This window comes from Vanellus vanellus (genome assembly GCF_965231255.1).
Source record: "Vanellus vanellus genome assembly, chromosome: Z".
In the NCBI taxonomy this organism is placed as follows: Eukaryota; Metazoa; Chordata; class Aves; order Charadriiformes; family Charadriidae; genus Vanellus; species Vanellus vanellus.
The window spans coordinates 33912674-33984762 of NC_138908.1; positions in this window are offsets into that span (position 1 = coordinate 33912674).

Genomic DNA, 72089 nt, shown 5'->3' on the forward strand with positions numbered 1-72089 from the left:
GGTTGTTATATCTTGAAGGGAACAAGCAAGTATTGATGCTGTCTTTAAGCCGCATTTGTAACATTTGCAGGCTGAAGCAGTTACAGTATCTTACTTGAATTGGAACCCACTGATAAGCTTTATTTTTTCTTTAATGAAGTCTTAATTTTAAAAAATCCACTTCCCCCCCCCCCCCCCCCCCTTTTTTTTTTCAGAATGGAAATGTTCTTTTCCCAGACTGAAGAGAAACCCCATGAAATTATCCAGATATTCCAAGGTCCCTCCAGGTTTTCTAACTTATCTTTCACATAACATATCTTTCACATAACTCTCTTGTAGGAGTGGGGAAAACAATTACTGTTGGATGACCAGAATCTGGTGAGATAAAAAGTAGCTCAGGGCCATGTTTCTTCCTGAATGAAAGGTTGCCTTAGATTTGTAAAAGACTGTTTGCCTGGTATCTATTTATTCATTTCAAATTTATGAATTTTTAAATTCCTTCTTTAGCTGTGGCAGAAAGAGAAACGATGAAAAACCCTCCATTCGCAGACATGTTGCTCTTATATTTCACATCTATCTAAAACCTAGAAGAACTGACAGACTGTTTTCAGCCAGTTCAGCTTCCAAACAGATGATAACAATAGGCATGTGCTTACTTTTTACATCATCCCCTGATGAGACCAGAGAGTTCCTCCTGTGGCTGGAGAAAATCTTCTTTTCCTCTTTTAGAAATTACTGGTTTGGAGAATGCATTAAAAAACCCTACTGATTAAGATTTCTATTGAGTCTGAAACAAAATTATTTTCTCAGAGTAACATTAGGACCCATTTTCATAGCCAGTTTTGTTACATGGAACAGACTTATTCCTCCAGAGGACTTTCAGACTGCATCATTTCACAGCAATGCACAATCCTAGCAGATACTCTTGCCCTAACCTTTTATTATAATACTGACATCATCTGGTGAGCTAAGCATAAGTTAGACTCTCAGAATGAGTAATCCTAGTGCTGCCTGGTTATCATGGCCTTTCACTCCCATATGTCAATGGTCAATGTCTTGGATTCTGGTACTACATACTAATATTATCACAACCTCTTTACAATTAAGAAAACCTGCAGGCTACAGATGGGAAATGCATCATGCCTGATACTGAATTTTCAGAAAGCTGTCACAGGGAGGAAGTACTTAAGACATGAAACTACAGGGCTAACCAAGGATATCATGGGCACTGAGTAATAAGGCATCCTCACGTGAAATGGATACCCATTTCACAGGAAACAACGAGCTTCCCCACTGGAGAAAGCCCACAAAGCAGTGATGGAATCAGTCAAAAATGGTGACACAGGAACAATTAAGTTGCTATGAATGAGAGGAAGAGGCCCAGGCACAGGCTGACATTTGCCACAGGCACCTGTATCTCAACACAGAAGTTAATGCCCCTTAGGATAGTGAGGGGCTTATGAGCACAGCAAAAGATTGCAGCGACAACCCTAGTGCTTGGCATGTTCTCCTGCATCTCTCACTAGCCTGTGCTGAACTCCTTCAGCCAGGCTGCAGACAGTCCTGCCCTCGTCTTGTGGAGTAAGGACCTTTTCCAAGTCTGGTCAGTCATCCTTGACATGGGGCAGAAGCCGGAAGAACTCTGCAGGATGGACTTGTGATAAGCAGGGTAGATTATTATGGCAGAGTGAGGAATAAGCTTTTGCACTGCATCTCCCTGTAGATCTTTGTACCAATCTAGGAACAAGAGGGAACAATTTTTTGCCTCTCAGTAAGGTCCCAAACCCACCACCCAGCAAGGTAGCAACTGTATCTGTGCGTCCAAGCCCAGCTGTCTGAAATGCTCTTCTGTCCTGCACCATTAGAAAATCATCATGCAGAACCATGTGGTTAGAGATATTGCAAACATTGCTCTTTGTCTTGGTGCTGCTAAAAGGACCAGAAAATAGTTATTTCTTGTACTTACTGTGACGAAATGGGAAAAAGGACTTCACTGAGAGGTTCAAATTAACAATTTATTTGGACTTCACTGACAGGTCCAATACATCACTATTGCAAGTTCTATGCGTACAATGGCGATTACACTATTGCAGTTTAAGAGAAATGAGTGGGATACACTATTGCAAGCTACAAATGATCCCAACAAGTAACAACACAAACCACAAGCTCACTAGATATTAATACCTTAAGAGTGCACCAATCACAAACTTAATAGCATCCCATATACCATATGTATGTTTCTTAGTCACTTACCCTCTCTCTCTCAGGTAAGGTTGCTCAATCCCTGGGAAGTTACCCTGTACAATGTCCTGGACAGGGGGGAGACAGATCTCCTACAGACCAGTTGTATCGTTGGAAGATTCCCCATTTTTCTCCCCAAACCTTGAGGTTTATATTTCCTGATTCTGTGAGGGTCCAGGGTTATGCCTAAGTGGATTACATTATCTGGGATATTTAACTCTGGTGGTGTGATAGCTAAGTCTCTGTTGCCAATTTGTGATGTCTAGTGCTCAAAGTTAAGGGAATAGTGGTGGGATGGGACTCAGGGCATTTTGTTTGTTAAGGGCCATTTGGTTTTGGTTCTTATATGCAATCTTTTGCTGTTTTGCAGCTCCCCCCAAATTATCTCTGCATAGACAAGGCAAGACGGAGATGAAGCTGAGTCAGATGACAACTCCCTGCATCTCAGATATTGTGCTCTGAAACCAGTTTGGCTGGTGCTCCCACACACTTACCAGCTGCTAGTGGTTTGACCAACTTCAGCATTTGTGTCATGGTTTTGACACCAAAGGCACTTGCTGGTTCTTCATCCATTTCAATAACATATATAGACTATCAGGACACTGAGAAAGAAATCATGTTGTCTTCTTGTCTGGCAGTGGAGTTCCAAACTCCCCGCTGCTCCCTTTGTTGCAGAAATGGTAAAGTATTGCCCACAAAAAGAAGAAGAGACCTCAGACAGAATAGAAGATTTTCAGTTTCAAGGGACCTACAATGAACTTCTAGTTCAACTGTTTAACCAATTCATGGCTGACTAAAAGTTAAGTGTGTTATTAAGGGCATTGTCAAAACGCCTCTTAAATGCTGACAGGCTGGGGGCATCGACCACCTCTCTAGGAAGCCTGTTGCAGTGTTTGACCACCCTCACAGAAAAGAAATGCTTCCTAATGCACAGTCTAAACCTCCACTGGTGCAGCTTTGAACCATTCCCACAGGTCTTATCACTGGATCCCAGGGAGAAGATGTCAGTGTCTCCCTCTCCACTTCCCCTTCTCAGGAAGCTGTAGAGAGCAATGAGGTGACCCCTCAACCTCCTTTTCTCCAAACTAGACAAGCCCAAAGTCCACAGCCGCTCCTCAAAGGACATTCCTTCCAGCCCTTTCACCAGCTTTGTTGCCCTTCTCTGGATACATTCAAGGACCTTCACATCCTTATTAAATTGTGTGGCCCAGAACTGCACACAGTACTCAAGGTGAGGCTGCACCAACGCTGAGTACAGTGCCATAATCACGTCTTTTGACTGGCGAGTTATACTGCGTTTGATGCACCAGGATATGTTTTGCCCTCTTGGCTGCCAGGCCGCGCTGTTGACTCATATTGAGCCTGCAGTCAATGAACACCCCCAGATCCCTTTCTGCAGGGCTGCTCTCCAGCCATTCCTCTCCCAATTTATATTTGTGCCCAGTGTTCCTCCATCCTAGGTGCAGAATCTGTCATTTGGACTTGTTAAATTTCATCCCATTAATCATTGCCCAATGCTCCAATCTATCTAGATCCTTCTGCAAGGCCTTTTATCCCTCAAGAGAGTCAATAGCACCTCCCCATTTGGTATCATCATCAAACTTGCTAATGGTGCGTTCAACTCCTACATCCAGATCGTTACTAAATATATCAAACAAAGCTGGTCCTAGAATTGAACTCTGAAGAACACTACCAGCCAGATGCAGCCCCTCTCACTATCACCCTTTGAGCTCTGCCCTTTAGCCAGTTCTTCACTCAGCACACCATGAATCCACTCATCCCACAGTTGGACAACTTGTCCAGAAGGATACTGTGAAGGACAGTATCAAAAACCTTACTAAAATCCAGAAAAACTATATTCACTGCCTTCCATTCACCCACTAGGCAGGTGAAATTATCATAGAAAGATATCAAATTAGTTAAACAGGACTTTCCCTTTGTGAACCCATGTCGATTGTGCCTGATTATATTACCCTTTAAATGCCTTTCAGTAGTACCCAGCATAATCTTCTCCATTATTTTTTCAGGAGCTGAGATTAGGCTAACAGGTCTGTAGTTCCCTAGGTCTTTCCTCATGTTCTTCTTGTAAATTGGAATAACATTGGCTAGCTTCTAGTCAGCAGGGACCTCCCAAGACCTTTGGTAGGTGATTGAGAGGGGTCCTGCCATAACATCCACTAGCTGCTTCAGTACTCTGGGATGAATCCCATCAGGCCCCATGGACTTGTGAACATTCAGCTGATACAGCTGGTCCCTTACAATTTCATTGTCCACAAATGGAAAGTCACTGTTGCCATGCTCACAGTCCTCCTACTCAGAGGGCCGGGCAGCCCAAGGTGTATCAGTATTATTAAAGACTGAGACAAAGAAAGAATTGAATGTCTCCACTTTTTCTTCATCCCTATTAGTTAGATCGCCATCTTCAACAAGTATCAACCCTATGTTTTCTTTAGACCTCCTCTTGCTATTAATGCACTTAAAAAAGCCCTTCATGTTATCTGACAAAACACTGACCAGTTTCAACTCTAATTGAGCTTTGGCCTTGCACGTCTTCTCCCTGCATATACAAACCACGGCTCTGTAACCTTCCTGTGAAGCCTGACTCTTTCCAGAGGTCATACAATTTCTTTTTCCTCTTAAGCTCCATGAGGAGTTCCTTGTTCAGTCAAGCTGGTCTCTTCCCTGCTTATTTGACTTATGACACAGTGGAATTGCCTGCTTCTGTGCTTCTAAAAGGTGGTTCTTAAACTTACCAGCCCTTGTGGACTCCTGAACCCTCAAAAGCAGATTCCTAGGGTGCTCTGTTAAATAGCTCCCTGAATAGCTTACAGTTTGCTCTCCTGAAGTACGAAGAAGCAACTCTGCTGTCCTCTTTTCTCATTACACTGAAAATCTTAAACTCAAGTGTTTCATGATCAGTGTGGCCAAGACAGCTACCTGCCATCACATCCCCCACAAGTCCTTCTCTATTCACAAATAGCAAGTCTAGAAGGGCATCTTTCCTAGTTGGCTTACTGTGTACTTGTGACAAGAAATTATCTCTTACAAACTTCAAGAATTTCCAAGACTTGGCTTGTCACAGCAATATGATACTCCCAGTTGACGTCTGAGAAGTTGAAATCTCCCATAAGGACAAGGGCTGCCGATCCAGAAATTTATCCTAATTGCCTATAGAATAACTCATCAGTGCTTACATCCTGGCTAGGCAATCAGTAGTAGACACCCACAACAACATCTCCTTTGTTTTCCATCCACCTGATCCTCACCCAGAGGCTCTCAACCACATCATCACTAACTACAAGGGCTGTACAATCAAACCTCTGCCTTACATATAGTGCAACACCTCCACCTTGCCTGTCCTGCCTATACCTCCTGAACAGCCCGTAGCCTTCCATCCAGCACTCCAATCGTGGGACTCATTCCACCAAGTCTCATTAATATTAATGATATTGTAGCTCTGGTAACTGACCAACAAATTCAGTTCCATCCTGTTTGTTTCTCATGCTGCATACATTTGTGTACAAGCATTTCAGATAGGCTCCTGAGCCCTCCGTGCTCCCAGGAGGGGTGTAAATGTTCCCACTAGCATTGCCATCCTCAGGAGATGCCGTGGAAACCCTTGGCTTACCTACTGCGATCCTCTTGGTATCTCCTTCCCCCATCAATGCTAGTTTAAAGCTCTTTCAGTCAGTCCCTCCAGCTTTCATGCAAAGACATGTTTTCCCCACCAGGACAGGTGGATCCAATCAGGTTCCAGCATACCTTGTGTCTTGAAGGCCCTTCCATGGTTTAAAAACCCAAAGTTTTGGTGGAGGCACCAGTACTGGAGCCAGGCATTGATATCATGGGCTCACCTATTTCTTCCAAAGTCTCCCCCATTATTGGGAGTATTGAGGAAAACATTACCTGTGGTCCCAGATTTTTTAGCATTCTTCCCAGGGCTCTGAAATCTCTTTTGATAGACCTCAAACTTTTTGTTGTGACATCATTAGTATCCACGTGAAAGAGCAGGCATGGATAGTAGTCCGAAGGTTGTACTAGGCTCTTCAGTCTTGTTGTGATGTCCCTAATTTGGGCCCCAGGGATGCAGCAAACTTCACTGAAAAAAGGGTCCGTTCTGCAAATGAGTGCTTCCATTATGCACAGGAGGGAATCACCAATGACCGTAACACACTGTTACTGCTTGGCGCTGGTCTTCATGCAGGTTTTGTTGCGAGGGGTTGGTTTCTCTGACCTTGGCAAGACTGCTTGCACAGGTTCCTGCTCTGTCTCATTATGTGCTTCATCAACCATACCCAGGGCCTCATACCTATCCTGTAAGGGTATCTTAGAGGTAAGGAGGGGTTTCTCTTACTGCTCCATGCTGTAACCTTCTTCAGCCTGTCCTTATCCCTCGTGATGCTGCCTTCCTCCTGGCACAAGGCAGATCCAGGACCTGCCTCCACAGTGGCCATGCTGAGTTGGCTTGCATGCATCACAGATGACAGAGTATGGCTCCATTGATCCATCTCACTCTCAGACTTTTGAATACTCCTCAGTCTTCCCACCTTGTCCTGCTGCTCAGCCACCAAGCAGAGCAGTTTGTCAATCTGGTCACACCTCCCACAGGCTTGCTTGCAACCACTTTCCACCTCTAGGAATATCCCTTCACACATCCTACAGCCAGAAACCTGAGTGGTCGTATGCTTGAACAGGAGCTCTGTCTGTGTGGCCGCATTGGTTCTACCAGGTGTTAGAAGCTCAGGAGAAGCAGAGGGCACTGCTTTTTGCTGGGTGGTCACCATGCTGCTGCTGTGAAATATATATGGTTGTCTGTTGCAATCAGCTGGGCTGATTATTTTTTGTCATCCCTGCAAGTGTTCAAGGCCAGGTTGGATGGGGCTTTGAGCAACCTGGTCGAGTGGAAGGTGTCCCTGCCCATGGCAGGGGGGTTGGAACTAGGTGGTCCCATCTTCCAACCCAAACTATTCTATGAGTCTGTGATTGTTTCCACCTGCTTAAATCTCCCACGCTGCAGGGTGCAGGCTCCGCCCCTGGCTGTCTCGTCCAATCAGGAGGCCAAGGTTCTGTTGCTCAGGGAACGCCCCCTGCTCAGATGCGCCCCTCCTTGTCCAGCGGCAATGTCCCTCGCATGTCCCTCTGCCACCACTGCTCCGGCCTGCCCTGCAATCAGCAGTTCTGCTCCCAGAGGTCAGCTAGCAGCAAGCCCCGGAGAGATGAAGAGCCACCTCTCTGTCAAAACTAAATGAGGCAGCTGAGATTGCACCTGCCTGGCGGAACACCTGCCAGTTCTTCCTCAGCTCCAAGGTAGTGGAGCCTATAGTATTACAATAAGGAGCTAAAGGAAAAAAACACTCAAGAAGAAGCGACCCTTTTCCCCCTCTGCCAAATAATTTTTTTTTTCCGCATCCTAGAGAAAATGCTGTTACATGAATTTTCTTTTCATAAGAGATTTGAAGAAATTATTCTGAATTAATATTTAAACTCTGCTTTCTAAATGGAACTCTTTTCCAGTACTAGGTCAAAATTAGATTTCCTACCCTTTGATGGAAGAATGCATAAAGGCGTTGAATATAGTTCCACCATTACACTTCAAAATCATCCTGCTGCTTTGTTTGTATTCATTTCCTAAGCACCCCTGTGTAGACAAACACTCTGACACTTGCCTTTTATCTTGAGCTGGGAATCAATGGACATTAAAGTTGTAGATATTAGTCACATGAAATACTTCTCATGCTGAGAACCTTGATCTAGGATAGATTAAATTGGTTTTTTTGTAGGCATTTTAAATTAAGTGAAATGAAACTAATCTTTGGCCATAGAAGAGGTCACACAGTAAGAGCACTTTCCGCTAATCTTTCCTTGTGCGAGAAAACCTGTCACCTGCTGAAATCACCAGGACTCTGCTGTGTGTTGACTGTTAGAATTCAAGCTTCTGTCTCTGTATAAAACACTATAAATTCTAGATATTCTTGTCATAATTAGGGGTAAACATGTATGTAGGACAGGATCACGCAGAGCCAATGGAGGCAGGGGACAACAAGAGATAGTAACAGGGGACAGATGAGTGGGTAAAAAGAAATAGAGCATGCTAGGAAAACCATAAAAAGCAACATGGAAAGAGTGGGGAGAAGAATCATAGAATCATAGAGTCATAGAATGGTTGGAGTTGGAATGGACCTTGAAGATCAGAGAGACATCTTTAAGATTTGCGATGGCTGCAGAAAATAAGAATAAATAGCAGAGAGCTGGTGAGAATGTCGGATATGGAAAGAATGCAAGCAGGGAGAAAGAACCAAATCCTGATCCCATGGGGCTGTGGGAACACGAGTAAGACCTATAGATGGTGTTAGGTGTACAAAAATTCACTCTTGATTTAATAGAATATATCTTTTCTGCCCAGAGATACTTATTGTCCACCAGCAATCAGCTGCAGCTTTCCCTACTACAGCAACTTCATCTTCACTGAAGATCTTCACTGAAGACTTCAGGGAAAAGGACTTCCTATCTGATCTTCACCTCTTCATAATGCTGAAGGGAACTACCCTAATGGCTTATATGTACTCAATCACAACATACTTTGACATTAGCAGCTTCAAGATTTGCCCTTAACTAAAAGAAAAGAGAATCATCACTTTCTTTTCTGATAAAAAAACATAAGGTAAGGCAGAAAATCAAGAAAAATGCCCCCAAGTCTTTATTTTCTTTCAGTGCCGTTAAAACACAGGGAAGCAATGCACTTAGCCTCTCACACTCATTTTGAAGCTACTTCAACATGAAAAGCAAGATGCCTAACAGAGAGTCCCCCATGAAATTATCTTGTCTTTCTGGGGTGCAAGTAAAACTACAAATCTGTGTTTGGGTAAGTCATATTCCAGGGAGTTCCATAGTGCTTTATTTACCAAGGCTGCTAGGAGAGGGCTCTTATCTTGACACTATTACCTGCCATAGAGAAAACAGAACTAGATATCAAGAGGATATCTAGCCCAGCCTCTTGGCTTGAGACAGAACCAGCTCTGCCTAAGCCTTTCCTGACAGAGGTTTCCAGGAGTTGCCACTGAAAGAAAAAACATTTGCTTCTTAGGAATCCTGCTCTGGTGTTTGACTGTCTGCATGGCTGAAGAATTGTTACCAATGTTTAAGCTTACTCTTCCATACTGCAGCTGCAGCTCGTTATATCTTGTTCACACCACCCAAGCATTGCAGAGAGAATTGCATAGCAACTGGGATGTAGGATGAGGATTTTTGCTAGAACTCCAGGTATTAGGTCAATATACAGTTATGCAGTAAGGAAACAGCTGGGAAATCAGGTTCAGATGTCTACAGAATGATCCGCATGCATAAATTGCTGTTTATGATCTGCTGAGTTCAGTGAGCAGTGCTTATGCCTGATGCTTGCTCTGTCGTATATTTTTCTGTAGTGAAAGCAGATGGTAGAATCATAGAAAGGATAGAGTTGGAAGGGACCTTAACAATCATCTAATTCCAACCCCCTGCCATGGGCAAGGACACCTCCAACTAGACCAGGTTGCTCAAAGCCCCATCCACCCTGGCCTTGAACACTTCCAGGGATGGGGCGTACACAACATCTCTGAGCAGCCTGTTCCAGTGTCTGACCACCCTCAGAGTAAAGAATTTCTTCTTCATATCTAATCTAACTCTACTTCTTCCAGTTTAAAACCGTTACCCCTCATCCTGTCACTACATGCCCTTGTGAAAAGTCCCTCTCCAGCTTTCTTGTAGGCCCCTTTCAGATACTAGAAGGCTGCTCTAGGGTCTCCCCAGAGCTTTTTCTTCTCCAGGCTGAACAACCCCAACTCTCAGCCTATCCTCACAGGAGAGGTGCTCCAGCCCTCTGATCATCTTTGTGGCCCTCCTCTGGACCTGCTCCAACAGGTCCATGTCCTTCTTATGTTGGGGGCCGCAGAGCTGTACACAGTGCTGCAGGTGGGGTCTCACCAGAGCAGAGTAGAGAGGCAGAATCACCTCCCTTGATGTAACATAACAATGACATTATTCTGGCAGACGATTCATGTATCAAAATCAAAGGAGTGTGAAACACTTCAGGGTAGTTGAACAACTTGTTAGAGCAGGCCACTGACTCCCATGAAATTTTATACCTGATGTAAATGGGATCAGAATTTGGGTTACTGCCTCTCAGTATACACCGAAGTTTGCCCAAAAACTTCTTCTCAATTGCAGGCATGAACATGCAATTAAAAATAATGAGAAAGTAGGTTTATGACTTTGTGTGTGATAGAAGGGTGGGAACTAATTACTAGTGTGCCCTTCCCTTGTACCCCTTATTGGCATAGTCGCTTGTAAAGTGATTTAAATAAGGCTCTTATTTATTGAGAGACAGTGGAATGTGGAAATAATTCCGAAAAACCTCTTTCCCCCTAGAATCTTGGTCTCCTGGAGACTTCACCGTTCCCCAGCTTCTGGAAGAACAGACTGATCCAGCAAAAAAGTTAATATTTTCTTTATGTGATATTGATAAGTATAGATGTTTGTTAGTTTTATCAATTATTTTGATATACTAAGGCAGTCAGAATTTACTTTTATGTCAGTGCATCATTCTGTATGGCAGAATATCAATAAATTCCCATTGTTTGGGGAATTAAACTTGATGGGGCTGTACACCAGATGGATTTGCTTCTACGCCTATGATGAATCTTAATTTTTGAAGGTTGGTACTTGTGAAATGGATTATTATGAGGGTGAATAGCTCTCTGCTTCTTCAGATAATGGATTGCGCCAAAAAAAAAGAGGAGATAGCCAAATTAGCTTGTGCCTTCCAGGATAATTACATATTGATGACAAGATTTTACACAAAAGAAGTAAACACAGAGTTATTGATTACAATGAAATCTCAGGTAGGGTTTCTACTGTGTGCCTATGAAATCCCTTATTTAGAATATTTTATTCAGTAAAATTAATTAATTTTTTTTCCCATAGAAGGTGGATTACATTCCCCTCAATATTAGAAAATATATATTGTGGAAAGTTGGTACTTTGCTTCTTCATGATTAAAAATATGCAGGATTACCAAAAGAAAACGGCTGTTAATACTAGTATAGTTATCATAGATTTGCTAAAGCTGACATTAATCTCAAGCTTCTCACAACACAGTTTTATTCCAGGAAGTGCTTGCAAATATGAGCAACTCTATGCTGATTTTATGTTTCTTTGGCACAAGTGTTGCTTTGCCTGTAAATTGTGCACCTGTATATCACAGTCTAAGTTGCTTGCTTAGACTAGTTGCTTGTACGTGACAATCTACCCAGCTGCTTGGGTTTTGTGCATGTGTTTCTGCAGCCTGAACTGAAGTGTCAGGATAATCTTTGCCAATATACCTATTTTCCCTTCCCAGCCTACTGATGCTGGAGAAGATAATTTGTCTTTATATCCACCAGGTTAGCCAATCTAAGCTCAGCTAGTGGTCTGAGAAAGAAAAATTCCGAATTTCAGGATTATTTCCAGGGAAAAGTACCTGCTCTTCATATATTAAAATGAAAAAGACAGCTGAAGAATGCTAGTGCGAAAAACAGCAGAAGCCTTCAGGACAGCCTGGAGCTTCCTAGGATGGAAGCAAATATACCACTGTCTCTACCGAGAGTGTTTATCAATCATGTCTAGCAGTAGATATTGACTTTGCACCATAGAGGTAAGAGAACTGAATGTATAACTGCAGTGGTAAGTATCAAAGTTCTGGTCAGCAAGGCAAAGCCAGATAGTTATATTTAAATTTCTATAGGGAGAGGGGTTTTACTCATAGCTGAAAAGCATGGCTTTGCACTTCAGCCAAACTCACCTAATAATGAGCTGCTGCTGAAAGAGGTGCTAACAATCACTCCACCTCAGCTCCTCGGTCTGCTCCCTTCTGTCAAACCAAGTGATCCTGTGCCTGCAGAGCTAGTAAATGAAGTAGAAATCCTCATTTCTTTTAACACACAGACTTGATTTACCACAGATTGGCTACTGGAACTGGCTCCCTTGTAGGTGTACCGCCTTAACTGTGGTGGTGTCCATTCAAACGTGATGCCACCAAGACAGATCAATAAAGTCTAAGAAATCTGTATTCCAGGGATGGTTTGTGCCATGACAGCAGCAGGACTGCTTTCACAACCTCAGGGTCTTATCAAGGAAATGTAGAAGACAGAAGAATAAATTAGTATTCTTGAAGCTGGTAGTGTAACAGTTCATATGATAACCCTAGGCTGTACCACATACTGGGCTTCCTCAAACCTGTTTTGTCCATGTGACTATGGGTATCATCTCTCCTGCTCAAGAGGGCTCTCATACCTGTTCTGTCTGGTTGCAGATGTACCCTCAGCATGCCAGACCACAGGGAAAGGCAAGTATAAGTATCACTATCCTCCCACTCCAGCTATATGTGATCACCTCTTGAATAATGTGACAGCTGCAAATGAAAAAAAAATGTAAGTATTGTAGGAGATAATATCCACCTTACTGTGACTTGCCACCTCTCTCCTATCACGTGTCTAGGTAATGTGGTCCTTAAAACACAGAGCAAAACCTCAGAAGTGGAGCTGGTCGGAATCTTGACAGTTATTCAAACATTTCAAAACTTCTTTAACTGTCAGAAAAATGGGTGGAGAATAGCAGGGCAACACTTTCAACAAACTGTGTAATAATCTGAAATGCAATTAATTTGGGAGAAAAGAATTTCTGGATTAAAGTGTAACTTGGAAATTTGAAGAAGGTTAAATTTGCATTTCCCCTGTCTAAAATTTTGTTTATGTCTTTTGCTGGTTTTGTATTACACCTACTCACATTAGCCTCTAGTAGTCCCTCATGTCAGAACAGTCCACTTGCTTCTGGCTGAAGTACCTGGCAACTCTTTAGATAAAATCTAATGCCTGTAGATCAAGAAAATAGAATTAGTCCTTGCCCGTCAGGCCTTGCTGTGGCCTGTACATTTCATCACGGTAATATTAACAATGTGACACAGTGACATAAACCTTTATCCAATACATTGAGCGCCAAGTCATGGAATGCGACAAGGAAAGAAAGGTCACCAGAACCAAAGCTGGTATTTAAACTTTTCAATAAGGTAAAACGAGAAAGAAATTCTTGAGGCATTGCTCAGTCTTACCACCTTCAGTTCCCCACTTCCTCAGTTAAAGTGCAAGTAGCTAATGATAGCTGCAGTGATATGCAGAGAGGTTGCCAATAATGCTCTGTTTTGAAAATGTCCCAGTCTTAACAGATGGTAATTGTGTAAAGTGGGGTGCTAGATTTGTCCTTAATTTCCTTGCAGCAGTTCTTTTGGCTGCAGTTTTTGTATCAATGTCAGCTCCAGCTCCCATTAGTGGAAATATGTGTGCTGTAGAGCTGTCATGGTGTATACCTAAACAAAAGCAAGTTTCTAGTAGCATTCCCACTCACTTCAATGGGACTTCAGCAGGGTCAGCCAGGCCATTCAAAAAAGCAACCATGCAAGAAGGAAACTCCTGGTTGCCACAAAAAGCAAAACAGACAAAAAGCACGCACTGCGGTTGACTCTGATGTCACATACCTACAAGAAGAGATCCAGCTGTTGCAAAAGTCTCGGGATAATTTAAACTAATTTATTCAGAAGGCAAACACCATGAATAACTGACAAGCATATTTGTTTAGGCCATGATCCATGAATTGCCCAAATGAAAGCAGTGATAATATTGATCAAAGATAGTGGAAAGATAAGGACATGCCAAACTGCTTTGTTTCATTTTTGTCCTGGGGAAGACTACATGTGTACAAGTCTCAAGCTTCCTTAAGAAACCTTTCAGACAAAGCTTTTCTTAAACAAACTCTCCGTTTGTCTCCCTTCGTCAAGATGAATATTTTCTCTTTTTTTCTTAAGGCGAACCTTCCCTCTCACTGAGAGTCTTGCAATGTGACAAGCCTGCGTAATCCATTGTATGAGATGATCTCCAACATTATTTGCATGATGTTGAGCAGTGTAAGATGACAATTCAGGCAAAGGTATTTGAAAAATCCCAGAGAGTAGATTTTCTTGTTTTTCAAGCCGAGTAGGCTTGCAATGAGCCAAAACCAGATGAGAGAATTAACATTTAGATGAATAGTGAAGGTGCTACAGTAATGGAATGAGGGTAAGGTATGAAAGGAACAAGCAATTTATAATAATTTTTGTTTGTTTCTCATAAGATGAGACAATATGGAAGACAGAATATAAACATGCTTCCACAGGTAATTACACCTCTATTTTCAAACAACACATTATGTGCCTTATGTGCGTATTTGAAAAAACGTGCAGTCTAGAGACTCAAAGTACTATTTTGAGTTCTATTTTCTTATGTTTTCAACAACACATAGGTTAAAAAAATCTTTCTCTGTGGATGTGCTAGCTTTTCATTCTAATAATGCTTAGCAGAATAGGTAGCAACTCTTAGTTACTGCTATAGCTGGTGATAGACACTACTGAAAACAGATCAGCATGCAAAATAGCATATCATGTCTCAACAGAATCATGTATATAATGTCTTTAGGTATTCAGAAAAAAAACCAAAACAAACCCCAAGGCAGTTCAGTGTTTTACATAGCACACCTTAAGAAGGCAAACTCTTTAATAAAAATCTGCCCATGTGTTTAAGGACCTGGACCATGATTCAGATGGTTGAAACTCCTACTTGACACAAGCTTCCTCTGCCAACTTGACCAGGATACTTAGTGTCACTTCAGTTCCTTTTGAAAAAGCAAATCATCTGTGTCTTCATATTTGGGTGTTATGAGAGATCATTTTCCAAACTTTTTCCATGGGGTGTTCATGTTGATAACGTTGAAAGATGCACAGTACTAGGTGGAAATGAGTGTTCCACCTTCACATATTCTCACAGCATGGCCACTGTGACTATGGGGAGCCATTTAACTCCATCTGGCTGCACTGCGTTCTTCATACCCATGGCTCAGGCAAAGGTAACCTGCTTCTGTGCTTCCTCTCATTCAAACCATGCCTCGTGAGTCACCCATGGCTCAGGAAAGAAAAGGTCATTCTGGTACAACCTCTTCTTCCTTTGGGAGTGAGGTTAGTCAGCAATGGAGGCAGGGCTGCTGATACAAGAAGGAAAGACCATGCTCTCATATGGAGAGTCCCATATGAATGGGACTTCAGTGAATGCCACTAGGTCATCTAACATCCCCAAGGTACAGCTGAAAAATGAAAGTGTTCAAAAAAGGTGTAATGGAGTCTGTTGACAAAATACACTGAAGTGGGCAGCAGTCTTGTTTGAGCACTGCTGAAAACTGACGTTGGGAGGGCAGGTGGCACAGGTGTGGAGATCTGATGTTGAGGAAGGAGTGCCTGCTCTGCCACAGAGATCTACCATTGCCGTTGCAAATCATTTAGCCATCCTAAAACAAATTGACACCATTAGCAGGTAAGCATCCAGCTTAGAGCCCAGGCTCTCTCTACAGAAGAGTGGCTGTCAGAGCATCTGAGCTTGTCTCTTGCCCATCGTCATACTGGAGGGATGTCTCTCTCACATGGACAGTGCTGAGGCTGTTACCATCCTGCACTGCTTATCCGACATGTGGCAGCAAGATCCCAGGTACTCTGGAAAGTATGCTGCAGGACTAGATTTGATTGTAAAGATTATGGAATGGAAGGAACAGACAAACATTTGGGTGGTGTCTGGGCACTGTGAGAAATACAAATGGTGGTATTAGCATCATCTCAGGCAGGACAGGGCAGATTACACAGAATCACATAGAATCACACAGAATGGTCAGGGTTGAAAGGGATCTCTGGAGATCATCTAGTCCAACCCCCCTGCCCGAGCAGGGTCACCTACAACAGGTTGCACAGGACAGCATCCAGGTGGGTTCTGAATGTCTCCAGAGTGGGAGACTCTACAACCTCTCTGGGCAGCCTGTGCCAGTGCTCTGCCACCTTCAAAATAAAGAAGTTCTTCCTCATGTTAAGATGGAACTTCCTATATTCAAGTTTGTGCCCATTACCTCTTGTCCTATCACTGGGCACCACAGAAAAAAGACTGTTCCCATCCCCCTGGCACCCTCCCTTTAAGTATTTGTAAGCATTAATAAGATCCCCGCTCAGTCTTCTTTTCTCTAGACTAAAAAGACCCAGTCCCTCAGCCTTTCATCATAAGAAAGATGCTCCAATCCCCTAATCATCTTCGTAGCCCTTTGCTGGACCTTCTCCAACAGTTCCCTGTCCTTCTTGAACTGGGGAGCCCAGAACTGGACATGATACTCCAGACGCGGCCTCACAAGGGCAGAGTAGAGGGGAAGGATGAGCTCCCTCGACCTGCTGGCCACACTTCTTGATGCATCCCAGGATGCCATTTACTTATCTGTCATTTTTCACTCTGGGACAATATTGCTTTCATCTTAGCAGCAGAAAGATAGTATCTTTTTTACACATTTTAGTAACAGTCTTTTCTCTTTTTCTCACAGTGTATATACACAATGTCTGTCCATCCTCCACCACTGCTATCCCAGCAGACATCATTTGAACCCCAGCAACCTAGGTTACATGCACAAAACCCATTGCTGCAGCCCACACTGCAGCCTGCCAAGCAAGCCCCAGACCGACACAATGAAGCTCAGTCACTACAGGGGCAGCAGCCTTTTCTCCAAGTTGAACTTTCAGGGGTCCAACAACAGTTGCCAGCTGCCAGAAATTGACATCTGGTAGTTTTCATGTATGTAGGCCCATTGAAATTGGTCCTTTCTTTTGTCTTGACAAGTCTCTGGACAGGTTCTGCACTACAGGTAGTTTGCCAGACTCATTCCTGCACTTTGACTTACTTAAATACGACAGTGTTTATTTCCATTGAGAATGGTAGTGGCCAGACTCTTACCACAGCTGGAAATGGTAGGGTGGTGTCTTTCTGCATCTCTATACCCTTTATGGTGCCAGTTCAGTCTAGAGAAGGTGTAATGAACATGAATGGAAATAAGGGAATACTTTTGCTGGTGATGATCATCATGCAAGTCAAGACAGAATATATCCTCTGAGAACTTTAACTCAAGTAGCTTATGGTCATTTGACTCAGAAAACTGGCTCTGCAAGATGAATATGGATAGATTCTCAGGCTGCCGTACTTAATACAAACCCACTGACAGCTTTGAGGGCTGTGTAGTTTTGGTTCTTGCCTAGTGCAAGACCAGGCCTATATCCTACAGATAAAGGCTGACCTGCAATACCACTTTCCCTGTGAAGTTACCGCATGGGTTTATTTCAGGAAATAAAATAATGCAAGTGCTAAAGAAGATCTAATGTGCTTCAAAGCTTGTGTATTTTTCCAGCACTATTAGTTGCTGTAGTAACAGATACTACCTTTTTTTTTTTCCTACAAACTATGCCATATTTTTTCCTTACTCTCATTGCTATTGAAAATGTACAAAGAATGATAGGACATGGTTGGAAGGAAGACCAGGTAGCAACAGCACTCTCTTGATATAAATATGTTCTTTAGCCAGGCCAAATCCTCACATTGCACTGATACAGTGTGTCATTTAACATTTTTTCTCTTTTGCTATCTGTTAGCTGATTCGCTCTCTGTTCAGCAAGTTTTAGTCTTTTTCAAGTATGTACACTGGCTGCTTTCTTCTAAACAAATGCAGTTACCAGCATTGAAATATTCAGGGCATTTGGGTCCCAAGTGAGTGTCAATTTTGATGTATAGCATTTTTAGGTACTGTAACACAATTATGCTTATACCAAAGTTTTATGCCAACTCTTGATTGGACTAAATTGTCATATTTTCAGTCAGAACTAAGAATCAGCTGAGGAGATGGCATTTTTGCAGACACAGTAACTCCGTGTAAAAAATGTATTTGTAAAGGCAAGCCAGAAATTCTCTTCAAATGCCTCAATGCTGTTTTCAGCTGCAGCTACACAAATGGTGTAGACAGACACATCTTTGATTTGTCTGCCCTTGCTGATGGTGAGACACAAACCAGCTCTCTCCCAGGAGCTGAATAGTCACATTCAACATACGTGCAGCTCTGAGCTAATGCATTTAAATGGCTCTGGCCTGCAGCCAGCCAGCAGGGCACAAAAGTGAAGCAGATGTGACCATCCATACTTGTCCTTGCCCTCAAAAGTAGAGTCCTGGTCATTCTTTCCAGCATCCATGGCACTGAATACTTGCTAAAACCAAACACTTGCTAATAGCACAACAGCCCCCACAACAACCAGTTGATGTTACCTCCCATGTCTCCAATTCCTTCTGCTTTTACTCAGCTGCATCAGCTTAATTCACTGATTATTATTTTTTGTTTTATCTAGCTTTACCCTCAGCTGTTTCTTCTGTCCTATGAAGCAAGCCAAGGGGTAAGTATATTTCAATTTTTCTCACCCTCAGACAACTATCCTTTCAGTGCCCATGGCTGCACGTAAAATTGAGCCTGAATTGAAAGGCTGATGTATTCAAAGCCATGGCACAGACCTTTATGTACTACCCTTGCTCAATAATGGCCACTGGGCTTCTGTGTCTACCAAAATTTGTTTTAACATTTGTTTTGAACTTTCTGCCAGAATGCCTTTTTCATTCTGTTTTCCCCTAAAAGCATAATTTTGTCCAGTGGTGTAACAGTTGCCTTGCCTGACTCACCTCTACTGTCTTTTTATCAGGGTGTCCCTACAAGACTTGTTGTAAGGAGCTCTGAAGAAATGCAGATGAATCATATCAGGGTCTATTCCATTAGAATGGACATCTGGCTCTAACAGATTATAAGGCAAGACAGCTTGGATGTTTTGAACGTAAATTTCGGTGAAACTGTTCTGTGTATTCATAGTCTTCTTTCAATCACAACCAAGGGCTTTGAGATCTTTACAACATATATTTATGTAGAGGTTACTGTAAGTTTAATGTACATTAAATTAGATCACAAAAGTTATTCTCATTGTAAGACTTCCTTACGCTATGGAAGCAGGAGGCAGAGGACAAATGTAAATAAGAATTAAAGTCCTGTAGTGTGGTCATGGAAGAAGCAGGTGTGATAACCCAAAAACTTTGTATCTTTTCAAGTGGATAGTTACTGTCTTGGAAAAGGACCAGAAAGAATTCATAATCATGACTTTAAAAGCCACACCCAGATGTCAAAACTGAAGATTACTCACCAGCCCCAGGACAAAAGTTGCTGTTTCATGAGGATGTCCATCAGATGCATGGAGGTTCTTCACCTTCTGGGGCTTTCCCATCAGACTCGGGGAGTGATGTCCATCTTCCAGATGGGATGCTGATGGGCCACAGTGAGCGCGTGACACATGCTGAAAGCAATTTGCCAGGCGACCCTATGCATCCAGCAGGTTGGAGCAGTGGGTTTCTTGATGACACGCACCACTGCCAGGCCAGAAGGAACTCAGTTTTCCCCTGGTAGCCTTGTACCCTTAATTTTTATAGCCCAGTCCCTCTGGAGGTCTAGAAAGAGGTGAGTATGTGTCCTACCTTGTGTTCTGATGCCCTGCACACACATCCAAGCCGGAAATGCAGCCCAGCAGTTATTGATCGTGCTCTTCCAAGAACCATGAAATGCCCTGCTTCTGTACTATATATGTGTTTTCTCTGCATGATTCATTGGCAAAGGAGATACAGTAACCTGTTTCTATGGGGCTTGCAATAAAGCATTAGTTATACTAACCAATGTATACAGCCATGGAAACTCTAGTGCCAAGGATTTTCTTTCTGTATTATTTGTGAGAGGGGAAAAAAGATAATTAACAGTGAATTTTGTTAATGCAAATTTCCTCTTCATGCTGCTGTATGTGCACGTGTAGGGTGGTATGTACTCAACTCTTCCTGTTAAACGTTTCCTTGGTAGCAAGCAGAAATGCATCTTAAGTGACAAATGCTTTTGTGACATCCTTTTGTATTGGGACACTGTGTCTCTCCATGGGTGATCTAGGATATTATCTGAGAACAAGGTAGTGCTTAAGTAATAAAGATTTATTCTACCACGCATTTTGCTTCTGCTTTTTGAAAAAAAAAAAAAAAAAAAACCAAAACAAAACCAAAAAACAACCAAACCACCAAACCACTTCAAATCCTGAATGTGAGAACAGTAGATGGAAGATACGAGATGCTGTTCCAGATATCTAAGAAATGCTGCCTTTGCTTTCAAAAACACACAGCTGGATGTTCAACATAATGTTCAGTCAAATAGATCTATACCAGACTTTTGACCTCCAATTTGTCAGAGGTCTGTCCAGCCTGAGAGGGGAGCTGTGCAGGCACCGTGTCTGGGGCAGCTTGCTGTACATACATGCTGCATGTCAGCATGGCAGGGCAAGGCTTCTGCTGTGTTCAAGCACAGAGACAGACAGCAATTTGAGCGGTATTGCCAGTGTGAACTTTAATCCATTACATCTCTTCAGAGCAGTTTGCATCAAAACTGAAATGAGGTGGAGAGTCAAAGCATTTCTGATATGGAAATGCCAGATTAGGAAGGACCACTAGCCACATGTATTTACATCTGGGGAGAATAGCTTCAACTCCCAGGGACACACATTACTTCTCTGACTGATAGTTGCTGTCTCTGTCACACTGCTGGAGGTAAACAGCAGAGGTGTTATGGGTCCTAGAGACTTCTGTGGGACAATGGACAAATAGACTCCTTTCTCAATAAACGGGTCTAATCTTGAGGCCTCTGTTCCTCATGGCTCTACAGACTCTGTCATGTCATATGTGTCACGGTATTTCAGCCCTCTATCATCTGGGGCATGTAGGGGCACATGACTTAGTTATGGGATAAGGGTGACATGCAGTGCTTAAGTGCTAATATGAAATGCTCTATATCTTGTGTTGCTTGTGTTGCACAATGGCTTACTATGAATTTCTGCCCAGCAGAGTTAGGAGTCTCATACGGGTGAGATTGGGAAAGGCTGAGGACTGAGACTTGCAGAAATTCTGAGAAGGTGGAAGGGGAAAGAGGGATGTAACCACACCAGCAAAGGAAAGTCCAAGATGAAGAATTTGCTACTAAGTAAAGCAAAGGGGATAAAGAGAGCAGTGACGAGGAGAGTGCACCAGGAAATAACATAGACCCAGTTTTTCCACCCCAATCAAATCTTTCTCACCTGCAGGCAAGGTTGGAGAAGTTCTTGTCAGCCTGGCTGAAAGTGGCAGAACAAGGCCCAGCTGCATCTGCCCCTGAATAGTGTGAGAAAAGGTAATGATAAATATGTTGAATATAAACCACACTGGCAGCTCTGGATCTGTTATAGGGAACTACTGGGCTGTTTCATAGGTCTAGATCATAGCAAACAATGGTCTTAGCAAGCTCCTTGATTGCACAAGGACATTGCACTTCTGCAGCTTTTCATAATCTATTTGAACTTCATTCAAGCATTTCTAAACCAAGTGCATTGGATCAAACGAAAAATATGTAACAATTGTGCAATATGAGCCTCTCTCTTGGGTATTTCTTCTCATCTAACCCTTTTCAGAGCACTTAGACAGTCTTACAGTAGTCTAGCTGGTTACCATACACATTCATCACAGGGGATTTATTTTATCCTCATGTTATGGGTGTACAAATCAATATTCAAAGGGACTTGCTCAAGTGTTTTCAGGTAAGTGATATGAAAGAAGGGTGTGAACTCCAGGCTTTATCCTACAGTTGATGTCCTAATCACCTTTGGTCATGTTCTTTAAAGGAGGAATATATTGCCAATATGTAATTATCTTTCTCTACCCATTTCCAGACAGAGGAAGAGCCACTAGGGGAAATTGTGGAGGGAATATGGAGATTTATCATGCTTCCATTTCCCAGGAGCTCAGTCCTGCAAGGTCATCAGCATACACTGCTTTTGGAAGTTAAGATTTATTGAAAGCACTTATTTGTTAGAGCTCTTCCATGATTAGGAGTTCAATAAATTTGGGGAAGGGGATGAGGAGTCTGGGATTTCTTTGGATCATTTATTGCACTGAAGGCTTCCCTGAGAGGAACTAAGTAAAAGCAGTTCCTTGTGGATAGCGCAGAAAGGATCAAATTCAACAGGAGAACAGCCGACAGTAAGAGCCTTTTCAGAAGGAAAAGAGTAGCAGAGGAAGTACACAGAGCTTAAAAAGCATTCAAGAGGGGGTGTAAAAACGAACGCATCATGCAGTTAGTGCTCCTGCCAAGGTATGGTATAAAACAAGACAGCTTATTACAGCAGCTCTAAAGACACACAGTACCACTTTGCACAAGTCAGTGCATTAATTTGCTCCTTTCTGCCTTCTATCAGATACACTCTCTGTGATCTACTTCACTGTTGCTCCTTGACTGTATTAAGCATTTCCTTACATTTTCCTTGCCACTTGTTGCCTTGGATTTGCATTGCAGAAAAGCTTTCAAAGTACCTGCTGGAACATACCACAGTCCCTGGTAATGCTGCAACTTGCTGTAATCTCAGTTGCTGGATTTGCACAGCAATCTGCTAGATCTGTAAATTTGTTTTGTTATAGCACAACCTTCCTCCACCCACCCCAGACTCCATTTCACATTCACTGAACAGAATTTTTCCCATCTCTTCTCCCAAATATGGGACCTCATCAGCTGCACTGTACCTTTAGGGGCGTGTTACCTTTTAGTCCGAGCAGTAGGTCAAGCACAGCCTTTCCCAGAGCCTGTGAGCACCTAGGCTTTATAAGCCCACGCTTCAGGGAACCACAATAGCTGCAAGAAATTGGACCTGCTCTGCTTGTAAAGATCTCCCAGCAGTCACTCAAACATTCTTTTTGTTAGACAGCACTAACACTCAGCTGTAGGCAAAGTTAAAACACCATCACAGCCATGTCATATTTCCCTGTCCTGGTTTTCTCACTGTTCCTGACCTTTCCTCATCCAGGACTTCTCTTTCAGCATGTCATCTCCCTCAGATCATGAACAAAAAAACTGAGTGACTCACTCATCCTTTATCCTCTTCTAGTCCGACTTACAGAGAACTGCTTGGAGAACCCCATTCTTTCACAGACGCTCGATACCTTTATCAGGTGATTTCTTGACTGGTTTCAGCAAATTCTGCCTGGGTAGCAACTGTCTGGATACCAGCAGTGCCACTCCTGAAAGAAACTATTCATTGCCTTGCTCATGCATGACAGCTGTGTAAGTCTGTGAATCAAGTTCAGCTTTTTGGTACACATACTTATAGATTACCTGTTTCTTAAACCCGGCAAATGCCTTTGGGAAGAAGTCAAACCCTTAAGGTAGGGTGAGATGCAGTTTGAGACTAAACAGGTAAACTGATTAAACAGATAAACCAATTGTTTCATGAAACCAGTCAGAAATTCTTTGCCTTAATCCAAAATATTCTCTGTACGTACATGGATTTTTTTACTGGTGACCCTTGTGGATACCTAAGGACTTTGGATATTGACTCTTCATTGATTTAGTGGGCTTCAAGTATTGAAACTCATTAGAAGCCAAAGGCTTCACAAGATTCTGGCAGTCAATTATTTTTAAATAGTTTCCCAAATAAATCCTGGATATCAGCAAGTTCCAGGGGAACTACTTTGTTTTTGAAGTGAATGAAGATAAATGGGTGTAAGTTTTTGTGAGAATCTCTGTGCAAATAATTAGTTTAGTGTGATTAATCTCTGTGTACATTGCTTTTAGACCCTTCAGACTGATTTTTCTGAGAAGACAAATCTGGAATTTTGTTAATCTGCAATGAATCATGAGGACAGACAGTGAGGACACTGCTGGTAGGAGATGGGCTGCTGCACCAAGATGGCTGCTGTGCTTCTTTAGGTAAGAGAACACTAGAAGAGAACACCAGCATTTCAAATGGACTGTCACAGTGGTGACAGACAGTCTGTTTGGAGCACATCTCTGATCTGCTGCTGGGTTTCAGATGATTGTGATCAAAGTGTTGTCAAAAATAAGGTTAGAAAGCACTCACAAGGTCATCTCATCTATCTATTTTCTGCTCTGTCTTCTGCACTTCAGTTGTACCTATGCCACTTCCCACAGATGTTGTGGGCCTGTTCTTAATGACTTCCTTCAATGGAGACACCACGAAGTCCTCCTCTTAATGTCTAATTTAACATTGCTACAACTTAAAATCATTGTTTGTTCCCTTTGTCTCAGGAGACCATCATAGTCTCTTTGTACATGGAGAAAAGTTTATCTAGCTGAAGCTTATTTCTGTGCATCACCTGTAAGAAAAACAGCCCTGCTCCTTTCACTCTTGCATTTAGGCCATGTGCCATTAACTTCTGAAGAGCTACATTGTCCTCTTTGAAGAGATGTCACCCAAGGAAACGTGAAGTGCTGAAGACGAGACACAGTGACTCATCTAGTCCCTGCTGGTGCTGGCCTGCTTTATAGAAAGCACTCGTGTTCTTATCAAGTCTGTGTGGCATAACACAGAGCTAAGATGCTCCTGCAGACATATCCCAGCCACCTCAGTACTCCTGGTCCAAACCAGAGCCTAGGCTTTAGTAGCCATCCCGTCCTCCCCCTTGTACACCTTGCTGACTGGCCCTAGGACCGTACTATAGCTTTGACTTACCAATTAGAGCTGTAGCTCCTTTTCAAAGTTTCATAGAATCATAGAACGGTTAGAGTTGGAAGGGACCTTAAGCCCATCTAGTTCCAACCCCCCTGCCATGGGCAAGGACACCTCCAACTAGACCAGGTTGCTCAAAGCCCCATCGTACCTGGCCCTTCCAGGGATGGGGTGTACACAACTTCTCTGGGCAACTTGTTCCAGTGTCTAACCAACCTCGTAGTGAAAACTTTTTTTCTGATATGTATTCTAAATCTACCCCCCTTCAGTTTGAAGCCATTACCCCTCGTCCTATCACTACATGCCCTTGTGAAAAGTCCCTCTCCAGCTTTCTTGTAGGCCTCTTTCAGATACTAGAAGGCTGCTATAAGGTCTTCCCAGAGCCTTCTCCTCTCCAGGCTGAACAACCCCAACTTTCTCAGCCTGTCCTCACAGGAGAGGTGGTCCAGCCCTCTGATCATCTTTGTGGCCCTCCTCTGGACCTGCTCCAACAGGTCCATGTCCTTCTTATGTTGGGGGCCGCAGAGCTGGATGAAGTCTTACAGGTGGGATCTCACGAGAGCAGAGTAGAGGGGGGAGAATCACCTCCCTTGACATGCTGGCCACGCTTCTTTTCATTCAGACCAGGATACGGTTGGCCTTCCAGGCTGCGAGTGCACATTGCCGGCTTACATTGAGCTTCTTATCAACCAGCACTCCCAGGTCCTTCTCCTCAGGGCTGCTCTCAGTCCCTTCTCTACCCAGCCTGTATTTGTGCATGGTATTGCCCTGACCCAGGTGCAGGACTTTTCACTTGGCCTTGTTGAACTTCATGAGGTTGGCATAGACCCACCTCTCAAGCCTGTCCAGGTCCCTCTGGATGGCATCTCTCCCCTCCAGTGTTTCTCTCGGTACTGCACCTGGCACCTGGAAAGGCAGTTGGGATCTCAAACCCAGAAACAATATTATTTCATTTATAAAAACACAACACAAAACAACAAAAAAACCCTAGATCTGGCATCATGAAGATTGGTGTGAGTGCACAGGAATGAATCCTTCTGCTGTTTCCCTTGCCTGAGTATGCAAGGTTAATCTAACTGCTTCCAGTGGGGCAGAAAAGAGAGTTCTTCCAGAACAAAATGCCAGAGACTTCAGCTAAAAAAAAGCTTTCAATGCCTTCCAGCAAGGATCATCTGCTAGGACCATCTGGACATCATGAGTTCAATCAGTTTCCTCTGTTAAAGGTAAACTTGGCTGTTGAAAGAGCGGCAGGACCCTTTTCTATTTGTAGCTGACATTGCTGTTGGCCATAATCTGTGACAGAAATTTTGTTTGGCTTCACCTCTACTACCTCATTCTCCCCTCTTCTGGAGAGGTGTTAAACAACATCATTTGTAAAAGTATTTTGGAAAGGTAAGCCCAAGAAGAGCCTTCACTCTCTGCCACTCATTTGTATTATGGAGCATCCCCCACCCCCAAAGACACGGAATAAAGAAATTATAACATAGATTTTCTTTAATACTTGGGCCTCTCCTTTCAAGGGGACTTCCTATCTGTGGCACTCTGTTGCTTGACTTTCATGGCATCTGAGCAGCCCTCTACTCTCATTGACTGGGAAGGGCATCGAGGAGTGTCTGGAGGCTGTTCTCAGTGAAAGGTTTGGATGCATCCTTTGCTATCTATGTTGCAGACGGTTCTCAGGGATTTGGTGATGCTTGAAACAGTCACTGCAGAAAAGCTTGGACTGTATTCAAAACACCAACAATCAGTGTCCCATTTACACATCATGTTTAACTTTCTCCTATGTTTGACACAGGAAGCTGGGATTTGGCAGCCATCAAGACCAGAAGACTTGGACCACTCTGTTTCGATTTCGATTTTAGCAGTATGGATGGCACTGGCGACTCTTTTAAGCTCCATCATCTAACTGGGCTCAGTGGGACCCTGTGGATTCCTGCTGCTCTCAAGGTATGGGATATGTGACTGAGAGAGCCGAACTAGCAGAAACATAACTGCAGCTATTCCACAGAGTCAATTAAGTAAGTACAAAAAGCTGATGTAGTTGGCCTTATACTTAGGCAATTGATGTTCACAGAGTTGTAAGCACTTCTAGAAGTGATACAGCCTGAATGATCTAACTCACTGTTTTCCACACAGGAGTCTGCGGCAACACAGGTAATTGAAGAGGGCCAATACTCCCACTGCTAGTCTCCAAAGATTTAACAGGCCTCTGCTGTAGGAAGTGAATGCACCTGAAAGATGTTCAGCATCCCGGAATGAGTCCTTGCCTGCCTGCACAACTCTGAGACAGAACCAACTACTGCTTGAAGCTAAACTGTGGCCCGAGACATACACACCTAGTACTTCGACTGTAGGAGTGGGAAACCTAGTATTCACTCCGTCAGAAAGGCCTTTGCAAAGTACCGACTGTACAGGTTTTAACACAAAACAGAAAACTTTTGTGTAAGGTGTTTTTCTGTCTTTTAGAAATTGTTGAGCCTGTCGAAGTTTTCCTCCCCAGACCACACGTGATTCCTGTGCCTTGATGAGAGAGGTTTGCAGATCCATGCAGACAAGTTGCCCTGAGTCACCAGCTCCAATAGGTAAGCAGAAAGGGAGACAGTGGGGGAAGCTAGGCAGATTTCTTTACCTGTAAACAAAGACAGTGGAAGCAGCAAAAAAAAAAAAAGACAATAAATGCCTAAGTCAGACTTACGACACTGGAACAAAGCCTCACCATTCAAAGGGAAGAATGGTGACAAAACAAGATGGTTAAACACATTCTACTGACCTCTCCACATCTACCCTTTCACCTTTCATTAGCCTTCAGCAGCATTTGGACCTAACTCCTGTTAGACAGGCATTTAACTACAGCTAGGAAACACGATGGAGGGAGCACACCAAAGGAAAGCAGTTTTGATTCTATGCTTTTTTTCAGGCTTACTTTCAAGCCCTGGTTTTGGTGTTCTGTAATAATATGTTGTCATAAGAATTGCAGTCTGCCTTAGTCACTCCAGTATGCTCCTGATGATTGTTCTTTTAGCTAGATAACAGCGTGCTGCATCTTACCTTGCTTCACAAGACTGGGGAGGTAAACTATTCTGGCATGCTGTGTATTTAAATAGTAGGCTACTGGATACAATGCAACACTGCTATCTAAAATGCCAGCCTTTCTGTTATGTGTGCTAGATAAAGGTTTACTATTGGGAAAGGTGAAGAAGGGCTCTCTTCTTTCCCCCTATAGCATCTGCATTGTGTCCTTCTATGCTGGGAGCAGAAATGCTGAAGAGACGCTTCTCGCCCTAGTGGAGTCCCAAACCACTTTTTGGCCCTGTTACACATCCTACATGCAATTGTGTAGGAAATATAGGATTTATTATGTACAACGTATGAGGAAGCCATGCACTGCTTTCACATCAGGGCTGTGTCTGTCCCCAGGTGTTTGACATGCTGCAAAAGAGGTGTGCATTTATGAGGGCCTTGGGTGAAGGAAACCCTCCTTCTTCAATTCCAGGCAGGCAGGCTGAGGCTTTCATCACTGTCAAGACTGAGGCAGCTGTGGACATCTGCGTAGATGTAGCATGGCCTATTTTAGAGTTTAAAAATAAAATAATTCAGCATCCATTAGAGTATAAACTTTCGTAAGAAGCTTTCTGAAATATGAGTTTGAAAACCTCCAACACCCCTCCACATGCAGTTTTAAGCCCAAGTGTATCTCCTCCACGCTGGAAAGCATCTGTATAGTCCAAAGGTTTGGTCTGAAGCACATAAGGAGCTCTTTATACCTCGAGTCTGTGGCACTGGGGATAAAGCCTGAGGACTGGGGAGGCTGTGGAGAAGATCTACCTACAACTCACATCAGCCATCCCAGCTAGCTAAAGAGCTAGCTTGGTCACTGCTAACTCTGTTGTTGAAGCAGCCTGGAGCTGGTACATGCAGGCTGCACCTAGCTTGGTTATTCCTAAAACTTGTCATTGCCTGCAGGATAAGGCATTTCTGCTGCTGTAGATGCTCACACAGCTTGGCAGACGTCCTAGGTAGTTTCACTTAGCTGGGACCTGACAGCACACAGACTTACAGGCACCTAATGTCTGTGGTGGCCACCACAGCACACTGGCCTTGTGTGGACTTTACCCTAAAGCAAGACGGTAAGAAAGAATAACACTTTATCCCTGGAACATTGCAGGGGGCCTTCTGGTTTAAGCCTCACCCATGACATGAAGTTGTTGGTGTCACAGGGGGTCTGTCCTTCCTATGAGGAAATGACTGGTTGGGAGCAGGCTTGTCCCCACCAGGTCCTGTAAGCCTCTGTTTTTTTCCACATTGCTGGTTCCAGCACAGACATGGTTCAAATTCAGTGTCCAGACCAGGCTAATGGAGAAACTTTGTGGGCAATTTTGTAATGATCCCAACCTTTTCCAAATGGGAAAAAAACAAAGACTTTCTTTTAAGCGCAGACCTGGCAATGCCCAATGTGGTGGGTGGAAAAGCGTCTCCTGGAAGACGGGCTCAGACTTATACTTCACTGACACACTGTAGACATCCTAGGACATCACCAGCACGTGGTACAGTGGTACACATCTGGAACAAGTCAGAAATCCTGCTGTTTAACTAGGTCTCCTGACCAATTTAGGAGAGAGCTGAGCAGGCTGCAGAAGAGAAATATCTGTTTCATAAAAGAATGATTGCAGTCTTTTAATTTGGCGTCTGACATAATATGGGTCAGACAGTACTATGCAGCAATTTCAGCATTGGCAGGAGCTTCCTTTGCTGATTTGAGAGGGCTTCAAAAAAGACTCAGCTCTCTGGGCAAAAGTCAGCCATTGCAGGCAGCCTTTACTGGAAGGCTTGTTTTACATTTCCTGCAATTTCTCTAGATCAGTTTTGTGAAATAAGATCAGACCCGGTGTTTGTTCATCTAGAAGCAGGAGATGAGACTGGCTGGATCAGAAAGACACTCTATTAGCAAGTTTTTATAAGCCAGGTCTTTGCAGAGAACTCAGAGCAGGCTTGGGTAGCCAGCGGGTGATAATGCATCAGTTTTGCTGTTCCCCAGCTGTGCTGGTGAGGGCTGATGGTTCACTACCTCTCCCATGACTCCTTGGGATGTCCTGGGCAGTGCCAGTGAGTGCCAGCATCTCTATTTAGCATGTGCACATCTTTCTTAAACATGGATACCATTGGGAAGTTTTGATTGCCATTTGCTATTTACTATTGATTTCCTGTTTACTATAGTCTCACCAACAGTATGACAAAGTTAAAACACTCCCAAATCTGTTATAAAATCTTTATTTCCTAACCATAACCAAATAGTCCTATTTCCCAAAATATTTCTCTTTTCTAAGAAAATTCTCATCCCAGAGAGTTCATTACTAAACCCAAATGCTGGCCCTTCTTTCATCTTGTTATATTTAGTTTCCCTCTTCCTTAGGTTTTCCTTTATTCAGAAAGAAGCTGACAAAAAGCTGATGAATGTGATTTTATTCCGTGGAAATAAAGCAACAGGAACCTTTCTCTCTTACAAGAAAGGTATTAAAAATATATATATTTCACAGTGGAATGAAAACAGGCATTGATACAGATTTTCTAATGATACAGCACTTGCAATTATTGCTTTACTGAATGCAAGTTGTCCTTTGTATTACAGTTACTTTTTTCTTATCTATGCCAGCTCCAAAAAGCTGGATTTGGAAGAAAAAGTAAGGAGGTAAAGAAATTTTCTTCTTTATTTTTTCATAATTTTTAGTCAGTTTTTAAGCTGTATTTATGATACTCTTTCTACAGACATCAGCAAGCTTTGAGTCAGATGCACGGAGACAAAAAGCATTCAGATGCAAACAAATACTACCTACATATTGTCATATTTTTTGATATAAATGTTGTCTTAGTGGACAATAACCACTGCCAGAGGATACCCTATGTTTCACACATCAAATTAGAAAGCAAAGTGAAAGAAGGAAAGTACTTTTTCATATTCTGCACACCTTTCTGAGTTTTACTGGGATTTGCCATTGTCAAATAGGATCGTATTTAATTCCCTCTGCATAGCTTCTTTTGACTTGGGTTGGTAGGCAGTCTTAAAAATGAACATTGGCGTTAACACGCTTTTAAGAGGAACAGAGTAGTTCTCACTGAAAACAGCTATGTTTTCCTGCTGCCGCAGAAAGAGGCAGACATCTTGGCACTACCAATAGTGTCACACATACACGTAAGCTGAAGAATGAAATCGCAGTCATAGCATGACATTTAACCATGCTGTCAAACATTACTGTGTAATGAGCCTGATGAGTTTGGTGGTGTTGACCAAAAACTTCTGTTGGAAATATGTCTTAGTCCTGAGATGGATTTCCTGGCCCAAGGGCAAAGTAAGTGTCTGAGGGCGAGTTTCAGATCTCTGCTTATTCTTATGCAATTCACAGCATGATGCCTCTGAGTTGACTGGGCACTGGCCACCTGAAGGCAGGGGACATTGGTCTTTCCTTTTTCCTGAAAGAATGCAAACGTCATGATGCCATCCCAATGTGGGAGCTGTTTGAAGTTGCATATTTTAGAATTTAAGAGTAGTCAGGCAGAAAAGCCCCTTCATACTATGGTCTAATCATATCACCAGATATGGACAAAGATGTCCGATTTGTACATGTTGTGGAATGGTTTCAAAATACTAAACCAAGGGACATATTCAAAATATTTCCTAGCTGGCTTCCTTATACAACTATGGGTTGAGCTTCACGCAGCCCTTCCAGTAGCCAGCTGTGAGGATGCAGGAGCAAAACAACCAGTGGCAAAAGTAAAAGCCAATAGAGCCAGCAGGAGTCTAACCCCAACATAGCCAAACACCAGTGCTCCAGCAGTGCTCCAGCAGCCCAGAAAACACCAGTGAAAGCAACAACAGTTGTGTCCGACGGTAACCTCAGAAAAAGAAGACCCATCAAAGCACCCACAACCTGCACAGCCTGCAAGGCCTGCCCAGCCTCGCCACCAAAGCCCCTTTGTCCTGGTTCCAGCAAGGATGGGGTTAATTTCCCGAAGGAGCCGGCAGGGGAGGCAGGTATTCCATCCCACAAGAGCCATGCCCGGGGATTTAAGAGGAGCTAGCCAGGGAGAGGGGTGCCATCGCCTCTCAGGGGCAGGCTGCGGTGGTGTGCATCCAGTCGGTGCACTGCGTGGCGGTACTGTAATTGCGTCCCTATACTCCTTTATTGGTATTATTGTTTTTCTTTCTTCTTCCCTTTGGCTGTTCTGTTAAATCACACTATTTCAACCCACGGGTTTTGCCGTTTTCTGCCGATTTTTCCCACGGCTGTGGGAGTCGAGCGAGTGGCTGTGTGGTTCTTTGTTGCTGGCTGAGGCCAAACCATGACACCCTTGCAGCAGCCCAGAGAGGAAAACCAGCAGCAGCAAGCTAAGGTAAGCACCTCAGGAGTCCAAATATGTGGGGCCATCCTGTGATGGGTGGCACACATTGAGCCTGTCTCAAAGAGGAGCAGAGCATCTCACAGGCTTCTCACCGAGGAGTTTGCAAGTTGCTTACAGAAGGGTAGGAGGGTGGGAGGCAGAGCCATGCCTGGAGCAGGGGTGTGTGACCCACCACAGTCTGGGTTGCACTCCAGCCTCACCAGTGCTGCTTCCACAGCAGTGCTGGCTTATTCTGCTGTGTCAAGGCAGTAGGTACTGCTGTGGCAGGAGGCACAGAGCTGGGGGTGTACCAACTTCCCAGATGCCCCTTAACTGAAACCAGAAACCCTCAGAGTCATCCCAGTGGTTTGGAATGGCAGCAAATGAGAGAAATATGCATAACTCTGCTGCTGCACAGGTCTTTTGTGGAGAGATGGGTCAGACTTACTAAGGACAGTGACCTCCTTCTTCGCCTCCAGCAGCAGTGAGGTCCCCAGCACTTGAGGGAAGGCTGGTGAGAGGAAAATCCCTTCGCTGCCCTTACAGGGTGCAAAGGCAAGGACGAAGAGGGTCTCTTTAGAGGCTCAGTAACCCCTTATCACAGAATCATAGAATACTAGGCTGGAAGGGACATCGAGGATCATCTGGTCCAACTTTTCTTGGCAAAAGCATGGTCTAGATGAGAAGGCCCAGCACCCTGTCCAGCTGAATCTCAGAAGTGTCCAGTGTTAGGGAGTCCACCACTTCCCTGGGGAAATTATTCCAATGGCTGATTGTTCTCTTTGTGAAAAAATTTCCTTGTATCCAATCATAATCTCCCCAGACCCCTTGTCTTTTGCATGTGACTCCTTGTAAAAAGGGAGTCTCCATCATCTTGGTAGCCACCCTTTACGTACTGGAACATGGTGATAAGGTCTCTCCTAAGCCTTTTCTCAAACCTAATTCTCTCAGCCTTACCTCATATGGCAGTCTTCCCAGTCCTTAAATCATCTTTGTGTCCCTTCTCTGGACTCTTTCCAGCCTCTCCACACCTTTTTTTGCATAGCAGGAATGAAAATGGAACACAGCATTCCAGGTGTGGCCCGACAAGCACTGAGTAGAGTGGGATAATGATTTGTTTATCTCTGCTGGTGATGCCCTTGTTGATGCCACCCAGCATCCTGTTGGCTTTCTTTGCCGCAGCAGCCTGCTGTTCACTCATATTGAGCTTGTTGTCAAACAGGGCCCCCAGGTCCCTTTCCACAGAGGTGCTCCCGAGGCAGGTAGATTGCAGCCTGTGTTGCACTCCTAGGTTATGTTTTCCCATGTGCAAGACCTTATACTTGTCCTTGTTGAACTTCATAAGGTTCTGCTTAGCCCACTCTTCCAGCCTACCAATGTCGTCCTGCAGGGTGGCTCTCCCATGCAAAGTGTCCTCTTCACCACTCGGTTTGATATTATTAGCACACTTCATCAGGGTATGCTTGATCCCATCATCCAGATCACTTCTGAAGATATTAAACAGTGTTGGGCCCAGATCAATCCCTGAGGGACCCCACTTGTGACAGGTTGCCAGTTTGAAAAGGAGCTACTGAACCACCACCCTCTGGGTGCAGTCTGTCAGCCAGTTCCCCACCCACCACTTGTCTAGACCATAACACACCAGCTTCTCTAAGTTTCTCTTAAGTTTCATGGCTGTGAGGAATCATACGGAGAGCCTTGGAGAAATCCAGGTAGACAATGTCCACCACTTGCCCCACACCAACTGAGCAGGTTACTTTGTGGGGCACTACAAGGTAGTCAGGTTTGTCAAGCATGACTTGCTCTTTGTGAATTCGTGCTGGCTTTTCCCAATCATGTGCTTCATTTGACTTGTGATAGCCCCCAGGAGGATTTGTTCTATAACTTTTCCAGGGACTGAAGTAAGACTGATGGGTCTATAATTTCCTGGATCTTTCTTTAAGCCCTTCTTGTAGATGGGGGGTAACATTAACCTTCTTCCAGCCTTCCAGGATGTCTTTCAATCTCCACGACTTCTCCAAGATTATGGAGAGCAGCCTCGCAATTATGTCAACCACCTTTCTTAACACCCTCCGTTGGATAACATTGGCCCTTGCCCATTGATTTGTAGGGGTCAAGCTCCTGTAAGAGCTCACATACCAACTCTTCCTTCACTGATGGCGTGTCTGTGTTTGCATCAACCTGGATTGTTGTTCCCAAGACCTGGGGACCAACAGTGCTGGTAACAACAGAGGTGAACAAAGTTTTAAGAACCTATTTCACCTCTAAGGTGCTGGACAGATGGTGCAGCTCAGACTGTTACGGACAGGTTTATCCTTTTACCCTGGCCACATAGGCTCAGATCATTCCCCCCCCCCCCCCCCCCAAGGCAGCTCCAGACCTGATCCAGCTGGGCTGACTCAAGACTGCATTGGTTTGTGCTTCCTTAGCTGAAGTCATTATTTCCCTCTAGCAGAAGATCAGGCGGCTGCCTCCCTGTGTGTGCTGGACCCATCTGAGTGCCGCTTGTGGCCTGAGGTCAGTAAGCCCTTTTGCTGTGTTCACATTGCTCTAGAGAGAAAAAAAGAAGCACATGGGAGCTACTGGGAAGTCTCCCTGAAGTTACACTTTTTTCCAATGTGTTTGTGATAACCTCAACAGCAACTAAAGGGCAAAAAGCACAAAGCCAAATTCAGCATTTCAATGAAGCGGTTGCCTGCCCAGGGCACAAATGCATGGGATACACATCCTGTAAGGCTAGGACCTGTGTTGGTGTACAGTGAAAATCGAGGCCTCTCCCCAAAGCGTATGCAAGCAAGGTAAGGTTATAAGAGTCCCTCCATGAGTCTGGCACACATCAGATTACAGTCCCCTTTTTGTGCTAGGTCTTACTATGCTTTGCTATGGCATAAAACCAGTGGCATCAAGTGGTCTCCTCTCCCTCACAGGTTTATATGCCTTATGGCAAAGCACAAGTGCTATTTCAGCAGTAGCCATGGCACTTTCTGCAGGTGCGCTCTCCATCTTGGGAGCATAGCAGGTGTGGGGAAAAGGTGACTCTAACAGCAAATAATCCCCAGGAATTCATGGCAGGAGCTAGCTTGATCTCTGTAAAATGAAGGTGGGGTACTGGGAGGAGTCCCTGCAATTTGTCTGTCCACAATCAATCATGTATATAACCTGTCCATTTATTTTTGAGCACACAGATTGACAAACAAGAAGGCTTCTGACACAGCTGAACACATTCCAAGGCATAAGAGGTTTTCTCTTAAAAGCAATTCTACTCATACTGAAAACAGCCTGAGTTCAAAGTAAAACCATCTAGGGGCTAATTTAACCTCTTCAACCCCTGCTGAGTCATGGGGCTTGTTTACTACTGTCAGCTGAGTGGCAGAGTGGCTTCTGGTGATACAGGTAATTGTTGACAAGGATATGGGAATAGAGCTGCCAGGTCCTCTCACAGAGTCTGCCAAAGAGCTGTCAATTGATACTGAATTCTGTCTCCAAAAATATGAACTTGAGACAGGTGTCTTTCCAGCCAAATATCCGGAACCAGTTCCCCAGACAAGGAGTTAACTCAGAGCTCTTTGCCCAAGACTGCTTGAATTCACAGGGTTATTTCTGGTGCATCTTTGTCTGGATGCAGTATGCTCCAGAGGGGCGTAGTTTTTACTCCTTAAAAGACACCATTGAATTTGGGTTTCTGAGGGTAATAAAAGCAATGGAAGAACTAATTTCCTCCAGCATTAAGCAGAATTCCTTCTCCTAAATCATGTAGATGTCTCTGGGAAATACGTTTTTGGTCTGGAACAAGCTACCTCCCATGGACCTCCCATCACCTCTGCTGTGTAGGAGGAAACACTATTCCAAGCCTCTGCATTCCTTAGCTCTGGTATCAAGGCCAGTGCATACCATGTAAGGACCAGAATAGGCTCTTCCATCTGTTTATGAGTAATTTTTGAATTACGGCACCTGAAGCTGTTGCATAGGGCTGCAGCAATTGTGTGGAGGCCAAGTATCAGATCTGTACTTTCTCTCATAAGGCATTTTTCTTGCTTGATGGCCTGACACGACTTAATGCCATCAGACTGATCCCTCTCTGATAACGAACCCACAAACTTTTCAAGTCTTCCAAGCTTGAAAATCTCCTGCGTAGTACTGGCTGCAGAGTTAGGATGGAGTTTTGCTGGTTGCTCCTGAGCCTCTTGTGTCCTAGATGGAAGAGGATGCATAAACAGGAGGTGTTACTTTTCATTTGGTAGAAGCTGATGACCTGACATTTACTGCCCGGGTGTTGTACAGTGGCTTTGATAACCTCTTCAGTGCTAGAGTCCTCAGAGCATTGCCTTTCTCTTTCGCCAGCAAATGCCTCCAGGGTGAGGAGAGCTGCCCATCAGCAATGAGGAAGGAGGGTGAGTACAGTAAGGCTGCAGAATCCCTCTATGCAGAAGATAGTAGAAAAGGTCACAGCAAACCTGCAGCTGCTTTACTACCCCATGACATCTCCAGCTTGTAACAGCAGTGTTTCAGAGGAAGGTTTAGAAAGACTTTCTGCTGCATAAAAGAATGACTTGTCACCTGGGATACCATCAGTCTCATGGGGTTGCAAGAATTTATCTTTTTTCTTCCTCCAACTGTTTTTCTTCTTTGCTTTTTCCCCAATGTCATGCTATTCCTTTCCACATTATAGTGCTATCAGCTCTTCTGCAGGAACAAGGAGTTTTACGCTGACTGACATTTCCCTTCAAGTGCCAGCTTTTGGAGTCAAGCAATTATATCAGATTAAGGTGGCTAGGAAGAGCAGGAGAGAGACGGGGGCTGGGAAGAGAACCACTCACTTCTCTCTTGTAAGTATTTGTGGTGTTTTTTTCTGTTTGGCAATAGCCCTTAAGAAATGAAAATGTCACATTTCAAAGCAAGCCCAGGAAGCTGAGCTCAAATCTACTACACCTAGGTAGAGTTTTGAATTGATAAAAAACTCCTGCTGGCTTCTTTGATGAATCACATTCGTTATTTGCTCTGTGTGTCAATCCACAGCCTCTGCAATGTTGCCAGTGATCAGTTTTACCATGTAACTTCACATGGAAGCTGTTCTGTAAAACCCCTGTTCTTACACCCAGGCAATTATGTGAAATTTCAGCTTCCATGAATGACCTCCATATTCCAGTGCTCCCAATTTTCCACAGAGAACTCCCCTCATTTGTTAAAATCCTGGAGTTCAGGTTATTCATCAGCCAAGGTTGTCTAAGCTACAGGGTAAGGTTTGTATTTTTATTGTGTGACTTCAAGCCTATGAAGTTATCTCCTTGGATCCCCATTTAATTGCACCAGAAGAGCGTTGAGTCAATTCTGCCTTCCTTATTAGGTAACCACATGTAGCTCAGATGGCATAGTCTTGAAAACATGAGAAGACACAATGGAGAGGTACATTTTATTTTGAGTTGTACACTATGACTTGGCTAGTTAGTTCAATGCTGACTGTGAGGCAGCACAACCAGAAGAGTGTGGGAGCTAAATCCAGATGTCAAAGCTTTGATGATGTCATTTGCTGAGATATTTGAGCTTAAAGAGCAGGTTTCCCAAACCTCTTTGGGACTGGGCTGCTCCCATTGCTCTCAGCATGTACAGGGGAGATTTCCCTTGTACTGAACAGGGCTGGGGGGTGGAAATTTCTTTATTGTTCCCAGATTGGGTGGAGTGAGTTTCTGTTGTTCTCAAGTGTGAGGCAAGGGTCTTCAGCTCCTGTCTGGACAAAACACTGTCTCCATTCAGTGCACTCTCAATGAGCTGGTGTGCCCATGAGGCACAACCTGGTAGCCTACCAAGATTTCCTCTGGGGCCTCAGAAGCAGCCTGGCTGCACTAGTAGAGGCTCTGGCTTTACAGGCTGTAGCTTTGGCATCACTTCATGCTTCCAGCTCAGGAGCTCGCTTATATGGCACACAGCACTGTAGACACACATCCTGACTATTTTGCTTCCCAGCACTAGGCTTGCTCCACCAGCATACCTGTGCCTCCCTGCAGTACTTGCCCACCTCTGCCTCTGTGCTTACAACTGCTTTCTGATTTGTCCACTGCTATGAAAACAGATGCCAGGTGCAGGGTCTCCCCCAAGCCCTTTCCCAAGGCTCATGGTTATGCAGAACCTCTGCTTGGTAAAGTCACAGTCATCCATAGCTAAAACATGTCTGAAACATGAATGCAAAAGGAGCAGTGGGAAAAGGTGTTACAACTCTGTGGCGATTGATTGCAAACGCCTCATTGTCCTTTTCTTTCCCCCACTAGACCTTTATTTTGGATATGTCTTTCAAAGGCCCCCATATTTTTTCTGAGGAAATGTTTGAAAATGAATATGACCCACCCAAGCCTGAGAAAGAGGCTCCAGGAGCAGAAACCCCTCTGGCAGATTCTGCTACAAATGCCTTCAACCTTACCACTACCTTAAGCACAGCCAGTGTCCCCATTCCTGGGAGGCACCCAGAGGGGACCACTACCCAGCCTGGGGTTGATCCCCAGAGCATAAGCAAGCTGCCTGTTAAGAGCATGGTGGCTCCATCTCCACCCAAGGGGAGCCTGTCAAGGCTGCAGCACTACCTGGCCATGCTGTTCTCTGGAGCAACAGTCCCAGTCTCGAAGCTGCCCACAGCTTTCCTGGGAAACCTTCCAGCATTAGGTGCCTGTCCTGTGGCTACAGAAGCCAGTCCCATCAAGGCACAAGGGGAAGCACCTTAACCTGTGGTTAAGGCAACTACAAAGCTCAGCATATCATAAAGCTGGAGGGTATAGAAAAAGTTCCCTCCCTCCATCCAGACCAGGAACAAGCCTCTAGAATGGAAGCAGCATTCCCCTGTCCTCAGGGAGCACCTACAGCCTGCCTGGGTGGGAAGGGAGATTTCAGCAGGCAGAGGAGAAACTACCAGGCCAGAAAAACAGAAACTCTTTTCCTGCTGGCCACTGGAATGCACGCTTTCCTATAGAGACAATAATGCTGGCTACAAGCAAAGCAGCTTCCCTTCCAAAAACAATTCACCAGGCCCTCATTTGAAACCCAGAGAGCAAAAGGAAATTGTACATCTCCCAAGGGAAGATGTTGGCGGGTCTCCCAATTCCAGGATGCAGGCAGCCTGCCCGCCAAGGTGCAAAGGGTAGTTGCTAAATACCAGGAGTCATCTATCTGAGGCAGAAGCTCTCTTGTATGACTGGGAGAACCCAGATACTACCCCTTTGTACTCTGAAAGGCAACACCTTCCTTCTCCAGGATATGCAGCATGGGGCAACAAGCAGAATACCACATGTTTCATAGTGGGGCGGACACTGTGGCAGGAGACCCTACTGCATTCATTAAGCCCCTCACTTAGTCGCCATCCAGAGAGAAATCCTTATGTTCAGAGGGAAAATGCACTTTATCCAAGAGGCAATACATAGGATAGTGTTCCTTTTCTGAGCCCAAGATGGCTGTGCAGAAAAATGTCTTATCCTCCTAATTCTAGTCAGAGGCAGGGGAACATCTTTTGTGAAAATGACCCAGTCAGTTCAGTTCTTCTGACTCCTGCTCTGGGCAAACAGTGTGGATGGCCAGGCAGTTCTCATCAGATCCTGATCCAAAATAAAGGTTCTAGTGGGGGAAAGAAAAGGACAACGAGGCATTTGCAATCAATCACCACAGAGTTGTAACACCTTTTCCCACTGCTCCTTTTGCATTCATCAGGTCCTGGACTTAGCCTAGCTAGACAGTATAAAAATCCCTAATATGTCCCTAATAATCTCTCTAGGTAGAGGTCTATTACCAATGCACAACAGACAACCCACCAAAACAAAGGGAGAACATTCTTTATGATGAGGTTATTTCATGGGCCCTGGAGACATTGCCCATATGATTTTGCATCATACGGCATGCCCATTCCTAAACCTTTGGGAAATAATACATATTGTTCTAATGGGCAGAGTATCACCCCACTGGGAAACTCTTGGGATCAGGAAACAGATTCTCTCAAAACTGCAATCTCTTCTCAGCAAAGCACATTGCAATATTCTGTTGGACCATCCCAGGAGCAGGGCAGCAGTTTTTCCACCGTGACGAAAAATATCCCCCAGCCCAAAGGACGCCCATTAGGGTTCAGAGGAAACCCAGGGTACCAGGAACATTTGAATTCCCCATGCAGAGTTCTCTGTTTTTCAATTCTGAGTTCATCTGACCGCTCTTAGAATCATAGAATCATAGAATGCTTTAGGTTGGAAGGGACCGGCGAGGACACCTTCCACTAGACCAGGTTGCTCAAAGCCCCATCCAGCCTGGCCTTAAGCACCTCCAGGGATGGGCCTCCACAACATCCCTGGGCAACTTGTTCCAGTGCCTCACCACCCTTGTAGTGAAAAATTTCTAATCTAAAATATCTAATCTAAATCTACCCTTTTTCAGTTTGAAGCCATTACCCCTCATCCTATCACTACATGCCTTTGTGAAAAGTCCCTCTCCAGCTTTCTTTCCTCTTTCAGCTGAATATGAGCCGGCAGTGTGCCCAGGTGGCCAAGAAGGCCAACAGCATCCTAGCCTGTATCAGGAATAGTGTGGTGAGAAGGACTAGGGAAGTGATCATCCCCCTGTAATTGGCACTGATGAGGCCCCACCTTGAGTACTGTGTTCAGTTTTGGGCCCCTCAACACAAGAAGGACATTGAGGTGTTGGAGCGTGTCCAGAGAAGGGCTACAAAGCTGGTGAGGGGTCTGGAGGACAAATCTTATGAGGAACGACTGAGGGAACTGGGGTTGTTTAGCCTGGAGAAGAGGAGGCTGAGGGGAGACCTTATCACTCTCTACAACTACCCGAAAGGAGGTTTTAGAGAGGTGGGGCTGACCTCTTCTCCCTGGTGACAAGTGACAGGATGAGAGGAAATGGTTCAAGTTATGTCAGGGGAGGTTTAGATTGGACATTAGGAAACATTTTTTCACTGAAAGGGTTATTAAACATTGGAATAGGCTGCCCAGGGAGGTGGTGGATTCGCCATCCTGGAGGTGTTTAAAAAAAGGGTAGATGTGGTACTTGGGGACATGGTTTAGAAGTGGTTTTGTCAGGGTAGGTTAATGGTTGGACTTGATGATCTTAAAGGTCCCTTCCAACCTCAGCAATTCTATGATTCTGTGATTCTACGATTCTTGTAGGCCCCTTTCAGATACTAGAAGGCTGCTATAAGGTCTTCCCAGAGCCTTCTCTTCTCCAGGCTGAACAACCTCAACTCTCTCAGCCTGTCCTCATAGGAGAGCTGCTCTAGCCCTCTGATCATCTTTGTGGTCCTCCTCTGGACCCGCTCCAACAGGTCCATGTCCTTCTTATGTTGGGGGCCACAGAGCTGGATGAAATCTTACAGGTGGGATCTCATGAGAGCAGAGTAGAGGGGGGAGAATCACCTCCCTTGACATGCTGGCCACGCTTCTTTTCATGCAGCCTAGGATACGGTTGGCCTTCCGGGCTGCAAGTGCACATTGCCGGCTTCCATTGAGCTTCTCATCAACCAACACTCCCAGGTCCTTCTCCTCAGGGCTGCTCTCAGTCCCTTCTCCACCCAGCCTGTATTTGCGCATGGTATTGCCCTGACCCAGGTGCAGGACCTTGCACTTGGCCTTGTCGAACTTCATGAGGTTGGCACAGACCCACCTCTCAAGCCTCTCCAGGTACCTCTGGAAGGCATCCCTTCCCTCCACCACTTCACACAGCTTGGTGTTGTCATAAAACTTGCTGAGGGTGCACTCAATCCCAACATCCACGTCACTAACAAAGATGTTAAGTAGTACCAGTCCCAGTACTGACCCCTGAGGAACACCACTTGTCAATGCTTGCCACTTGGACATGGAGCCATTGACCACAACCCTTTGAGTGCGACCATCCAGCCAGTTCCTTATCTGCCGAGTAGTCCATCCGTTATATCCATGTCTCTCCAATTTAGAGACCAGGATGTTGTGTGGAATGGCGCCTTCCACCAGGCTTGCATGATGTGTGGTAATGACAATGATGGGGGATTGCCTGATTTCTCCTCAGAGAGGTTCAAACCCTCCACGTGGGAACAAAAGCATCCTGAGGGCAGTCACTCCAAGCATGTTAAATATGTTGTCTATTCTATTGGTCTCCTGTGTAGCTGGAGGTGCTTAGCAAAACTCCAGGCCAGGTGTAGGCTTTGGTACCTTTTGTGAAGAAGAAACTAATGATGACAGGAGCATGCCATACTCCAAAAAGAGATCTGGTGAGCAGAAGAGGCCTGAAGCACGGCCAGATCCAACTTGAAATGCCCCTTGTGGGAGCAATACAAGAGGTGACAGCCACACTACCACTGTTCTGGACACATCCCATGAGCTAACCAATTCCGTGAGAAAACTGCTCCTGAGAAGCAGGCTGAGAGCTCACTCACCCTTGCCAAACAAGGGCCAGAACCAGAGGCAATCAGAAATGTAAATCAGATTAATAATATTGATCTGGTAGGAGAGCAGGCAGCCCAAAGCTACAGGAGAACATGGCGCTTCAACAGGTCACTGAGGCAGCACTTGTCCAGCACTGGAGCACCATCTGGTGACAAGAAGCAAGAACAGGTTTCTGCAGACCTGGTACTGTCTGCTACGAAAACATGTTTTCTCTGTCACTGAGATGCTGCTCAGGTATCCGAGTACTGATGCCTCCAACAAAGAACATCCATCCTCCTCTGGCTCTCTAGCGGGAGATGTGACTAATCATCCAGAGGAAAGCAGCCCAGACTGCATACTGCTGCAAAACTAATATGTGTCTTTAAATAGCAGGCAAACAGAAGATAGACCAAGGAGGTAAATTAGCATACACTCAAGTTATTCTGCAATCCTTAATATCATTAGGAATGAACAAGGAAAGACAGTGTGCACGAGAACATCTTCCCAAACAGTACATAGGTCCCACAGCTGTACTAGTTTGATAGTTTTTGACATGGTAAATCCCCCTTTGTATAACATTTCCCTCCACTTCTGAATGCATCGAGGCTGCTAGTCTTGTAAAGCATCGATACCAGCTTTGTGTAAAGGACGTGCTTACCTTGAATCACAAGGTATGAGGCAGTGGTCTGCTCTTTCATACTAGGATGTGCTCAGGCTTTTCTTTTTTTAGTTTCACCAAAAGAAAAAAATATGTAAAAAGGAAGTATATCATTCAGGTGGAAGACAAACAGATTCATTAAGCTATTCAAAGGGCTGCTTCTCATTCCTCTGCCTTCCATTTAGCTCGGGAACCTCACACCCTGGAAGAGGCCCTTTGAGTACAGCATTTCTGTACACATACACATGGGCTGGTCAGGCTGGAGTCCATGGGAGATCAGTATCCAGCTGCCTGGGGGTAGTTTGCACAGGTCACAGTCAGAGAAGTGTGGTGGGAAGGAGACTAGTAGCTAGAAGTTGTATCTCTTGCCTTAATTGAGGCCTGGACCATTTGTCCCAGCCTCAGCAGCGAGACTAAACCCACCTCTGCCCACAGCTATCCCACTGTCCCTGGTCTCCCACAAAGCAAGCTCCCTGCTGAACACCAATCGCTTTTGTCGCTAACCCCTCTTTCAGACAGATACCATGTAGCCGTTGTTAGTGGCCAAAAGTTTGAGGCACAACTCCCTGAACTCATGCTAGCAGAGCGTAGTTGCTCTTTGCTACTCTGCAAAAAGAGTGCATGTAAGAACTGCTGGTTTGTTTCTGTCACCAAACCTCCAAGCTGGACTCATACATGCTTGGGAAGTTGGCTGTCCAAATTGTCTATTGGGGTGCAAACGCAGCTATTTAGAGAGCAGCACTATATACGATAACCCATACCTCCAAACACTGAGCAACACAATAGCATGCAGCATCAGAGAAAAGCACCTCTATTTTTTTTTCTTAGAGAGAGACTTTTTGTTAGACGTCAGGTTGACTCTGTGAGCTTGGCATTGCAAGGCAGCTCTTGCCTAACCTTTGACCCCAGTTTAGATTTCTGGGGTGAAAGAGCAAACCAAAACCTCTGAACACTTGCTGTATTAGGAATTGAAGCTCCTCCTTGGAAATAAGTGCATCTTGTTGTGTTCAATTTTACGGCTTGGCATCCTAGCACCACTTGTGTATTCTGCATAGTGGCAAACAATGCTGTTCATCGTGCACGGATGTACTAGTGATTTGGCTGGTGTGTACTGTAACTACCAACACCAACAATCCAAAACACAGGCAGCTCAAATTTCCCTGGTATTTACCCCTGCTGCCATTTCTGTTAGTATTTCTCTACTGCAAAACCTCTTTATTTGGGTATGTTTGTTAAATCAGTGTTGCAGTTGGAAGGGATTTCTGCAAAACAGTAATACCTTTCTCATTAACTAGTGTATACCTTTGCTTTCATTAAGTGACGCACTGATTCAGTTTCTTCTCCTGGACAGGAGGGCCAGAGCCACATTAGACAGTCCCACTGAAGCGCAGCCAAATAAAGGCTGGATCCCATCCTACATTTGAAGGAGTTTCTTCATTACATCCAAAGGTGTCTTTTCTTGTCACACGTCCCTGTGGATTGCATGGTAGAGGTAGAGGGTTGCATGATGCAGGGTGGGGAGCACACCTCACAGAGAGCACCAGTGATGTGTAGGTCAGCGGGTGCTTGACTTCTGATTTTCTGTCTCACTGTGCACGATACAACCTTCAGCGTAAGTGCAGCAGAAGGAGCACGCTCTGAGTCCACCAGAACTGATAAGCAGCACTGTCACTGTTGAATGCTACACCCCCACATGCAATTTAACACAACACTGGAGGCTTTAGGACTCTGATCAGCAGTTTGTTCCAGAAATGGACAACCAAACTCTGCCTTGTCTTTCAAGGCCTACTGGAAATTTCTCATGTTTATGCCATATTTGGATCCTGCTTATTCCTTCTGCCAAACATTAGTGAAGGACTTGGTGGGACCCTCAGTCCCCAAGTGGAGAGATGGGAATAGAAGCATTGACTGGTTAATTGAGTAGCAAGGAGGAAAAGCCTCAAAATTAGGAGTATTCTGTATCAGTAGGAGGGAGCAGTGCTTTATACCATGATGAGCCACAGCTCTGTAAGCTGTTTCTCTGCAGAAAGGAACAGATTGGACTGTGAGTCACTCTGAAAGTAGCTTGATCCTTTTATATTCTCAGAGCAACAGGTCTTCCACATATGAGTTATGACGTTACTGAAGGTATGTGATACAGAGAGTGCTTCGTTTCCCTTCTGCCATTCACCCACTCCCCTGGAAACCAGATAGCACAATAAACTAACGCAGCAGGTAAACACAACTTGGTTTCTATTTAGAGGCTAAATGTCACTCATACTCCAAAGCTGGTGGGTAAATTACAGGAAAGGAAATAAACCCTACATCCCTGTTGGCGATTGCCTGCTGTTATGGCTGCCTTTCCCCCAGCCATATCGCTGGGTGAGGTGGAGTGATGGCTTAACACGCAGAGCAGGGATCCTGGCAACCTCTTTGCTGGACACTGAAACTGTGCTGACAAAAATCACAACATTTTGTTGTTCATCAAAAAGTATTATGCTGGCAAGGTTTTCAGCATGCGCCAGACAAAACTCTGAAGTTCCTATGCCTATTCCTTTCCTCACAGATTTGATATACGGCTATTTTTTTGATGCTATGAGTGAACTGATCAAATTAGTGTGGGCAGTTACAAAGCAACTTACCCTACACGAAGGCAGATCAAAAGTCTGAGCTGGATTCAAGGGCCATTCCCGAAACAGAAGGTGTCAACTCTATTTGGAAGTGGATGAAATGGAGGTACAAACCAAAGATGAGAAATCTATAGAATGCACAGACTTGCCAGGATCCCTCTGTGGGAGACTGAAATATCAGCTGAGAAGGCAAGAGGTAGAAATAGCCACCTTGTAGGTTTAAAACCTGTTTCCCTCTGAATTGTTTTTTTTTTGTTCTGGGCAAAATGACAGTTAGCTCTAAGGGAGCCAGTTAGTAAGGGAAGGAGAAGCACAGACACTGCCAGTCCTCTGAAAGCAGTCCAGCTGAGGGCTTGATCTGAGAGTTGGAGAACAGCGTGGTTTCATTGCCAGAGGGAGGAGACACCTTAGGCTGGAGCAGAGCAAGAAGAGCACTTCGCTAATTGGGTAACTACACATACCTTTTCCTTCGCCCTCTTTCAGTTTCCCAGCTCTCCCTTATCCTCAGACCCAGGGATACTGCACAGGAAGATAGAAAATGCTGATCTAGTGTGGTGGGAGCGCTGATTCTCTTTCCAGCTCTGGAAGTGTTTCAGAGCACAGCAAGGAAAATTATTCATGCACTTTGAAGGTAAAATCTTTTGAGGGAATCTGGATAAATTAAATATAACCTAATTTTAAAAAAAAAAAATGACGTTAACTCTACTTTTATATCCACTATTTCTGGCCTCAAACAAAGAAGCTGATCTGAGACTCATCCTCTGCCTCTCTCTGTAATCAAAAGAATTAAAACCCACATTGCAGTGGGTTCAGAGATCTCCAGGTCTCCTTTACTTTGGGCAAGAGGCAACTCCAGTCAACGGATGGAAGTTCACACCTATCCTAAAGAATGCATATGCTGTTTTCTAAGCTGCCTATGTGCAGGTACGAATTCCTGCTGTTTGGTACTTCCGTCTTCATATTGCAATGTTATCACTCTTCATTTGTTTCTGTGTCTCTCTCTCTGGAGCTAAAAAACAAAACTGATGTTGCCTCTTCTAATAAAAAAAAATATTTTACAGCCTTTTTTCCTCCTTTTTGGCTACTTCTGTGTATTTTTAGGTCTGAAATCTACTCACATCAGGAAAATGAAGCTTTGGCTCTTCATTAAGTCTGATGTCAAATGGTGTTACTGGGACATGTAATCAGCTCAGATTGCAGAAGAGGCTGAAGGCATACAACGAAATGCTTTTCCTCTATGGTTGGACACCAGTGTAATCTAAAAAAGGCTGCAGGTAAACAGGGCTATTCTTTCAAGATGTGCTTGATCAGCTCATTTGACTATCTGCTATATGATTGCTGAGGTTGGCAGTTTAAGTTACTAACTGCCAGCTCTGCCTAATTTACTCATTTACTTTGTGCTGTGGCACAAAGTTGGAGGCAAAGTTTTTGTCCTTCCTTTTTGATTTTGCCTGATACATATAATAGCTTTTCTGGTTGCATACCAACCATCTCATAATCTTAGGAAATGCAAAATTTTGACTCCATCTACTCAAGAAACTATACCAAAGCAAGATTAAGTGAAATTTTGGCCACAGTTCACTCTCTCTTGACCCAACAGGTCATGTTAAATAACTTGAAATGCCACAACTGAAACTACAGCTAAAGCATACTCTTTAAAAATAAGCATTATTAATGCAGCCTTCTAGACCAGAAGAGTCAGAAAGCCATAGACAGGTATGTAATATCTGTGTATGCTACCACACAGTGTACCTGCAGCTTTAATACAGTCGTTTCAGAGGTGCATGTTGCAAGATGTTGTCAGCTCTCTTCTGTTTCTGTCTTGGCTGTTTGAAGTGCAGAGGTGGACATCCTGGTGGGGAATGCTGAAAGAAGTCTGCCAGTGAGCCCCTGTCACAATACGGTTTTGGGTAACCTCTATGAGCAGCCCATCCCAAGGTATAGGAGGCAGGGAAGTTGCTGGCATTTCTCCCTTGCAGGGTGGCTGAGATGGCTTGCCACACTGTGGTTCTTCTGTGGACAAGCAGTCTCAAGGTGAATGCTAATCTTGCAATTGTAAGGCAAACACAATTCCCGAATAATTCCTTTTGTCTGATTACTTTGAGAAACTGTATTTTGCTAAATTCTTAATTTACAACTGGATAAACTATTTTTCCTACCTTCTTCACAGTTTTATTCTGGGAACAGCCACAATGGCTGGCAAAGCTCTGTGGTGGCTGCATTTCAGTGGCTCACCAGATGGAAATGCCCCTGAGCACTGAAAATGAATATTTGGTTAAGACTGGCCAGAAATCTGAACTCATGCTTGATTAGCTAGATTCAAGCAAACTACTTATGTTTCGGCAGCAACTTTTGTAGCCCAAAAAAGCCGCAACTGAAAACAGGCTCCTGCTATTCTCACCCATTAAATCAGACCCCAAACATTGTTTTGCAAGCGCTAATGACTGCTGTGAAAATGATCAATACAGTATGTGGAGGGCTTTAGCAATAGTCCCCATTGATCCCATTAAGGTCTTATGCTAGCATTAGGCAATGGCAACTCTGTTTAGCTCTGTCACAAGCAGACTGCCTTTCTGATGCTTGGATAAGGAGCTGGGAAACTGGAACAAATGGATGGACTCTTTTTTTTTCTCTTTTCTTTCATACAGCGGCCACCGGATGGCACTAAAGTTACTGTCCTGCTCACAAGCACATTCTAACAAGCCTCAAACTTTGATTTTAGGAGTACTGAAAAAGTGTCTGGGACACAGAATTTGGGTTCTTTGTCTGGCAAAGTGTGAGGTTGGTTGCCTCAGCTTTTGTGGTTCAAACAATGCTTCTCCCCTCACACAAATTCCCGCTCCCCAACTCCCACCTCCCTTTGGGAGCTCACAGTAAATGCTCGCTGGAAATCTCCACACAGGTGTGTACGGATTCTCAAACTTGCTGAGAGTGCATGCTGTCCCATCACTCCAGTGTGTAAAGAAGATGCTAAATAGCCTTTGTTCTTGTATTCATCCCTAAAGCATTCCACTAGTAACTGGCTACAGACTTATTTCAAATGATCTGCAAAAGCACTGGTAGAATACAAGGGCCTTCAGATGCCTAGCAGCATATAGGGCGCTGTTCACTGATTATCCAGTCGTGTTAATGCCCACGACTTCCAAAGCTTTCTCATACTGAAAGCACACAAGAGACAAAAATATAGAACAGTGCTTTCAGAAACTGAAACACCCAACATCTCAAGGTATTTGCAGATCTCTGTCCTTAAGGCACCTTTTCTGCCTCTGAAGAGGAGCTCTGGTGAGGCGTTCAGATTTGTTTCCAGTGCAATTGCTGCCAATTCCTTTTTATCATTTGGCTGCAGGCTTGAGCTCCAAATACAAAATTTGCAGGTTATATGTATGCTTGATCCACATGATGCAGACCATGTAGCAGTACACTTGGAACTGGGGATGGCAGGGAATCTCAACAGCTGAAGCAGAAATAAATATTTACAGGTTCTGTCTCAAACTATGTAGTGCTGAGCCACCAGGATTTAGGGTGCATTTGTCCTCCCGGCCCCTCTTTAACTGCTAGCTGCCTTGAACAAGTTAAAAACCCTTCACTTAAACTCTAGGTTGTGTTTGATTTTGTCATCTAAGCAGCTTTCCAGGGAGCTTGTTCTTCAAGCTGCTAATGCCAGGCAGTTTGATCTGCTTTTGAAGGGCAAGTCAGAGCTGGCAAGTTAGTCCAGCAGCTGTGTACTCCTAGTGCGAGGAAAGCTCCAGTCACAAAAAGGGAGTAGGGGCCTGAGATGTGGACCCAGAAAGAAGCACAAGGGACAGTGGTGAGTGAGTCCTCTCTCTTGTGCTTGCCATACTGCCAGGGTGGTGGTCTGGGTGCATCCACACAGCACCTGGTCATAATGCCAGCGTGCCTCTGACAACAGCTAGCCAACAGCGTGGGATGCGGGTGGTGGTGCCTTGTTGCTTAGCTCTGCAGCTATGCTGAGTGAAAGACAAAGTTGGGGTATTCAGAGTCTGAAATAGCCAGGAATTGAAATATCACTGTGATTCACTTAACTAGATGCCAAGTGCTTGATCCTTTTTAAGTCTCTTCAGAATTCTGGATTAAAATGATTGCTCTTCTCCACTCTGTTTCCTCAGACTTTCAGCAGATTAAAGGCAGAAGGACACAGTCACTTTGCAAAAGTCCTATCTGAAATACACATTGGCTTTCAGAAAGAAGTTCCAGCCTATATAAGCAACTAATATTAGAAAATCTGAACACTTAGGGCATGATTTTCTGGTTTCTGTTTAGATGCTTGTTCCTACACAGCAGATACACATCTAGGCACTGAACCACCTGAAAGTTCTCAAGTTTTCTTTCACTGCCGGTTAGTTATGCCCAAAATCAGACATTAAGAAACTCAGTAAAATGTAAGCTGTGCACTCTTAGTTCAGTGACCACAGATATTATATGCTGTTGTTCTTAGTAAAACTGTGCATTGCCTTAATACAGACAAGGAATTTGAGAGAAGCTAATTTATCGATCTTTTTGAAAGGAGAGACTTGGCACTTGCATGTAAAACCAAACAAAATAGTATGAGGCTTAGTAGCCAGATGTAGCCAAAACCTCATCAAGTGTTGATTTAATTTTAGAATAATAGACGGTAGTGGAATATTGATCTGTTTAAAGTGACTGTACTTCTGAGAATACCGTAACCTTATTTTAAATAGATGTAAGCTCTGCAGCTGTTCTTGATTTTGCAAGGGCCTCAGCATTCTGCAGTCAATCTGAATTCATGCTTGCTGGGTACCCAGTGCCTTTGAGAGCTCAATGTGACTTTCAAAGTACCTGAAAAATGTTTTCCCCAGTAGCTACTGAAGCTGTGTTTGATGTGTTTGGTGTTTTGTGCTAAGCAGCGCATTACCACAGAGATTTGGGTGCCCAGAGCAATCTTAAAACATCACGCTGCTCTGAGCCAGTAAGCCTTACCGCTTGGCTTGCTCTCAGTTTTTCCATCATGTCCTTTCACCAGCAGTGGACACTTCCAAACCAAGCAGCTCTGTTTTGTCCAAAGTGCTTGTATTTACATACTTTTGACTCCTGATGAACTGCGGTGGCTCTTTGGCAAGTTAATGAAAAAAGAGATTGTATTTGCAAGGATTCATCGGGCAGGAGGGGGAACAGTTCACTTTTATTGAGCTTTTGACTCAGACGTAGCTGTTTGACTCTTTTGACAAATCCAGCTATACACAAAAGGGGAGGCATTTGATGAAATAAGCATTACTTAGCTACAGTGTGGTCCTCTTTAATGCCTCATTTGAAAGTTCTGTTGTACTGTCAGAAATCTGCTGTGCATGAAAAAAGAATCCTGTCAGATTCTATTCCTAAAAATTTGAAGAATGTTAAATTGACTGTTTCTGGGTTGTGTGGACACGTTTTAAGGCTCTCATATCTGCAGAAGTTTGAAAGCAAGTCTAGAACAAAACTATACATGGTCTAAATTGTTCTAAGGAATAAACATGCTGCTTCTAATCAGCAGCAACTCCACAAGGTGAGTGTGTGTGTGTGTTTCTGTGAATGGTGGTGGTGCAATGACTGTGTTGTGACCTGCAGCAGATACTGATTAAGTTCTGTCTGCACAGCATTGTGTAAACTGAAGCACCTGATGTCTGCAAAGACAAAAGTTGATGCTTCATTCTGGGGAGCTCAGCTGACATGTTCTCACATCTTCTTGGTTCTTCCTTGCTTGTTCAGCTATTCTGTATCTAGGCTATACACACGGAGGCTCCTTATGCTCTGGCCTTGCAAACTGATCCTTTTAAAAATAGACTTCTGAGATGTAGGTGGAATAATGCTTAAAGCACTCTTGTAACCAAAATTGAGGATGGAGCCAAACTTTCTAAAACTCTCCTGCATTGCAGAAGCACCTGAACCAATAAGCCAAATCATCTGAACTGGCCAAACCGGGAAGGGACAGACAACATCTACATGCTGCCCTTTAGGCAACAGCCCTCTATACGCAGCAGCTGGGATGCCGGAACAGAAAGGACAGACTGCAAATTTGCAAGAAAAAGGCCTAGAGCATATGTCAGCAGTGCAATACTGCTATACTGAGGTGAAGGCCATGACCTGGTCACTGTGCACTGTCACCTTGGGCAAGCAGAAATGGTACTGCGCAGCAAAGAGAGCCCAGGCTTCTAAGGTACACAGCATGTTGGAGAATGTGCAAAAATATGCCAGAACTTAAATAGCATGAACACTAATCAAATTTAATCTCAATCCTGAAGAGAAAAGATGATGAAGAGAAAAGGGCAAGGACTGAATGTATGTTAGCAAATCATACAAAGATGCCACGGAGATCCTAATGCGAGCAAGTAGAAACCACCACCATTAACATACCATACCACCCTTTTATATTGTTAGTAATGCTTAGGACTTTTTTCTACAGTCTTCAATCCTTTCTTTTCTTGTACTGTCTAAGAATTAGACCTAGACTGTTACTGAGAGCCTACTGGTCTCCTTGCTGACTGTGAACTGTACAGCTTTTCCACTGCCAGCTCAGAACAAGTGCCCCAGCATGTCCTTTATGGCTGCACGCACTGGTTTTCAAAACCAAAGACAAGAATAAACTGTGGATTTCTTCCCAGAAAAGCCCACCCACAAACTTGAAAAGACTCTGGGGTGATGAGAAGACAGAGAGCCTGATGCCGTTTCAATTTTCTATAGGTTGACGTGAAGTAGGAAACCCTTGCTCTGTCCCTGACCCACAATGCTCTCTCTCTGTGTGCTGCAAAGGATATCCACGCCAGGGCTCCACACGGACCTCCCTGAAGCACTGATAACATCCCCGGATCACGCCAGGGTGGGGCTGTTTCCGAAGAACAACAGCTCCGCTTAAACCAGAGCAGACCTGAGGGAATGGCTGGTGCAAGGCACCACCACCTTTCGCCTACAGAACTGAAGCAGAGAGGCTTGTGCCTCCGCTCCTCCACGGACCTAAGCCACCTCGTCTGCGCTCCTGCCCCTGTTTCTCTGCCCCATGGTGTAACAAGACCCACAGTGGGTGCACCCCATCCCTTGAGTCCCATAGTCCAGGAACATGGCACTGCCATTGCTAGTACCAGGCCACAGGCTCTGTACCAAGTTTACAAGGCTTCTGGGAGGAGGAGGTGGTAGGGCCAAGCAGACATATGGGGAAACAGTGGACATAGCACCAGGGGAAGAGCAAGAAAGCAGCACTGGTGGGGTCAGCAATGCCACCGAGACTGACAGTAATACGGAGACTTTCTTCTGCAGTTTTCATGCCTTTATTTTATTTAATAATAACTAGATTTAGAGGGCCAGGATCTCCTCAGGACCAGCGTGAGTCCCAGCTGCTGGCCTGGATGTGGTTTGGCTAGGCCCTGAGACACCCTCCCAGTATCACCGAAGGCAGGATGGCTTCTTGGGGTCTGGGAGGGGACCTCAGAGCTGCTGGCCCTCCGCTTTGGGGTTCAATGGCACCCATAAGGGGAGCAGTCCCTGCCCCAGCTGCACATGGAGGGCCCTGAAACAGCCTCCTCTGGGTCCTCCTGTGACTCTTCTTGCTCCCCATTGGCAGGAATGAGGGCAGAGGGGCTTCCCGGGACCTCCACGAAGGGCCAGGGGCAGGAGACCAACCTCGGGAGGCAGTGGGGCTGGGGGCAGCTGCGGGGTTGACCTCTCACTCCTTGGCACCACAGGTGTTCACCAGGTCCATCCGATGTCGGGCCTCCCTGCTGCATCGGTGCACAATGGTGTCAATCAGCCGGTGCACAAAGCTCCCTGTGTGCCTGCCCAGGGCAGCCCGCAGGAGCTGGATCAGGATTTCCTTGTCCAGGCCAAAGAGGTGCAGGCTGGATAGGACGACCCTCTGTGCTGTTGATGGTTCCCAGTGGCAACCCTCGAAGATCAGCCCAAACTCCTGTTGCAGCCAGGGCAGCAGGGGCTGGAGCAGAGCTGGGAGCAACACCCAGATGTGGGGATGGAGGCTGCCCACAGGAGCCCTGGGCACCAGCCTTGCAGCTGATGGCTGGGATGCTGCAGGGCGATGGAAACTGTGGGTAGCTGGGTGTCCAGGAGCTTCTCCTGTCTGGTGCACGACCACTTATTGTGCTGCAGATGGTGGGACAACATGCTCCTCGAAGTCGTCACCCCCCCCCCCAGGTTCAAGATGGAGCTCACCCTCCTCTTGCAGAAGGGGCACTTGGGCTTGCTTTCAGCCCACTGCAGGATGCAGGTGTAATAGAATTGATGGAGGCATGGCATCACATAGCTGGCCTCCTCCCAGCTGTCCAGGCATATAGGACAGTGGTCCTCCAGCTCTGTGGCCATGCTCTCCATGTGCTGCAGTGGGCTGAGGAGAGCTGGGGACGTCAAGCGACTCCCACTCACCAGCACTGCAGAAAATGCTGCACCAGCATGCTAGAAAAGGATGAGAGGCCACGGTCATTGTCTGGCCCAGGGAGGGGTGGAAGGGCCCAGGTCCTTCAAGAAGGAAACCTTCCCAGCTGCCCAGGGTGAGGTTTCCCCTCCCAGCACACCTCTGCCGCTCTGAGTGCACCTCCTGGGTGCCCTGGCTGCCTGAACATGGCAGGGCTGGGGAAAATCCTCCAATAGTTCTGGGGTTGGACACAGAGAGCAGCAAGGAACAATTCCCCGAGCATGACACCAGCACCGGAGGCGTTGCTGAACACTCCAGACCTCACAAACTTGCTCAGCTGGACTGTGGGCATGAGCCAGCTGGGTGAGACTCAGTGCCCAGATACAAGCAGCGAGGGACACGTGGTCACAATCCATTGCTCGAGGATATCACAGTCCATCACTTGGAGATGTCGCAGCCCATCCCATGGTGACATCAGAATCCATTGCTTGGTGACATCACCATCCATTGCTCAGGGATGTCACAACAGGATGTCCTCACCCACGGTGCTTGCACACATGTCTGGGGTTACCACACCACCACTGTCCCTTCCATACCTCCATCTGTTGTCTTGCGCTTGGCACTGATGTTTCATGCCAGCCACTGAGGCCTCGGCTGTGTCTTCCCAGGGCCCCATCAGGTTGCTCTGGCCATGGCAGACGTCTCCAAGCACATGCAGCAAAAGAGTTCATTTGATAACACCTCATGCCTCCCTGGGAGGCTGCAAGACAAAGTCCCACAGGCTCTCCCCACACCCCAGCTCTGTGGGCCAGCCCTCTGGGTTCCTGATTCCTCCTACAAGGAGGACTTGGCTCACTGTGGGGGATTTTCTCCTTTGATTTGCAGAGCCATCAAACCAATATTTCCAGCCCCAAGCTCTGCATGTCCACGTGCCAAATATGGTCACATCCTCCACCCCCTGTAGAGACACCACAGGAGGTGGTGCAGAAGGGGTTTTGTGTTCAGTTCCTGAATCCCTTTGGGCCAGGGAGGGGCTGGACGGTGCCCAGGGTCCCCTCATCGGAGCCTGCAGGGCGATGGGGGGACACAGCGCCAACCCCCACATGTCTCTGCCTGCCGTGAGACATCAGAGCAGGCTTTGGAAAGAAGGTAAAGCTTTTCCCCTTTCAAACCTCAGCTTGGTCCGGCACCTCACGGATGGAAACCGGTGTCACCGCCGCTCCAGAGAGGAAAGAAGATGGCCGCCGTGCGTATTTCCTCAGAGAGGGCAGCCGCGCGGCGGGCAGCCGGCCGGCAGGGGGCAGCCGTGCTCGCACCGTCCCTACCCCCACCCGCGGGCGCTGCGCTCGGGGCCTGGCCAGGCCTTTCTCGGGCGGGTCTTGGGCCTGCACAAGCACCCCCTGGGACCGTCGGCCGTACCCAGACATTTTGTGGCTCTCGAGTGTCCGCAGGGCACGCCTGGCCAGGACCCAGCCAGAGCAGTGCCCCGAATGGGACTCCCCTGTCATCCCCCACAGAGTCTGTGTCCCGCTCTCTCCTGAGCGCAGCGTGGGCCAGCGGGGTGTCACAGGGATGTGGCCGTGCCATCCTCCTGAAAGCTTCTTTGGTGCACTTTGGGAGAGCACGTGGTCAAATGCAGGGCCCTGACATCCCCACAGCCCATGCAAGATGCTACTCGAGCCGCAGGAGGCCATGGGCCTGCAGTAATGCACCATATCAGCAGGTCTTTGGCTCTCTTTTTAATGAAGCCCTTATTCCTCCTCTGCACAGATCTGCCCAAAGCCAGCCTGTGATGGAGGTCTCTTCCTGGGAGAGTGGGGGAAAACAGGCAGCCATGGATGGCCTGGCTCCGTCATCTCTCTTTTGTTTACAGCAGCAGCCTGTAAACTAATTTTCATACCTTGGGAAGAGCAGATCCATCCCAGCTTTGGGGAAATTGGTATGCTAATGATTTTTGAGAACAAGGTCATATTTAGAAGATGTTATCAGTGTCTCTTATTGACTAATCACTGCACATGGGCTGGAAGAACATGAATGTCCTGTTAAGTCTCCCCTGATCCTACTATATAGTATCATGACAGGACTTCTATCTCTCGGTAACTCTACAGTAGAAATAGTAGCTCATCTCTGGTTGTTCCTTCTCCGCAGAATGCTTTTCTTTTGCACCGTTGCCCATTTGATCACGAGTTGGACTGAATTTGCAGAACCATTTCTGCAAACCATGATTTTCAAAAGAGGTCTAGCTACATGGAGTACATACGAGAGCAAACACTAATAAAGTTCTTAAAATGAAAGGTATTTCCAATGCCAAAGTCGTAGTGTAAGGCAGCTTGATCTTAGCCATTCCCAGGACTAAGTTTGACTTTGTCCACTAAAAATATTTCTGATACTTCTTCACTGTTAGATTAACTTCAAGTAATACTCTTTGCCTCTCAAACTGTATTTGACTGCATGTACCTCAACATCCACAGGAGGGGGCACTTGAATAACATTTTAAGCAGTTTGCTTAAAGCTGTCTTTTCATATGGTCTTTTGTGCATGGTGCCTCTGTGTGCTGGAGATGAGGAAGAGCTAAGAGATGATGAAGGTGCATGGAAACGGGCTGAGGAGCCCATCAATTCATGAAGTAGTTTGCAGAGCTCTTCTCATAGGTGGATCTTGCACTGTCAGTCAAGCTTTGCTTCAAATCAATTAATGCAATGCACACACAAACAGTAATTCATTAAAATAAATAAAACACTGAGTCATTTTGTTCCTTGGGCTGGAAATTCTGTTGTGTGTTTCAGAAGGCAGCCTGGCATTTTACAAGGAAGCCTTTGTTTCATGATTAACGTTAACACATATGCATCTAAAATAAGAAATCTGACTTTAAGAATTAGACTACAGTACAAACTGATAGCAGTTCAACAGCATGAAAGGTCTAGAGTTCTTAGTCTAGTGCAGAGAGACTGTACTGCAGTTTCACATCAGTTTTGTTTAAAAAGAGATTTGTTTCCAGTATCTGCCTGGAATACAGCAATGCTTCCTGAGGGAAGCAATAGGTGAGGGAAAATGTACTTCCGCATGCACTGCCAGTAAGTTGCACTTCAGCTATACTGATATGTCAGGACTTCCTGAGGTACCAGAGCTTACCTGAGCATTAGAAAAGTATATGTCTTGTCCAGCTAGACCATGTTTCTTGTTCTTTGCCCCTCCCTAGGGCCTCTCTGGTCTTTTATGACTGACCAAGGTGTGACACCTTGGCAGAGCTGATTTCTAGCACCTGTGTACTTAAAGATTTTCAAAGCTGAAGCTATAAAAGAAGCTGGCAGAACCATAAATGCTAGCAGGACTGAAACTTACCCCCACAAGTAGACTCAACAGCTGGTTCTTGTATGCATCTCCCTTTAAAAGAGTTATTACTTCTCCTCCCAGCCTTGCTTTTGTTCAGTTTAAATTCTAAACTCTAGATATGGAGACTCTGTGCTGTTCAGGTCTGGAGACAGCTTGTACTGCTTGAAGGGCTTTGTCTTCACTGGAGCACCCAAGGTCCTATTTCTATTTCCTCAGGCTTATGTGTGGAGACTGCAGTGAAGATGTCTCAGTGGAGATCCACTACTGCCACAGCACAAGTCCTGCTCATAGATCGAAAGCTTCTCCTGAGCCAGGGCAGCTTCCTCTAACCTGGGCAAGGACAGGGAAGAGGTGACTGCTGATCTCAATAACCAGATCATAACACTGAGGAGAGGGAAGAATTAGAGAGGAGGTCTGATTTAACTAACTAACTTGCTTTTCCCTTTCCTGTTGGCAAGTTGTGGCAAATGTGACTCTCACTGTTTTCCAGGGGCCCTACACCAGTCAGAAACTGTAGCTTGAAATTAGCACTTCTAACAGGAGTGCTTATGTATGGCACTGACTCAGACCAGGAAAGAGAAGAGAGGAAGTGGTGAGATTCATTATTAAATTTATCATATTACTCCTTGTCCTGCTGGTGCCATATGCATAATCAATTAATTATTTTGCTGCTGTCAATGTTATGAACTCCATGTAGGGGAACAAACATGCGGCTGGATTCTTAATGACAGCATGGGTTGCATTTCCAAACCCTCCCAGCGCTGGCCTAACTGTGCTCTCTGACAGCTGCAAACAAATTCCTATTTGTCTAACTGCTAACACTTCTACCAGTGAAATGCTGACTGACTCCAGTGGGAGCAGAATTGAAGCAGTTCAGGCTTCCCTAAAAATACCAGTTTAAGAGATTACTGTAGGAACATACCATGATGCTTGGTTTGAAAGAGTGATGACTTTTTAGGGCCAATATCAATAGATGAGGAATCTGAGGTGGGAAGGAGACACCTTTTATTGGGTTATGTGGCAACTATGGGAGAGCAACCAGGACCTAATTTTCCTAAGCCCAGGCGGGTTGGTTGAACCTAAGCCTCATTGTTTAAAGTTATGCCAATCCCATTTTGTTGATGTCTTTGATTTCTCACAAGACATTTCATCCTGCTTCAAAGCCCTCACCTATTTGAGAACTATTCAAGGTCAGCTACAAGAACTCGATCCTACTTCATATTGTTGCTTCTCAGAGAAGGCATCTGCAGAACTGTGGCTGCTTGTTATTTCTGTGACAAAGCTAAGACCATTTTCTTTGATTCTTTTTCTTTCTTGAGAGAGACAGCTGCTTGGCTCCACTGACAGCAGTGCAATTTTAAATTCCTGAGACTCCAATTAAAAACTAGATCCATTTCCAAAACACTATTAAGGACACACTAGGGGATAAGGATTTGAATTTATTGTCATGAATATAAAGCTTGTCTCCTTACTTGTGGCAGAACAGCAAGGAGAGAGGGTGCCACAGACAAGCCTTTCTGTCTATCAGGGTAAAAGACTGTCCCCCCAGCAAAATGGAGACTGCAATTAGTGCTTTTCCCCTTGTGATATGTCTAGACTACAGGAGCTGGCACTGGTGAGACATGCATACCATTAAGAGTGGTGATCTAATAAAACAGCTGGCAAACTTTCTGTGCCGACTCTGCCTTGTGTCCAGCTCACTTGTTTTCTGTGAGACACTGAGGACTTGATGTTCCCAAGTGTGTGGCATCTCTGTCTAAATGAGACAGCCAAAAATGCAAAATTGCTTCTTGCTATTTTATTTCAGTATTACCTGAGAAGTGGACCTGATCGTACTTTTCGCCTTATGACTACTCACTACTGGGATCTGCCCAGAAAAGGAGATGATGGGGTCAGCTGTAGCAATTCAGGAACTGGCTCTGCCTCAGCTCTGCCTAAGTCTGCTCTGCCAAAGCCTTCAGCGTTGGCTCAACTCTTTCTCTTGATGGTGATTACAGTGGACTCCTGGTAAGCTCAGAATAATTAAGCTAAATCTTCAGTTGTCTGGTGGCATCCATCCTATCCCTCCCTTTTCTGAGTTGTGTGTGGGTAAACATGAACCCAGTCTAGACCAAGAAACTGGAAAATGGCTGTCTGTATGGGTACTAGCAAAATGTCACTGTATAACTGCAGCTGATGCACCACTTATTGACAAAACCAGATTTGTAGCAATTGTGGGGGTCAAAACTACTGAGGTGTTTGCAGATCTCGGTGCACAGCTAGGCTCAAAGAGGCCAAAACATGATTTCAATGTTGAATTCAAAGGAAGGAACTTACATAAAGAGAGCAATAGGACCCTGTGTGTGCTCAACATGGTGCATAGTGCTCAAGGCAGTAGGGGCCAGATTCCAGCCATAAGGAAATGTAATTTGATTGAGTTATAATCACTGACACAGGGTACTTTGAACCTGTTTAAAACCTAATCTTTAAGAACTGCTAGACATACGCAGGGATGAAAACTCAAAGGACCATCGGGTAGGAAGACACTTTCTCTCGTTAGGAGGTCTGAGCCCATGACATCCAGAAGCTCAGACTCAATGGGAGAACAGCTGCCAACTGCTTCCTGTGTTCATCTGGTCTTTCCCTATGTGCTGCTCTCAGACGGGACACTGGTTTACATGGGGCTTTGGTCTTTGTAGTACAGCTGCCAGTTCGTCCTTCTCTCTGTGCAGGTGCTTCTGAGCAGTCCTTAGGCAAGGAAGGCCAAGGTCTCAGGCACACTTACTCTCCTTAGTTCATGCAGCTTTGTACCAAAAGACAGGACAATTGATTTACTTTTCATCTTCACCTTGGGACCAAAGGCAATGGTATACAGAGAAGCTGAGTCTGAAACACATTTGCCTTTGGAGGAGATTGCAGCACATCTGCAGTTCTGAGACTGCCATGTTCCGAAATGCAAAGAATAGAGGGGTTTCAACCCTGGCAACAAAATGCTTCAGCAGCTTTCTCTATTCCCATCCCCCCCTCCATTTTATTGGATTCTTCCTTAAACCCAAAAGTGATAGCGTTGGAAACACTAAAGAAGACCCTGGAGAGAAATGGGATGCCTTGTAATGGATGGAGGAAAGCAGAATCCAGCATTTCTGTAATGAAAACTGAGCAGACTAATGTGAGGAGGCTCTTAAAGTCTTAATTTTGCTCCTTACCACAGATTGTGTGTTGATTCCCCAGAAGAAAACAGCAATCAATACTTAATGGTGTAGAAAATTCTTCCTTTCTACTTGGTTCAAGAGCTGCAAGGCATTCAGACTCAGATGTCCCATTGCCCTTTTTCTGGGAGACAGCCCACTGCAAGAACTAGCAAGGGTCAAAAAAAAGGAGTGATTCTTTTGTTTCCCATTGGAGCAATCAGAGCTGTTTGAAGAAAAAAAAAAAAAAGAAAAAAGAAAATTTTAAAGGAAATTCAACACCCCAGTGCTCCTACCACTTGGTTATATTGTCAAGGCCAGAAAAAAAATGTAACTCAGCTGCAATAGGTAAATGATTTGTTCCAACTTGACTTTAGAGGAGAGGTTCTAAGTCACGGAAGCTTTACCTGTTATTTTCTTGACAGGATTCTGGTACAAGAAAACCAAAAATAAAGAGAGATCTTCAGAGGAAGACTGGATCAAACAGACTTGGAAGACAGATTTTGTCTCCTTTCAGGAATATACTTACAAGTTTTACTGCTGATTTCTTCCTATCTGAAATGTTGGATCGGGTATCCTCATACCATCAATTCCCAGAGCAACCTTTCTAGTTGCTGTATATAAAATGGCACGAAACCATAGGAAGCAGGGAACAGCTGCTGCAATCACAAGATGGACAGCTGAATTTTCAACTAGTTTGGCACTTCAGACTGAAGAAGGTATAGAAAAATCTGTTATGGCACTCACAGTGACTCTAAATTTACACTGGTCATTTGGACGTTTCAGATGGGGATTTTCATGAATGTGTTTATCAGACCACTACAGTCCTGTTGTCTCCCCAGGAAGTTCCAGCCTGGTATCAGTGCACACGCACCCTGATTCCTACCACTCTTGAGTGATGCCTTTTTAATGCTAAGACATAAACCTACTGACTTAGTCCACTGCACCAGATGAAAGATCGCTCTCATCCATATCTGCTCATAGTGGCAAGGATGGGTTGGGAAGGAGTGCCTTAGGGACTTCCTGAATGAGTGTCACCATGTTCCCCTAATTTCCTTCAAGGAAGTAATTCACAAAAAAGGTAGGGTCTAACAGGATAAATGCAAGGATTTGTCTCATGATGTATTAGGTTGGGATTGGGATGCTGGAGTCTCTTTTCATAAGTATCTAGAATACAAATTTTCCATGGCATAAGACATGCCCAAAGGTGGAATGTTTAAGATGCCTTCTTTTTAAACTTCTCAGCACCAAGAATCTTGTTGTAACTGCCAGCACTTATATAAAAAAGAATGCTTTTTTGTTTGGGGAAGGAAGGTAGGGAGAAGGGAGCAAAGAGATTGTGGACAGCTGCCATACCTATTTCCATCTGCAAGAGGCTAGGAAGAATTAAAGATAAAATGGTTTTATTCCAAAGTGCCTGTACACTTCAAAAGTAAAATGTTAATTCCTTTATTACTGAAAACACTAACACCAATAGACAGGCCTGGTAGTGTCTGTTTCCATGGAGACCACTGCAGTCTTTTAGAGCTTTGGTGTTGTGGGCAGAGGAATATGCTATTCAGTTAACTAAGACTTGAAGAGATGGGCATGAATCCTCTATACATATTTTGGGAACTCACATAACCTTAAGGCAGCACAGCTACAACGACATTATACTGACAACTTCTGGCTTCCAATAGCTACTTCTTTCTGGTGGAGCTGCTGGACATCAGCGGCACAAATGTCCACAAACAGGTATGTCACTATTTGTGTGAGTGTTCTGATGGTCTTCATGAGACCCTTCTGCTCTGCAATAAGGGCTAGTCCATCTGACACTGCTCTGAAAGGGAACAGCCTGATGCTGTCAACTCTATGCAGGTTTGTTCCTCTGGTACCCATGCCAGCCACAGCAGAGGACAGTGCTGTGCTTACCTCACACAGACAATATTCAAAGTAAAGCAGAAAGCGGGCTGAGGCAAGCCATTTTTTCTGGTCTCCTTGTCCATTTCTAGGCTGTGAAATCACTATAGTGAGCAAGAGGTGTGTGTAATGCCACTGCGCCGAGTTGCTCCTACTAATCATATGCTTACAAATGTTTGCTCTGAACCAGTAATGGATCTACTCCTTACCAATTTTTCTCTCCCTCCTTCCTCTTGGTCTATATCCTAGAGCTTTAGTTCTTAGCCTAACTTCCTTCTGGACCTCTTTCCTTAGGGCAATGCCTTCGGAGCCAGACATGATCTTGTGTAGAGGATGAAGATCCTGAAGGACTGAGGATAACTTTAAGTCCTGGAAATGCTTGGTTGACAGGCCTGCCTTTCTTATCAGGAGTGTGAAAAACTCTGCCTGGGAGCCAAGGGTAAGAGTGTTCAGGAGGATAAGCCCTCCCTGAAGGAAGTCAGCATTTTGTATGACTGAACCCTATAAAGTTTCTTACTCTTGCAAGCCTCAGCATGAGCTGTGATCCAGTTTGCTTGGCACAGATGAGTTTAGTCCATCAGTGTCTGCCCTTCATTCCTGTGTAAAACAATTGCATAAAAACCTATTGCCCCAAATTTGCAACCTGAAAGAGCATGTGGGGAGGAGTCTTATTACTAAGCCTTAGCATCAGATGTGAAGTTAGCTGTCAAATACTGAAAAATACTGTACTGAAGCACAGCCATGGCATTTCTCACAGATGGATGCATAGCATGACTTTGGTATGAGTGCACCAAGAACACACAGTCTGCTTGCATTTTCCTGGGCAGCTTTGTCTTGTGTTACTGTTACCAGAACCTAAAAGCCTAAATGCTAGTAACTCAGCTCCTTCATAGCTGAAGCTCCTGTAGATCTGTTGACAGTACTACTGCAGTATAAATATTTCATATCTACTTCTACCACTAATACCTTGCATAAGCAAAGTATAGGCAAGTTTTGTACCTATCACAGTAGCACTGAGCAATTCTTAAGCCCAGGTCTGAGAAGAACATTTTAGATGACATACAAAAAGGCCTTCTCTTCTCTCGTAAACTGCATTTTAATTATAACCTCTAATCACAGTATTGCTTCATATAATTGGGAAATTCACACTGCCTTGAGTAAAATCAGTGTTAATGAAAGGCAACTACTGTGATTCTTAGATTCTTTCCTTTGTAATTTTATCATGTAGGCTTAGAGCTACTTACTTTTCCTGCTTTCTGAGCAGGAAACTCATTAACTCTGATTGGGAATAGTGTAAGAGAAAAATAATGTTTTTCTTGCTTTTCAGTCCTTTCTCCAAAGTAGCTGCTAGAAGCCTGAAGACAGTAACTCAGATGTGGATTTCAGAGACCAGCAGATGTCTTGGCTTAAAAGGTAATTAAACCAGAAAAATTATTAGTGAGGTTAGTACAGTTAATACAGTACAGTTAGTACAGCATCTAACTACCAAATCCTTGTTCACATGCTGAAACTGGACCAACCGAACCATCAATGTCTAAACTGACATACATGAATCAGAGCAAAATCCTTGTGTTGATGAACTCTCTAAATCAGTTTGTTACAAAATTGAGCGAACTCAGGAAGTCTCTCAGACTGGTTGCTTTCTCCTTCTGGAAAGCACCTATTTTAGTAATTTCATGTAAGAAATGTACTTATGTCCTGGTTTGAGGTAAAACTGAACCAATTTTATTCAGTAACTTTGCTTCTTGGCTAGGCCTCTTTAACTACTGAAATAAACAGCGCATTGTGCAGGCAATGTTCACTCCCTGGGAGTGATAAGACCTATGTTTATAGCTGATGGCAAGGCACAGTATGCAGAGAGGCTCTTGCTTATACTTATTAGGACAACAACCAAGGCAAACCAACTTTGTTATTTGCCCTGTTAGAGGGTCAGAAGCGGAAAAGCATAGTGGGGTCCCACTTGAAGGGAGGAGCGGACAGGACAGGTGACCCAAAACTGACCAACAGGGTATTCCATCCCATCTGCCTCGTGCTCAGTATAAAAGCTGAGGGATCAAAGGGTCAGCTCTCTCTTTCTTCAGTGGCCGACGTCTGACGAGGACTTTGTCTGTTCATCTGTCTTTCATCCCAATCCCGAATGCAGATCCGGAATCCAGTTCCCGTCTGTCATTGAGTCCAGCCTGGGACTGCCCCAGTGCTAGCTGGTGCCGTGATTGTCATCTTGGGAGCTTGATATGGTTTTGTATATATTTCATTATTTCTTTTTATTTCATTATTAATATTTCATTAAAGTAGTTTAGTTCCTTCTAAACTCATAAGTCTCTTTTTTCCTCCCCTGCCTCTCTATTTGAAGAGGGAGCATCTGTCAGTCCCATCTGGGGTTCCCCACGTCCCCAGTAGCCGATTTGGCCTAAACCACGACAACTTAAAAAGTCACGCAGTTTATATGCAGAACCCCACCACTCCAGTCTGCCAAGTCTTGCCTCATGCTCAAGCTGGTGAGCTATACTATTTGAACAAAGACAGAAGTATAAGCAGTAAAAGTGCCATTGCTTAAGAGAAGCCAGCAGGTCAAACTTTGATTTCATTTTGATGAATGGATGAGAGGAAAGCAGCAACTTCCTTACCTCCTGCTTTCCCTATGTCTGTGTCTGCTTGCCATAGTTGTAGGCAAGACACTCCTCCATTACTCCATTGCTCCTCCATTACTGCTTATAGTCACTTCTCCTTCCCCAGTGCTACCTGAGGCATGTAAATGTTTTTGAAAGCTGTCAGAACTGCCTTTTTCCTCCTGCAGGATCAATGCAGCTGGCTCTCTTGTATCAAGAACAGAAAGGTGGACTGCATGATGCAGAGCAAGATTTCTCCATTGCCAAAGCCCTCTACACTATGACTGCCATTCGCAGAGTGCCTGTGGTGAGGGACACTTCAAGGCTGGGACATGAACAGTCTCCATTTAAAAGCAGAATGGCTCCCTATGATCCCCATCCCATCATGGGTGTGGATTTAATGGCAAGAGGTAAGATGTGAGTCCCTTCTGATGAGGGGGTTACCTAAAGCTTTTGACAGACTTAGTCTAAGGCACCAGCATCATTATTGCTATTAATGATAAATGAAGCAGACAGTCTTATTCCAGCAGTAACTTGAATATGGAAGTACTGAGGCACATGTCTTATGATTGCCACTTCTCACCTGTTTTTCAGCAGTCACAGCAATTCTTGAACAGTGTTAAAAGCAGAGGTGTCAGCGTTTTTGAGCATTGATTTCCCAATGACATGCAGCCTTCTGTAACAGATGCATAATGTGCTCATTCAGTGACAAACTTTTATGTTAACCAGTGAAATTAATTAGTGAAACAAAACAGTTTCAAGCTGTATGCAGTTTATAGTCCTGACTAGATGATGTCTGCCTTTTATTATTCTCTGATCTACAAAGCAGCCAGGAATATATTACAAACACACCATGCTATGCAGAAAGGTCTGCCTGAAGCTATCAGGTAATCTGATAAGAACCCATTGCTAGAAATACAGCGTGTGTGTGAATTAGTACAGCTTCTAAGTAAACAGAGGGAAGGTAGTTTACACCAGTGGAGTTTGTACTTAGCTTCAGCTGACTGTTTCTGCTGAAATTCAACTGCACAGACCTCACTGGTTGACCCTCCAGGATTACAATACTAACCATGTTCCTCTGACATGGCTTCTTAATCCAGATCCCACAGGGTCCCTTCAAATAGTTTCTCAATCCTATGTCAATAAAGCAAAGAGAAGCATATGAAATAGCAGTCTTCTTGGCTGCTCTGTCTTAGGAACTAATGACACTCTGTAGACTCAGGGTAAATTGTTGGGCTAAGAGTTAATAAGAAATATAAGTAATGAATATCTTCTGTAGGGACTGGTAGAAACAGGCTGTTGCCTGGAAGGGAATAACAAAAAATAGCCACTGTCCACAGTGTGATGGTGCCTACTGTGGTGACGAGATGAGCCTGAATCTGACACAGCATCAGAATTTGGGAAGCCTTTAAAACCCTCGATTGAGGAAGCTGACATGACGTTTGCTGTAACAAGAACCATCCCAGAGACTTCACTTTGAGGGCAGCCTGGTTGGTACTGCTATGCACAGCTTCTCTGGAAACCACTGTGTCAGTGCCTGAAGGACATACCTGGGCTTCACAGACATGTTTAGTGTGGAAGTCCTGATTCCCTTTGGAAGCTATTGCTTATTTCAAAAGACCACTGTAACAACAGACCTAGTTCAATTAGCTCATCCAGTGCCATAAAAATATTGGTGTCAGCTGCAGCTGTGATCCTTGATACCTGTGCTGAAGTAGAACTGCTTTACTACTTGGCTGATATCCATGTGGCGGTGTCAGAGCATGACAACCGCTCCCCCCCGGGCCAAATGTTGACACTTTGTAGGCAGAGGTCAAAGATAGTTTATACTGCCCAGCTTTTATAATTCCAGCAGTGATTTAATTCTTGAGGATACCTGCAAATGGATGGTAAGAAGGCACCTGAAGAAGTCCCTTGGTTGTGGGAAAAATCAGGAGTGCTTAGGAGATCCTATGAAATATAACTCCCAGAGCAGGGCAGGTAGGAGATGACACGTTCCAAAAGAAACAGCAAGAAGTTGCAAAGATTAGTGGGAAAATCTCAGGGAAGACCTTCTGTGGGAAAATCCTCTGTGTCATTCAAGTAATTTTGTCTTTGTTTAGAGCATTTTTGAACAATTTAATTAAAAGATTAAACCAAAATTACTGCAGCTAATCAGTGTTAAGAAGAAAAAAAGCTGTTATGAACTTGCTAATAGCATGCTAAAAGATACATTCCTATGCTAACCAGGTATCAAGCCAGCTCTAAAACTGGATTAACCCTATTTTTCCGTAGTTAGAGGAACTGACCACAGGAAACAGGGTGGTGGTGGTTATCTGAGTGGCTGGGACTGGAAAAATGAGACATGTTAATCGTCTGGGATATTTCACTTGAAAACATACACAGACATATCCGCTGTGAAGAAATAGCTCAGTCCTATCTGAATATCAGGGCTGAGGTTTGACCCATGCATCATCTGTTGACTCTGCATTCCTGTTTCTCAGTCAGTTCTACTCATAAGCATTTATGGCCTGTTTTCTTTGCCCTGCACCCAGTATCGGCACTATGCATGGACCTAGTCTTTGCTAGTCCTTGCACTTGCAAGGCAACCTGAAGAAGTGCAAGACAGATCATGAGTAACTAGCTAAGGACAAGACATACAGAAGAACTCAAACAAAAGGATTTTTATTCTATTGAAAGACTTGAACAACCATAAATTTCCTTTTCCTTGAGAAAAGCATGAGGAATACAAAAGTTGCTATTTTCTATGCCTGCATTAGCACTACTTACCAGACACAGAGCTGTCTTCCTGTATCTCAGGCTCAGCCTGGTATGTGTGGACAATTGGCCTTACATTAAGCGGATGCATAGGAAGGTTGGAGTTTTCTCACATTTGCAGTTCCTGAATAAGGACAAGGACAGTTATGAGGGCTTTGCTCTCTGCTGTGAAAACTGGAAAGCTGAGTTAAATTTCTGAGTAGGATTTGGAGGAGAGGTTTCCTTACAATTTGGTTTGAGGGAATTACAGGTCCTGAGCCTCCCGTCTCCTCTCTGGAGGCTTCAGGACACTAAACTTCCCACTACAAACTCACAAACAGGAACAAGGAGTAGACTTGAAGGGAATTTAAGACTTTCTAGAGGCAGACTTATGCAGTACTAGCTCACTAACAGGAACTCTGTTTCTGTCCACTCTGCAGGAAAAAAATAGGACTTCCTGGCTCTCAAATGCAAACTAGCAGCTCTGCCAGTAGGAAAGAAGGAGGAGAGGACAAGAGGCCACCAGCCTGGGGAGTCCTCTGTTTTCAGGTCTGTCAAAGCTGGGGGAAAACCAGTCTTGTTCAGTGTCTACTCCTCAGCTAGTGTCCTTCCCCTTAATTTCCTTGCCATATTCTTGCTTGAAAGCTGTACTTATGACAGGGTTTAGGTGGCTCAGTTACTGCTTTGCTGTCTTAGTTATGGATCTGAGAGTACCAGTTTGTCTGCCAGAGCTGCTTACAGACACCCTTACTCTTGCTGTTCCTTAAAAGCAGGCTGCTGTGGCAGCTGAAGGTCAGAGCACACCACCACCCAGCTTACCAGTTGGCATAATGATGCCCAAGCAGTACTTTGTTGGAGGGCCAAAGGCTGCACATCCATGAAACAGATCCCTCTCTGGACATTTTCCTGCCCTGGGCATTCGGGTGATGATGGCCTGTTGGTAGAGCTGAGGTGTAGTCCTGCTGTCTTCTGGGGCTCCACCTCCACTGAGGCAGGATACTTGCAGTGTGCTATGGATATGCAGTGTACAAAGCCTAGTACCTAGCTAGTTAGCAGCTAACGATTCTCCATATTCCTCTGCTGCTGTTTCCTTTGTTTTCTTTGCTGTGGTCCTTTCCTTCAGAGCTGTCCCTTTTCTTCCAAGCCAGTTACATGCTGTTTGGCTAAGTGGGAGTAAAGGAAAACAAGCTGTCACTCACATTTCACTTCTTCCTCACTACCCTGCCTCCTTCGGTGCCAGACAGGAGATAAATTGACTTTTAATCCCCAAGGCTCGTTTACAATAGCTTACAGCATCTAATGGATTTTAACACCTCCAGGAAGGCAGCCTTTAGACCAAATGTCTCTACAATAAATAATTTCATTGTGCATTTAGTGGTGGGGATAGTGGAAGATGTCTGAAATAGAGGGGGATGAAATGAGCTCTTTGAGGAGTAGTTTGCATTTCTTCTTGCTAGCAGCATTATACATGACAGATCCCATGAATTTATTTGCCATATACCTGAGTGAAGTGTTAGAAGGTCAGAATTATGAACCACATGGAGCATGCACTAGCAACTCTTCACTCTGCCCGAAGAACATTTCTGGTTTGCTTAGGAGTACTTTTACTCCTCCTTTTCTGAGCACAAACTGACTAGCAGGGTCTGGGGACAATGGGGCATTCTATCTTTGGGAAGTAGTTTGTTAGAAGTCACGGTGACAGGAACACTGAAAGACCACAAACAGGGAATCCTGGCTGCCTGGGGAGTGAGTCCATCCTCTGTTCTAACTCTTGAGCTCATAAAAATGCTACTGGGCAATTTTTGTCTCTGAAATCGGTCTTGAGCATTCACAGTTTCTCAGGAACAGGTGACCTCAGTACTATAGTATAGTTTAAGAGAGGACTTTTTAAATTCATATCCCCTAAATAACACAACTAGGGGAGTTGAAAGAAAGGCTTGGGAAAATGGAAAATTGCCTGGAACAGGCTGGTCATTCTATTGCAAAAAGAGCTATTCAGCTGTTGTTAAAAGCCTCCTGTAGGAAGGAATGCTTATAAGCCATCAAGTTCTCAGCTGGAAAGACTTTCTAAAAACAACAAAAGCAACACTGCAACTTCTGGCAGTGCACGAACACTGGGTTTCCTTGGCTGTTCACTTTATAAATCTGAAGGCAGGGTCTTTTGGCTACCATGTTTATAAGCTGAATCCATACCTTTGAACTTTGTGAAACATAAAGTTTCTGAACAAGCTCAGAGGGTTGTGGTTAGTGGTGCAGAGTCTAGTTGGAGGTCAGTGACAAGTGGTGTCCCTCAAGGGTCAGTACTGGATCCAGTCCTGTTCAATATATTCATCGATGATCTGGATGAAGGGATAGAGTGTACCATCAGCAAGTTTGCTGATGACACTAAACTGGGAGGAGTGGCTGACATGCTGGAAGGCTGTGCTGGTTTACAGTGTGACCTGGACAGGCTGAAGAGTTGGGCAGAGAGGAACCTAATGAAATTCAACAAGGGTAAATGTAGGGTACTGCATCTAGGGAGGAATAACCCCACGCATCAGTACAGGTTGGGGGCTGACCTCCTGGAGAGCAGCTCTGTGGAAAGGGACCTGGGAGTCCTGGTGGACAACAGGATGACCATGAGCCAGCAATGTGCCCTGGCGGCCAAGAGGGCCAATGGCATCCTGGGGTGCATCAAAAAGAGTGTGGCCAGCAGGTCGAGGGAGGTCATCCTCCCCCTCTACTCTGCCCTGGTGAGGCCGCATCTGGAGTACTGCGTCCAGTTCTGGGCTCCCCAGTTCAAGAAAGACAGGGATCTGCTGGAGAGGGTCCAGCAAAGGGCTACGAAGATGATTAGGGGATTAGAACATCTTTTATATGAGGAAAGGCTGAGGAACTTGGGTCTCTTTAGTCCAGAGAAAAGAAGACTGAGGGGGGATCTTATTAATGCTTTCAAATACTTAAAGGGAGGATGCCAGAGGGATGGGAGGAGTCTTTTTTCAGTGGTGCCCATTGATAGGATGAGGGGTAATGAGCACAAGCTTGAACATAGGAAGTTCCATCTTAACATGAGGAGGAACTTCTTCACTTTGAGGGTAGTGGAGCACTGGAACAGGCTGCCCAGAGAGGTTGTGGAGTCTCCCACTCTGGAGACATTCAAAACCGGCCTGGACACTGTCCTGTGCAACCTGTTGTAGGTGACCCTGCTCTGGCAAGGGGGTTGGACTAGATATCTCCAGAGGTCCCTTCCAACCCTGACTATTCTGTGATTCTGTGAAGCTCACCATTATCCAAAAAATTTCCCACTGCTTGATTTGGGGTACGCTGTGTTGCTTTTAATGGAGAAGAAAAAAACTGTCAAAAGACTGACATAGTCCTGCTAACAGCAAGAAAACCTTGGTATTAACCATATAACAATGGTCAGGTCTTTGCCTCCTGTTTAGTGGTGGGCAATTCTATAGCCCTGATTACCATATTGAGAGACTGAAAACTTCATTGCTGTGCTTGGGTTTGAACATGTAACTATCAATCAACAATTGGAAACTACATAAAAATTTTGGAAATAAAGTGATGGCATTAAATATCAAAGTATAAATATCTCAAGTTCATTAGGTGGATGCGGCGAATTTGGTTCTTGCTCTAACAGTGAATATAATTTGTTTTGCCCTTAAAACAAGTAATCTCTTCATCTAACTGAATCTTTGTGCTGCTCCTACATCTTCAGTGTTCAAGAGAAGAAATGCTTGCATGATGATAGGCTAAGCAAGGTAATAATGGTTAAAACTATCCTATGATGAGCATGCCACTGTTATTCAGACCAGATGACAAAAATGTTGGTGCAGTGTTGTAGCAGCTGGTTTTTCTTGCACTGGAGGCTGCCTCAAGGCTCATCAGACATAAGCAGATTTTGCAGGAGTTGGCACACATGGCTTTGTAGGGCAAAGGACAGGAAGACCTGCAAGCAGCTTTTGCTCTGAAGCCTTTTTGCTCCCACAGACTGGTGGTAGCAACCTAAGCAATCAGGAATCAATCATCTCCCTTTGAAGATGCTGCTACTGTTGTCCAACTCATCCCTTTATCACTGATTTTCATCTCTGGAGTTCTGGCAAGGACTCAGCCTACCAGCATAGTCCTGAAAGAGTTGTTTTAAGGCAGGGCTGTCATCAAAAGCAATGCCAAATTCTGTCTTGAGGGGACAGTACTGAACTACAGACTCATAATCAGGAAAGCTGATAACTTTGTTTTGAGGGTAAAGAGGCACTGACAGCACTCAGACTT